This window comes from Talpa europaea (assembly GCF_964194135.1).
Source record: "Talpa europaea genome assembly, chromosome: 2".
NCBI lineage: Eukaryota > Metazoa > Chordata > Mammalia > Eulipotyphla > Talpidae > Talpa > Talpa europaea.
In genome coordinates, this window is record NC_140068.1 from 134,134,253 (window position 1) to 134,206,341 (window position 72,089).

At 40.8% G+C, this 72,089-nt stretch overlaps 3 protein-coding genes across 3 annotated transcripts; 1 reads left to right on the forward strand and 2 right to left on the reverse strand.

Moving 5' to 3' along the window:
• Positions 1–16,491: 16,491 nt before the first annotated feature.
• LOC311167470 (putative olfactory receptor 2B8) lies at positions 16,492–17,430 on the reverse strand (the record flags this gene model as incomplete). Its single annotated transcript, XM_084228490.1, has 1 exon — positions 16,492–17,430. The coding sequence occupies one exon, from the start codon at positions 17,428–17,430 to the stop codon at positions 16,492–16,494; it is 939 nt and encodes a 312-aa protein (XP_084084616.1).
• A 16,165-nt stretch (positions 17,431–33,595) lies between these two features.
• Positions 33,596–34,549, reverse strand: LOC311167465 (putative olfactory receptor 2B8; the record flags this gene model as incomplete). Its single annotated transcript, XM_084228485.1, has 1 exon — positions 33,596–34,549. One exon carries the CDS (start codon positions 34,547–34,549, stop codon positions 33,596–33,598), a length of 954 nt encoding a protein of 317 aa, XP_084084611.1.
• A 12,504-nt stretch (positions 34,550–47,053) lies between these two features.
• Positions 47,054–48,027, forward strand: LOC311167469 (putative olfactory receptor 1F12P; the record flags this gene model as incomplete). Its single annotated transcript, XM_084228489.1, has 1 exon — positions 47,054–48,027. The coding sequence occupies exon 1, from the start codon at positions 47,086–47,088 to the stop codon at positions 48,025–48,027; it is 942 nt and encodes a 313-aa protein (XP_084084615.1). The 5' UTR covers positions 47,054–47,085.
• Between the last annotated feature and the right edge of the window lie 24,062 nt (positions 48,028–72,089).

Consider the following 72,089-nt stretch of genomic DNA (forward strand, 5'->3'; position numbering starts at 1 on the left):
AATAAGATACCCACTGAGACAGAACAGAGAATATGGTTCTGTCTAAGTTGCCATTGCTTCCTGTGCCACTCCAACATCACACTGGAGGGCGCTAGGCAAGCTCCTTCCCGGAGCCAACTTGAATGTGAGTTACGCTAGACCAAACACATGGCTAGCTCCTGGGTTAGCTGACTACCATTTTTACCTGTTACCTTAATTTGTTTTTTCTTTGTAGCTCAAATAATTTATTATCTTTTAGTAACATAGGAGAGATCTACCTGCAAAAGGCATTATCCCTTTGATTCTCAAGAGGACATTCTGCTGAACTGGTCACTTGCCCCTTTTCTCCCTTCCTGCTCTCGCATCCGTTGCTCCCTAAGTTGTCAGCACCACCACACAGAACAATCTTCCAAGAAGACTGGTTTTTTTTGTTTTTTGTTTTTTGTTTTTGACTAAAGTTAAATGAGAAATTTCATTTCATTTTGTTCTTACCACATTAAAAATATTGTATAATTTGACTTGAATCATCATCGATATTTACATAAGCATCAAGTGACCAAAGGCAGCAGAAAAATTTGCTTCATATTGGAAAACAAATGTAAATAATAATGACTGGAAATACTAGACATGGTCCTCCTCGGTACAGGATCAATGAATGGTGTCCTTAGTAGCCTTCACAAAAATGACATGAAAGACATGTCATAAAGATTACACATGGGTTTTTTTTTTTGACACAAAATATCAAATACATAAAAGAAGAAAAAAAATTGTAGAAAATTAAATAGGTTGAATTTTTTAAATTGTGCAAAAAATAAAGGTAACATTCTTGTAACATTTGTAATCAAAAAAGAGTATTTGGGAAATGACAAAGAACAAATTTTTACAGAATAATCAAGAAAACTGGCATCAAATATCAAATAAAAGGACTCTTGTAAAAGGAAAATGCTTACTACTCACACATATCAGGTGGCAGAGGTAGTATTTTATAATTATTTTAATTACACCACAATGACCCATAATATATCTCTAACATTTGACTGGAAGAATAAATATTTCAGTGCAAACAAGATTTAAAAGACAAGACTTCTTAAGATAATGTCTATATTCAATATATTATCGAATACATATAATTTCTGGAAAAATTTAACATTACAGACTGCACTGTCGAGTTCATTAATAAATCCAGAAAAACTGCTGTAAAGACTTTTGATGTCTCAGTACTGTAACTGAATTGCCATTAATTTAGTAATGCCTGTCTCACAGATACTGAACTTAGACAGATTAGGATGATGGAAGATGAATAAATGAAGGAGAAATGGGTCTAGCACTGTAATGGAAATGACAAGTCTAATGAACTTGGACAGTGATTTTGGAAAAGTTCTATGAAAGAAGAGAACAAAAAAGGAATTTAGGGAAGTTGTTTAGAAGGAAGGCCCACAGGCAAAGGCCTTTCGAGCAGCAAAGTGAACAAAGTTACTGTACAAGACTTACATGATCTCCACTGGAATCAGCATGGCCTGACCCCATGAGAACCTGCAGCAGGACTGTCCAACAGAACTACCAGTGAGGGTAGAAAGTGTACTCACTTCTGGTGTAAGAGCCACTATCCACATGTTGAACATTTAGTGTGGTAGTTACACAACTGAATTTTAAATTTTAATTTTAATTCACATAAATTTAAGGAGCTTCATGAGGCTGGTCCCCACTGTACTGGACAGCATGGCAGTGGAGCGAGCAGCAGATGTGACAGGGATTAGGGAGGGGGAGGAAACCCGGTGAGACACTAAGCTGGTATAGTAGGAAACCTGCACACACATATTGTGTGTGGCCTGTCTGCTCTGAGTTCATTTTCCAGCCCCAGGACACGTCCGGAGGAGTGCGGGAGCCAGTGCTATCTGAGGGTCAACCTCAGCACAGTGGGATGAGTGTGAGGCCAGGGGTCCAGGAGGGCGAGAAGGAGCCCAGGGGCTGGACATCACAGTCTCCTGGCAGCAGTGAAGGCCTGCTTACTGCTGATCTGTCTTTGTTCAACTCACTATAAAAGGCAGCTGGAAATGGAATGTTAAGGCAGTTTCTTTAGGGTATTAACGCCCCATCTTCCAGATTGCCGGCTGTCTGATTAAAGTGCACTTTAAAGATTCAATTCCTGTCTCTACTTTATTGGCATTCAGTGGTGACAGGTGGCCCAAACTCCAGGTCTTCCAGTTACAGACTCAGACCCAGCTGAGGCAGAGGCAGCTGTAAGATGAGCAAGACTGCAGCCATTTTGAGAAATAACTGTCATCTCAAAAGGGCACAGCTAGTTTCGTTTCGAGGTAAAAACCACAAGCCAAGGGTAAACGAAACCTAGCTGGCACCATGAGAGCTATCCAATCAGGGTGGACCCTGCCCCAGGTGTAAAAAGCCCCTGCATCCTGTCAACAAAGTACAAAAACAGCTGGTTGCTCTGGGAGGGGGTCCCTCTCTCAACCTGATAAGACTGCTGTTTCAGTACACCAGGCAGAGTCGTCGAACCCTAGGTTAAGCTAGCAATAAAGCCTTTTTGCTTTTGCATCTCTGGCTCCGTGTGGTCTTTGGGAACCCTGGACGGAGTTTAGGCGCCAACTCCTAACAGCTTCACTGGCTATGGCTGCACCAGCAGCTTCCAGACAACTGTCACTGAGGCTCCCTCTCAAGCAAGGGAAATTCTCCAAAGAAGGACATGGCTTTGCACCTTGCACCAATACTCGGAACAGTAGGGTTGGGTGGGTGAACCGGAGAGCAAAGATCGGAGAGGGGAGCCAAGAGCACCCACACTAAACAGTGTGATCACGAGCCTGGGCAAGAATGGGAGGATGTGTGTAATATACAATTCATGTCACATCCATGCAATCCCAATAAAACATCATCATTTGCCTAATTTACCAATCAATTACAATTAACATATTTATGAATCTTCCTACTTTATTGATCATCAAACTGGTACTTTCATTCAATGGAAGCAGCATCACTTCTCATTAGGAATAAATTTAAAAAAAGATGCACTGGCACACTATTCACAAAAAGGAGCTTTTGTGTTGTAGCATCAAACCTAGTATTATGAAGAGTCCATTCATATTTCAAATATTTTTGTACCTCTTTAAGGGAGGAAATGAACATTTAAAAACTACAGAGAATGACAACTCCAAGATAGGAAAGTAAGAAGGCAAAGAATGTAAAGATACTGGCTAATACTTAGCCTTTTACATTAACACATACACACTGGTATTCCAATACTTGAAAAACATATTTTGTTACAGCTAAATATGCTATAATTATTTTCCAAATATACATACTATGGTTTAAAGAATGCATTACTATGGAGTAGCTGTCTAGGTACAATTTTTGGCTTCTAAAATGAACAACAAAATTTAGTTGTTATATTTGGTGAATGTCTATATGCTACTCCTTCTGCCAATTGATAAATATGCAAATAATCTTGTGTTTGTTTGAAGAACAATTTCTACTGAAAATAAACAAACTTGCCAATTCCTAAAGGAACACCGATACCAAGCCCATTTCCACTCACCTCTATTCACCTGCTCTCTGGGTCCTCAACTCTTTCCCTACTTCATTTCCAAGTTACTGCTTTTATTTTAACATTGGAGATTGTAACATGGACATGATGCAAATTGTGTGGAGTGAGTGAAAGGGTGATTATCAGCTTTGGATGATGCAGAAATATGTTTTTTAGCAAGGAGACACTTTCGCATGATCTCATGTATCTTCACATGGGAGTAGGATCTGCCTCCCGCCTCTGGTGTAAGAGGTAAACGTAGGCAGTTTCCAGCTCTACTACAATTTCCTGAACAAAATTTCCTAGCTATTTGACTGAGTTCCTTCTGGAAAACAGAAAGAAGTGCTGTGAAACTCGTGATCAGGCTGCATGGAGACCAGACCTGCTTACCTGGCAGAAGTCTCTGGGGCTGCGTCTCCTATACTGTTAATTAGCTGCTATCACCGAGCTGTCCAGAGATAACAATCCTCAGGGAAAATGAATATGAAGAAGAATGCCAGAGGATTGCCAATCTGTCTCTTCTGTGATTTCATACATTGTACAGAGGACAGATAACTCCCAAGACTTCCCAGTTACCCTCTCTTCTGGAATAATTTAGATGTTAGAAGAAACTTAAGAATTTTTTCTCACAATTTCAAAAACATTTTTATATATAATGATATAAATAAACACTCATTACTTGATTTTAAATATAAATGTGACTTAATTTTTCATTTAATTAATAACCCACTTATAAGTGATCCTTGAGCTCTTGATTTCCTTCTGTAGGAGGCTGTTTCCCTAACAGCTATAAATTCCAGTTCTATTTATAATATTCAACTGAGGCATAAACTATATCCTGCTAAAATCATTGCTAGAACTTTCTCAGTAATCGCTGTACTAGTATGAACCCATTCTAACACAATTACAAGGCCTAGAAAATAACAATACACCTTAAACTTTCCAGAAAGGGGAAGGACTTATAGACCCACTATTAACTCTTTTCTTCTGTGTTTACTCTTGCTGCTACCATTATTACTAGTAAAATCACTTCGGATAATACTCTGGTATTACCTACTAGTCTGATCTAAACTCACATTCTGGGTATACTATTCTTTAAATTAATATTTGTTCACATGCTCCAAGAGACATGTATAAATATGCTCATAGTAGCACTGTTTGTACCAATCAAAACCAGAAAACAAACCAAATGCCTAGCAATAGTAAAACAGGTAAATCATGGCCTGCTCACACAACAGTGCTGTATAACTACAACCACAAAGCAATCAAGCTAAGCAAATGAAAACTCCTTCACATAAAAACACTGTGCAAATGGTGCAAACCACCCATCAATCAATCCCTACACATAACGTACAAAAATAGATCAAACATATGGAAACCAAAGAAGGGGTAGGAAAAGGAAAAAAAAGAGACAAAACTAGCAGCAAACTATAAACTGGAGACATGCATCAGGAGAGAGGGATCAAAATAGGGGAGGGCAAAGCACAAGAGACTATGGTGATAGTTACATGGGTGGCTGGGTGGTGGGGATTACACCTGAGAGGAAAAATCAAACATTATGCAAAAATGAACAATGATGTATATATTTAAATAAATATATGTAATGAAAAATATATCAAATAAACATGTGACTGCAAACATGGATAGTAAAATTGTAATAATAGTCTAAAATTATAGTCAAAATAAAAGGACTATCAAAAACTCACTATAACAAGGTCAATGGGGAAAGGAGGGGATGCCTTATGATAGAGGCTATAAGAGGTACTGCCCAGGCTCTTGTTCTTAACAAGGATGGTGACATCGTAACTATTTACTTTTTAATTATTCTTTCAACTAGACGGGTTCTTATACAGATATAAAGACAAACAGAGACATAGAGACAGAGAGACAGAAAGATAGAAGGGGATAGCTAGCTAGAAGACACAGGGAACAACATAGAGGATATCATACATATATTATACTCAATATTTAGAGCATGATAATAAGAAAAGATGAAATAACGAGATACATAAAAATTATATAAACAATAAGGAATATTTTCTTTACATTTTATTCAGAAGTTTTTTCCCCCACTTTCAGTGTGCTCACAGAAATTTAGAATACCTTAAGTAGGAGTTTAATAGCTATTTCTGTAACAAATTACATTCCATTTCTAAGTCAAACTGGCAAAAATTTTTCCAATATTTACAAAACATGATATCAATAGATACACTACTACATAAAACCATTGCTTCTGAAGATTTTTTCCTTTATTGTCAAAAGACAGCTGGAAAAGACTGTCTTCTGCTATCATCAAAAACATACCTTAATGTCATGGACTTAACAGACATCTATAGGACACTGCACCCAAAAAAATCCGAGTACACATTTTTCTCCAGTGTGCATGGATCATTCTCCAGAATTGATCACATACTGGGCCACAAGACAAACATAAACAGATACATGAAGATCAAAATCATTCCAACTATCTTCTCTGATCATAAAGGCATCAAGCTAGAAATAAATCATGAAAAGAAAACAAGGAACCCTCCTACTTCATGGAGACCGAAAGACCACTGGACTAATGAGGAAATCAAAGAAGAAATTAAAAAATACTTTGAGTTGAACAACAAGGAGGACACCACTTTTCAGAATGTATGGGATGCAGCAAAAGCAGTAATAAGAGGAAAATATATAGCAATACAGGCTCACATCAAGAAACAAGAAAGAACTCAAAGAAACAACCTAATCTCACATCTCAAAGAGCTAGAAAAAAAAAGAAAAAAGCCCTAAAGCCAGTAGAAGAAAGGGAATAATAAAAATCAAAGCAGAAATGAATGAAACAGAAATTAAAAAAAAAAATCCAAAAGATCAATGAAACTAAAAGTTGGTTCTTTGAAAAAATAAACAAAATAGACAAACCTCTAGCCAGGCTCACAAAGAAAAAAACGGGAGAAAGCACATATAATAGGATCATAAATGAAAGAGGAGAAATCACAACAGATTCAGTAGAAATCAAAAGAATAATCAGAGGTTACTATGAACACTTACATGCAAACAAATTCAACAACCTAGAAGAGACGGACAAATTCTTAGAATGACACAATCATCCAAAGCTGGACAAAGAAGAAATAGAACAACTAAACAGACCAATTACAAGCAGTGAAATTGAGGCAGTGATCAAAGCACTCCCCAAAAACAAAAGTCCAGGCCCAGACAGCTTCACAAATGAATTCCACCAAATGTTTAGCAGTGAATTAGTGCCTCTCCTACACAAATTCACTCAAAAAACTGAAAAAGAAGGAATACTACCAAATATGTTCTATGAAACCAACATTACACTAATACCAAAACCAAACAAAGTCAGTACTAAAAAAGAAAATAACAGGCCAATCTCCCTAATGAAAACTGATGCAAAAATCCTCAACAAAATCCTTGCCAACAGAATCCAACAATGCATCAAAGGGATAGTACACCACGATCAAGTGGGATTCATCCCAAGGGCACAAGGATGGTTCAACACACAAAAATTCGTAAGTGTAATCCAACACATCAACAAAAAGAAGAATAAAAACTACATGATCACATCAATAAATGCTGAGAAAGCATTTCACAAAGTCCAACATCCATTTATGATGATGGCCCTTGAAATTCTCAGGATAGAAGGAACATACATTAACATGATAAAAACCATATACGACAAACCCACTGCCAGCATTATTCTCAATGGTGAAAAGCTGAAGGCCTTTCCTTTAAGATCAGGAACAAGACAAGGATGTCCTCTCTCACCACTGCTCTTCAATATAATACTGGAGGTCCTAGCCAGGGCAATAAAGACAAGAGAAAGACATACAAGGAATCCAAATAGGAAAAGAAGAAGTAAAACTATCATTATTTGCAGATGATATGATAATATACAGAGAGAACCCTAAAAGCTCCACAGAAAAACTACTCAAAATAATCAACCAGTTCAGTAAAATAGCAGGATACAAAATCAACATGTAAAAATCAGTAGCCTTCCTATACACAATCAATCTGAAGAAGAAGAAATCAAGAAAATCATCCCTTTTATAAATGAAACAAAAAAAAATTAAATACTTGGGAATAAACCTAGCAAAAGAGGTGAAAGATCTATACAAAGAAAATTATAAAACACTGTTAAAAGAAACTGAAGATGACACAAAGAAATGGAAAGATATCCCCTGCTCATGGATTGGAAGAATTAACAATATTAAAATGGCCATCCTCCTAAAAGCAATATATAGGTTCAATGCTATTCCAATAAAAATCTCAATGACATTCTTCAAAGAAATAGAACAAATACTGATGAAATTCATATGGAACCACAAAAAACCATGAATAGTCAAAGCCCTACTGATAAAAACAAGGGAGAAAGGAGGTATGATACTTCCCAACTTCAAGCTATACTACAAAGCCATTATAATTAAAACAGTTTGGTATTGGAATAAAAACAGACACAGACCAATGGAAACAAATAGAGCACCCAGAAATAAAGCCACATTTATATGAACAATTAATCTTTGACAAAGGAGCAAAGAATATGCAATGGAACACAGACAGTTTGTTCAATAAATGGTGCTGGGAAAACTGGACCACCATGTGCGAGAAAATGAAACTAGACCACTACCTCTCACCATGCACAAAAATCAACTCAAAATGGATAAAAGAACTGGACATAAGACCTGACACCATAAAATATATAGAAGAAAATATAGGAAAAACACTACAAGACATACATAGCAATAACATCTTTAAAGTCTCATCACCCAAAGCAGTGATAGTGAAGGCAAAGATAAACACCTGGGATTACATCAAACTGAAAAGCTTCTGTACAGCAAAAGAGACATTCACCAAAACAGAGAGACACCCCACTGATTGGGAAAATTCCCCACTGATTGGGAAAAAAATCTTTGTACTCCATCCAACTGATAAGGGACTAATCACAAAAAGATACAAAGAACACACAGGGCTCAATAAAAACAAAATAAACAATCTAGTCAAGAAATGGGCAGAAGAACTTAAAAGACATTTCTCCAAAGAGGAAATGCAAATGGCCAACAGGCATATGAAAAAATGTTCAACATCCCTTATCATCAGGGAAATGCCAATCAAAACCACACTGAGACACCACCTTACATCAGTAAGAATGGCACATATCAAAAACAGCAAGCAACAACAAATGTTGGCGAGGATGTGGTAAAAAGGGAACTCTCCTACATTGTTGGTGGGAGTGCAAACTGTTCCAACCACTATGGAAAGCTGTCTGGAGGTTCCTCAGTCTATTAAAAATGGAGCTGCCATAAGACCCAGCACTACTAGGGATCTACCCAAAGGACCCAAAAACACTGATTCAAAAGAACATCTGTACACCTATGTTTATTGCAGCACTACTTACAATAGGTAAAACCTGGAAACAACCAATGCCCAAAAATAGATGACTGGATCAAGAAGATGTGGTACATATACACAATGGAATATTATTCAGCAACCAAAAAAAGATAAACTCATGCCATTTGCAGCAACGTGGATAGAGCTAGAAGGACTTATGCTCAGTAAAATAAGCCAGAAGGAAAAAGAAAAATATCGGATGGTTTCACTTATAACAGGAATATAGGGGAGCCAAATAAGACATCAGTGTAAAAAATAATAATAATAACAGCACAAAACACAACAAAGCAAAAACAGACAATTATAAATCAGAGACATACTGCAGGGGAGGAGGAGGGAGAGGGATCAGAGAGAAGGAGGGAGGAGAACAGGAGCCTGTGGTGATGGTGCTCGGGTGCCTTGGGGAAGGAAATTCTGTGGGGACTCAACCTGAGTGGGTGGGGAGAAGCAAATATTGTTTTTAAAAAATGAATTTTTTTAAATATAAATAAATATTAAAAATTGTAAAAAAAATAAGTTAATGTAAACACTAGCCACTCCACTTATCACAGCTTGAACTAGTTTAAAGTGTGCATTTAAAATGGCCATGATAACTGCAGTTTTGCAAAAATGGGCAGGATGTAAATCTGCACCTTCATGTGCTTCTGTATAAAAAGATTGTTTTAATCAAGAGTCAAGGGGGAGTGGCAAGATGGTGGCAGCATGAAGATGCAGGATCACCTCCTTGTACTCTCAGTCCAGTACGACAGAACAAGGCCAATGACTGCTGAAGGTAAGACACGGGACTGTAGTGTCCCTGGCAGACACATCCATAGGTGAAGCTGGCCCAATACAGCCAACACAGGAACCTGGCTGCCAGTGAAACACTTCCAACTACCAACTACCAGCCTTGGGGAGCCAGGCACCAGCCACAGCTGTGAGAACAAGGGCAGGGAGCTCCCAGCATCCAGTTATCAGTCTCTTGATCCCAGCCTCTACCTGCAAGTCACAAGAGCAAGGTCCCTCCTTGCCTCCAGCCACCAGGCGTGGGAGCTCAACCTCCAGCTACCAGCCAGAAGACCCAGATCACTTTCAGCATCTACCTACCAGCTTTGGAAGCCCTGACCCAATCTGTGAGAGCTGGACTGCTCTCAGCCTCTCCCACCATCCACATAAGCTCAGACTCAAGCTAGCTCTAGCTATAACAAGAGCCAGGCCCCTCCCAGGTTGCTCCAAGTCAAGTAATTCCAAGACGAGAAACTCCAGGCCTACAGCCACCAGCTGGGACAGCCAGACTGCTCAGGGCCTCAGGGTGAGGAACCAGCCACTTCTAACTCCAGTAATCAGCCACAGTGAACACAGACACAGTGGGGCCTGGGCCACACCGGCTGTAGCTCCTGGAGCAGTGAAGCTGAGGGACACAGGTCCAAGAGACAGTCCTATGGGTGGGAGTGCAATTGATTATTCTTTGGACAGAAGAGACCAGTGCAGACTTCAACAGGTTCAACACTGAGGAGTTCCATGCTACATTGAACAGAGGTGGGTGGAGAGAGGAAGCTGGAGGTTGTGGTCTGGAATAGAGGTCACTGGTAGCAACTTGGCTCAGCTAGAGAACCTGGGAGTTGGGGCAAAGGTTGTGTCAAGGTATATGCCCTTGAAGGAGGGGGAAGTCTTATGGAGGAGCTGAGTTACGGAGGAGCTGAGGTACTCCAGACAGGTTGGGTTACCATTAGAGATAATGGCAGAGCAGGCATTCTGATCTGCACACCCCCTTCCCACTTCCGGGGAGAGGTGCTTCCCTTGCTGGGCATACTGAGAGCACAGGGACTGCTGAGTCTCTTATCCCAAACTCCAGAGAGGAAGGATATCAGGGATGCCTCAAACAGGAGTAAGTTTCATCCCAAATCATCTATACTAAATATGAGCTCTTTCAAGCCCCTCCTCTACACTGCTGACTCAGTTACTACAAATAGATCCCAATATATACAGAAGCCAGCAAAGGCCAAAATAAAATGAAACAAGTCCACGGCTCCACTTTCAGTAAAAGTAAAATAATTTAACCCCTTAAGCAATTATTAAAGACACTAAGAATTATAATAAAATAGGGAGATATCAAATAACAAAGTGGGCAGACCAAAAAAAAAAAAAAAAAAACGCACATGGAAACACAAAATTTCAAGAGAACACAGCATTGCAAGGTGAGGATAACTCTCCAAAATCCAAACAGAAAAAGATGGAAGACAGTATCTCTCTATCAGAGTTCAAAAGTGCTAAAATAAACTCAAAAACTTAGACCAAAACTCAGAAAGGTAATTCAAAGAAATACAAGAGAATTCAGAAAAGGTACTCAAGAGATACAACACAATTCAGGAAACCTAATGATCTCAGAAATAAAATAAATGAATAGAAGATTGATTCAATAAAGTGATATGCTATTAAATAAGAAAATAACAGATATTCAGGAATTAAAGAGTGCAATAAATGAGATCAAGAACTCTAGAGAAAGGTATGGAAATAGAATAGATCAAATAGACGATCAAATTAATGACTTTGAAGACAGTGATGTTTCAAGGATCCAGGTGGAAGAAGAGAGAAAAATGAGATTTTTTTTTAAATGAAGAGGCAGTTTGAGAACTATCTGACACCACTAGAAAGCCAATATAAGAATTATGGATTTTCATCTTACACCAGTGAGAATGGCACATATTAAAAAAACTAGCAACAACAAATGTTGGCGAGGGTGTGGAGAAAAAGGAACTCTCCTGCACTGTTGGTGGGAGTGCAAACTAGTCCAACCACTATGGAGAGCTGTGTGGAGATTTCTGGACCTACTAAACATAGAGAGCTTCCACAGGATCCAGCAATTCTACTCCTAGGTATTTACTCAAAGGACACAGAAACATCAATTCCAAAGAGCACCTGCACCCCTACGTTTATAGCAGCACTATTTACAATAGCTAAGCTTTGCAAACAACCCAAATGCCCAAAAATAGATGACTGGATCAAGAAGATGTGGTACATATACACCATGGAATATTACTCAGCATTCAAAAAAGATAAACACATGCATTCATCTTCTCGATTTTGCAAGTACACAGAGTCCACCTCCCCCACTAAATCACAGTCCCAAGACATTTCCGAACACAATAGTACCCAGGGTAACAGGTCAGGTTCGAATGCTAAAAAGCTGGAAGAAAGTTTCCACTATATCATAAACAAGTGTCACATCCGAAATCACTTGCAAAGGAGAGTTCCTTCCTCCTTAAGATAAATGAGAAACGTACAGGATGGCCTTATAATGATTACTGATCCGCTAATACTTTTAGCAGGATGCAAAGGTTCTGCTTAGAATGTGGGAACCTATAGGATCAGACTGCAACTGTGCTGATGAATAAAACTTAGTCATAAAAACCAGATAGGGTTAAAAAGACAGGCACACAATATACTGAGAAAATCCCAAACCCTCAGTGCTGACTGGTACCACACAACTTAGCACATCACATTTCAAAAGTAAACAAAACACTCTAATGAAAAAGGGTTGTCAGGACCGTGCCTGACTCATCCCGAACCTTGTAGATATTTCATGTGCTGTTGCTACTGTGTCGTATCCTTTGCTAATTGTTAGTAAATCCTGGACTAGTTATGCCTGTTTCATGTGAATCTGACATTTCGTTCACTCAAATCCAGAATGGATGACTTTCAGAAGGCAAAAGGGCAGCAAGGAACATTTGAGCTCATGATGATAGACCTGACCTCCAGATGGCAAACCAGACAGAAAACTGAAAATATGCTCAGCAAAATAAGTCAGAAAGAAAAAGAAAAATATTGGATGGTTTCACTTATAGGAGGAATGTAGAGGAACCAAATTAGGGATCAGGAAAAAGAAATAACTATAATAAAGTGAAAATCAAAATCAACAAGCAACCATAGACCAGAGACATTCTGCAGGGGAGGAGAAGGGAGAAGGATCAGGACAGGGGTGGGAAGAGCACAAAGGACTATGGTGATGGTGTACTGGTGAACTGGTGGTGGAAATTTCACAGGAAATCGTACATTGTACAAAAAAGGAAGGATGATGTAATAAATACTTTTTTTTAATTCACAATCTCCTATTCTTAAACTCACAAATTCTGATTAAAGTTAGATTTTTGGATTAAGACAATAGCCTAAAAAAAAAAAACCAAACTGAAAATAGCACATATACTAGGGTTAAAACAATTCAGCCAAGCCTAGGGTTAGGGTCAGGACCACTGCAGCCATTTCACAGTTGCTAGTGAGAAACCAGCCAAATACTTTTGATAGACTTTTACACAACCATTCAGTTTTATAAACAAAGATAAAAACTTTAGGGTGATAGAACTCTGAGATTGAAACAGGGCGGAGAGGGCCACAAAAGGGTAGCAAGGCAGGAGGCAGAATGGAAGGAGGGAACGGCCACCACCTGCCCAGGCTCTGAGACCAGAGAGCTGCCAAAAAGCCCCAAAAGGCCAAAAATCAAAACCAAGAGCTACAGCCTAACAAAGGGCAGTGCCCAGTAAGAGGATGGGTCTCTGTGTGTCTCACCCACATACACAATTGCAAGAGACCTCAGGCTCCAGACCAACAACCATGGGGTTATTTTACAAACAAGGGAAACAAAGAACTCACTGTATCCACAAGTGGCGGCTTTTCAAGCAGATCACCACCGGTCACCAGGAGGGCTGTACAGCACTGGCCAGTAGTGATGGTCACTCCTAGTCCCTCAGAGGTTAGGTATCAGAGACCCCCAGTGTTCACAGCTCTTTGTGAGTGGTTGGGTTATACCAACAACAAACAACTCTTTGAGACGCCAGGCCCAGGGGCTCTGGGGCTCCTCTCAGAAGATGTCAGAGACAGGGCCGAGGCCCAGCCCATGACAGTCCTTTGGCTGCTCTTCCCTCCTTGGAGGGCCGCTGCAGATGCCTCTTTTTCTCTTTCTTGGAAGGCCAGGAATGGAGTCTTCCCCTTCTTTCTTCTTCCTTTCAGGGGCTGGCATCGGCTCACCTCATCTCTTCTTCTTCAGGGGCCCTTCTCAGCTCCCTCTGACCAGGACTAATATCCTCTTTCACCCACAAGTCTGACTGGACCATTCAGCACCAATCAGCTCATGGCCCGCACCTAACTGGTCCATTACAAAATGGCAGTTACTGAGCTTTGAGGAGCCACTGCCACAACTGACAATAAAAAGGCAGTTACTGGGCTCCGGTAACAAGATCACATTTGAAAAATGCTACAGAACCATACTGAACTTGTTGAGTTTGGTTTCTAAAGTGATTTTTTTTTCTTTCATTTTAGCATGTTGCTCAGAGACTTTTTTTTTTTTTTTGAAATTTATCGCCAGGTATTTCTTCCCAAGAAATATAACCATCCTATTGCATTGAAAAGTTTCCTTTAAGAAGGATACCTTTTTAAGATAAACACATGCAATTTGCAGCAACATGGATGGCGCTGGAAGGGATCATGCTCAGCAAAATAAGCCAGAAAGAAAAAGAAAAATACCGGATGGTCTCACTCATAGCAGGAATCTAGAAAACTTAAATAAGGGACCAGGAAAATGAATAACTATAAGAAAGTGAAAATCAAAATCAACAAAAAACTATGAACCAGAGACACTCAATGGGGGATAGGGGGCGGGAGGGGAGGGATTGGGGTCAAAATAAGGGGGTTGTAATTGTATGGGGAATATAAAAATAAAAATTTATTATAAAAAAATTAAAAAATAAAAAATAAAAAAAATTTAAAAAAAGGATACCTTTTTAGTGGCAGCATTCTGTGGCTCCCAAGAGCAGAGAAGCACCTAGTTGCTCAGCCACAACAAAGGCTTTGTGACTTCATGAGATCTTTAGGAGTCCTTTATGACTTTAAGGTATAATACTCAGGGTGTTAGTAGTAACAGAGTGTGGAATTTGTCACTTTTGGGAGTAATGAGTATTCCAAAACTCTCTATGCTAGTATACATTAATCATCACAACACACAATGCTGTCAACATGTTTCCCAAATGCTGAGTTCAAGTGTGAATATATGATCCTGTAATGGATATAGACAGAAACTGGGCCATGTGGCTAACTGGCTTGAGTGTCACCTATACCTTGCCCAATGCTGTCCCTGTAACAAGAACACTAGTCGTGAGCATGACCAGCTGAATGAGTTCAAGGTCTTGGAGGAGGTAGGTTACTTGTGGAGACAGGGAACTGTATAATTGTTATGCTTATGTCTCTACGCAGACACAGAAGATATTTACTAGCTCCATGGTCCATGACGGGAAAACCTACATTTATATGAATATTTCTATGATCAGGTACTGACAAAGCTCTCTCCATGGAAATATACACTGTTCAGCCCATTAAGCATCTCTGAAAACTAGGACCCATACCCCAAAACAAATTGATACTGAAAACTGAACTTCAGTGGGGCGCTAAAGGCTAGAGTGACAGATTCAGCTACTCTGGGATGTCTATTTATTGTTCATAACTCAGAATTGTGTGACAGTTATTTTATAATGAGACAGATATTTGTAAAATTCAAGCTTATGGAGTTTTGAAATAATATGTACTTTATTTACTCTCTAAATTTCCTCCTGGTAAATCTGAGTAAGCTTCCATAAAATGTGAGGTTTCCTGATAGAAGGATCCATTACTCATATATTTTACTATGTCACTCACATAAATTATATGTGGCATTTTCCAAATGTAAAATCAAACCACTGGCCATCGATGCCTGAAACAATTAAGTTCAAAAATAGTATAAAGAAATACAGCACATTTCACCCCCTTGAAACTTTGGCTGTATTACTGCCAGTGAAATGTGCAGAATATAATTCGGAACTTGGATCATGTATTATTCAGAATGATAATGTCCTTTTGGAAAAATAAGTGGGTGATAACAAACTTAACCAACTCCCCACCTCACATCAGTGTTTCTCTGGCAACGTGCAGAAGCATTGCCTGCAGTGATGCAACTCAAGAGCTACTAAGGTCACTGGCAGTGTGTCACATCCTTCCCCATGGATCCCCACACCCAGCCTTCTGGAAAAGGAACACTACATATCACGGCCACCACCATGGTGAGGACACATTTGGACTAATGGCATCAATAATACGGATACTGGCAAAATTTCTTGGAGTTTAAAGTTTCCCATCTACTTCTGTGAAAAAGTTTAGATGCAGTCAGTTCACTGACTTTATAAAGAGCCATGGTCAAGGACATAGCAATAGCTAGAACAGGCTAACATATTAAAATTCCTTACAGTATTTGAGTTGTTCATTTTCTTATTCTGGCTATACCATCATGACAGATACTTAAAAGTCTATTTGCAAGTAGAATGGAGTAATGTTCCAAAATAGGTTATAAATAAAATTTATGAAGCATTTTAAAATAATGAAACAGTGTTAATGTTCTAGGAACAGGGTTTCAGAATCTCCAGAGGTTGGCATGAATTCATGACCTTAGAGTTTGAACTCTTTGTTTCCTAAGAGGACAGGGTAAGGAAATTTCCTATAGAACTGTCAGGGGAAACTGATGAGACATGAAGGACACACAGATCCTACAGGCACTGACAATCAAAGCCCTTCCAAGTGCCTTCCTCACACAGTCATCTGGAGCCATAGTCCTTCCAAAGCACTTTCTTCATTGCTTCCTTCATATCCTTATTCCTCAGAGTGTATATGAGGGGGTTCATCATGGGGGTAATGATGCCATAAAAGAGAGTCGTGAACTTGCCCTGATCACGAGAGTAGTTGTTGCTGGGCTGCAGATAAGCATAGATGGCTGTGCCATAGAACAGGGAGACCACCAGGAAGTGGGATCCACATGTCCCAAATGCTTTTCTCTGCCCAGACACTGACTTTATTCGCAAGATAGCCCTGACTATCCGACCATAAGAGAACATGATTAACGAAACAGGAATGAGAAGAATGACGACACTGACAAAGAACATCTCAGACTGAGTCTTAGTGATGTCAACACAGGCAAGCTTGAGCAAAGCAGGGATCTCACAAAGGAAGTGGTCTAATTTATTTCTCCCACAAAGTGGTAGGAGGAAGGTGAGCACTGTCTGCAATAACGAGTTGGAAAAACCAAAGGTCCATGAAGCAGAAGACATCAGGAAACAGAGACGGGGGTGCATGATCACAGTGTAGTGGAGGGGCCTGCAAACAGCTGCGTAGCGGTCAAATGCCATGACGCCCAAGAGGATGCATTCTGTGCACCCCAGGCCCAGAAAGATGTAGAGCTGAGCTACACACCCACCATAGGAGATAGATTTGTCTGCTCCACTGAGGTTCACCAGGAACTGTGGGATGACACTGGTAGTGTAGCACAGGTCCAGAAAGCTCAGGTTGGAAAGGAAAAAGTACATGGGGGTGTGAAGATTGGGGTCCACGTGAGATAATGCAATGATGGTTGTGTTTCCCAGCAAAGTGAAGCAATAGAAGATCAAAAGAACCACAAAGAGGACTAACTCCAGTTGCGGCCTGTCAGAGAAACCCAGTAAGATGAACCCAGTGAAAGAACTTCCATTTTTCTCTTCCATGCTGTGTTAGTACAAGTTTCCTGTGAAGACAAAGCATTCAGCAAATTTTAAAAGCTATCTAAAAAGATGCAACTGGGGTTTCGTATGCAACTATTTGAATACATGAAATTCATTATATTTGAGATATTTTACATCAGTTTTGTTTCATAAAATCAAAAAAAGTATGACATTTAATGATAAAAAATTAATAATAGACAATGCGTTTCCATCAATCATGGATATGAAAACTGTTTCAGAGTGAGACACATATGATAGAAAATGGAAATGATGGTAAAGCAAAGGATAGGATTAGAAAAAATAAGAAAGATGCTGACAGAGGCAGAGGTACTTTTAAATATGTATCCACAACTCTATACAACTATATTCACACATATCACACATGATATAAAATAATGCATAATAATCTTGAAATTCAGTCAAAATGAGGACTGTGTGACCCAGACTATACTTACTCAAAGGACTAAACTACACTCAAACTCCACTAACAGTGCTGCCTGTGCACAAGGAGGCGGTTTACTCTCCACTCCACCTACAGTCTTAATGTGTGAACACTGTCATGGTTCTTTTGAATGGTACTAAGTAAATGAATGCTCAATCAGAAAGAACCTAAAAATGGGCCTCCCCGGTGGCGCAGCAGTTGAGTGTTCGGCTGCAAAGCTGCCCGCAGCCTCTGCAGCACCAGTTAGATCCCCAGCTGCTGGGCGAGGGTCCCACGTGGCGTGCAGACCTCTCCTGCCGCCTGCTGCTCCCCTCAACAGTGTATTTCGTTAGTCTGCCTATTCTGTTCCCTGCTCTGGCTCTGGTGAATTCTCTCACCCTCCCATGCTTCTGACTGTACCCGGTGCTTGCATAAATAAATAAATCTTAAAAAAAAAATAAGAATGAAAGAGCCTAAAAATGCCAACATCCTTTCCATTATTTAACTCTTGCCCCAGAGATGTCCAAAATTAACATACCACGTTAAGAAGAACACCACAAATTCATTTGGCGTGCACAGTCATTTGGAATCAGAACTCTAAAAGCCAGTGGCCAACTCCTTCCCTTTCTGTTCTCTTGATTTCAATAGGGTGCAGGAAACTCCTGAAGAGATGTGCTTATACCCTGCCAACATTTTAATCAGGATAAACTTTTTTTTTAAAGTCATCCAATTGTGTAACCTAGGTATTAAGTGTAACATTTTAATTTTTTTTCTTAATATTTTTTTTTAAAGATTTATTTAGTTATACAAGAACTGGGGCACAGGTCAGAGGCACAGGAGGGTGAGAGAATTTACCAGAGAGAGCGGGGAGCAGAACAGGCAGACTGACCCAAGACACTGCTGAGGGGAGTAGCAGGGGAGACAGGAGAGGTCTGCCATGCCATGTAGGTTTCTCCCTGGCCAGCCGGGAATCAAACGCACGCTGCAAAGGCTGTGGACAACTTCACAGTGCAGCACTCAACCCGCTGCACCACCGGGGAGGCCCTTCCTAAGATTTATTTATTTATGTATACAAGAACTGGGGTACAGGCCAGAGTGGGGGGTTGAGAGGATTCACCAGAGACAGCGTGGGGAGCAGAACAGGCAGATCCACTGAAATACACTACTGAGGGGAGCAGTGGACGAGACAGGAGAGGTTTACTGTGCCCTGTGGGTCACCTCCCTGGCCAGGGATGGAACTCATGCTACAGTGGCTGTGGATTGCTTCATAGTGCTGCATCTTAAACACTTGCGCCACCAGGGAGTCCCCTTAAGTGTAACATTTTAAATCACTACGTGTCCCTATATCAGCGCCAAGCCCCTGCAATAAATAATTAGATTACTGCACAGACATAGAAAGAGACACAGGTCAAAGTAAGAATAGGCCAAAGAGATGTCATGTAACACTGAAAGAAATACAAGGAAAGGATATTTCATTATTATAAATATTTAAGAAATTCATCCACATTATTCAATTTCATAAACACACCATTCTGGGGGCCTCCCTGGTGGCACAGGGGTTAAAGACACAGTGCTGTCAAGCTATCACCAGCCACTGTAGCATGAGTTCAATTCTAGGCTGCCAGGGAGCTGACCCACATGGCGCAGCAGACCTCTCCTGTTTCCCCACTGCTCCCCTCAGCAGTGTATTTCAGTCAGTCTGCCTGTTCTGCTCCCCACTCTGTCTCTGGTGAATCCTCTCACTCCCCACACCTCTGGCATGCACCCCAGTTCTTGCATGCAAAAATAAATAAATCTTTAAAACACACACATACACACACACAATTCTGGAGACCAACTTGAGGTGTTAGTTATATAGTGTTGCTAGCTCTAGAGGTAGTAGATGACTCTTTTTATCCAGCTATTTACTATTGTATATGTGCTCCACACACCCACAGAGTGACATCAGCAAATGAATAATTTAGTTCTACCATATTCAGATGGTTAGGATTTCAGTAATATTGTAATTCTTCTAAGAATTTATAAATCTGAATCAGATCTGGGTATCAATCCATTCATGTATAAAACAAAGTGACACAATATTGGCCAAAGTAAATGTTAATAAAACTTGAATGAGAGAAAATGAAGGTGAAATGAACAAAGAAGTTGTGATAAAGATGCTGGGAAGTATTTCTTTATCACTATGTAATTGTCTTCCTTCTCACAGAGGTTAATTGTAAGAAAAATAACAAAAACTGAAGTCTTTGGAAATATAAAAGCATATATAATAAAAATATAATATTTTACATAGGAAAAGGATTGCTAAACTAATCTAACTTTATACTTAATCTCAAAACAATAGTATGGAAGAGTAGTAGAGCCCACATACCTGGGCTCTACTATTTATTTAATTTAAAACTTTTTTCGCATTTATGTTTAAGTGTCCAAAACTTGATATGCTATTACAGTTAAAATATTAATACTGACTTTGCTTTTTTGGATGATAAGTTCTGTGGACTTCTAGTAAGTCCTGGACCTGGGACATGATGGTGAGGGAAATCAGACATGGGGGACTGTCATGTCCAGCATGCAGTAAATCTTTATTGTCTTAGTGCTCATTAAATACTACTTTAAGTACAGCAGGTGTAACATCAAGGCATACCATACAATGACAATACATATGAATGATTAGTCTACTTTCTTACTATTATCTATCTACTTCAGACAGTAAGGTACCAGGTGGTTAGTTCTCACGCACATAATCTTAGCACCCCCTAGCTAGAACTTGGGAAGTTTGCTCATTATTTTTGTTACTCTAAGACTGTGGAGATGTAGAGGCCTGACTCCACACAGGTCACATTCCGGGCACTCAACACCAGGTCCTGTCAGTCAGAGGTTTTCCTCTAAGGCGCATGTGTTTTCACATGCCTTAGGCACTCAGATCAAGGCCCTTCTGCTCATTGCGTGGGGACTCTCCCAACAATGTTCTAAAATTTACATGCATTATCTGAACTAACATCACAAAAAAGAATTTTGAAATGTATTACCTACTCCTTTTCAAAGATGAAGAAACCGATTAAAGTGATTATACAGCTAGCCCATATCATTATACTCCTGAGGACATAACACAAACTCAGGACACGTTAATGTCAAAGTACATGCTTTTAACCAACATATTGTTTTATTGTCAGTACAGGAATATTTAAAATTAATCATCACAAATGGAAAAAAAAAAAGCACTTCTTTCTTTTCTTTTAATGATGTGAACTGTGGTATCCACCAAAAATTATGTGCAAAAACTTCATAACAGAATTATAAATGTACAAAAGACAGTCTATAAATTTGTAACAATAGGGCCTCCCCGGTGGCGCAGCAGGTTGAGCGCAGCGCTGTGAGGCTGTCTATAGCCTCTGCAGTGCGGGTTCAATTCCCAGCTGGCCAGGGAGATACCCACATGGCATGGCAGACCCCTCCTGTCTCGCCCACTGCTCCCCTCAGCAGTGCTTTTGGTCTGTCTGCCTGTTCTGTTCCCCGCTCTGTCTCTGGTGAATCCTCTCACCCTCCTGTGCCTCTCGCCTGTAACCCAGCTCTTATATAAATAAATAAATCTTTTTAAAAAATTAAAAATAGATTTGTAACAATAGGATATATCCCTTGAGTAACACCTACTCAGAACCAAATAAAAACAAAGTAGTTCAGCTCATACACACACAAATATTGATACACTCTTCTGAAATCACCAAATACTTTGATGTACCTAACAAACAAAATCATTCACAAAAGTGAAGGAGGGGAAAAAATTACATGCTTACTCATCCAAGGAAAACACCAAGTTAATAACACACTGCTACAACAAAAGAATGTTATATTTTAACATCATCATATCAACAAGGACCAAGGAGGCAGGTGATAAAATATAAAACACTTAGGAGGTGAAGTTGTATAAATATTTGCTGACTTACAGGAGATGGACATTAAAAATAATGCTGAATGTCTATCTGAGAAGTATGAAATATATATGATTTTAGGTTGAAAAACAAAATATCAGGCAATAAGACACCAGCTTGTCAGAATAAGAATGTGATTGTGACAACAATGTAAGATGTTACCTCAATTTTTAAAAAAAAGATTAAAAAATTAAAAACCAAAGGAATTCCTTGCAAACAAGCAAAAAAAACATGTAGTCCTGTACCCCGGTTCTTGTATAAATAAATCTTTTTTTAAAAAAAAGTAATTGAATAGTTAAAATGTTAAAAACTGTACCTAAAACTAAACATGACATTCTTGTAACATTCATCCTCAAAGAAGAATATTTGGGAAATGACATCTAAAAGAATAAATTTCTACACTAATAAAGAGAACTGACATCAAATAAAAGAACTTTCATAAAAGAAAATGCTTACTACTCACACGTCAGAGGCAGTAATTTGAAACTAATTGTACAATAATGACCCATAATATACCTCTAACATTTGACTAGAAGAACAAATATTTCAATATAAACAAGATTTTTCAGACAAGACTTCTTAAAATAATGTCTATATTTAAGATATTACAAAATATACTTAATTTTCTGATATATTTAATATACAGATAGCTCTGTCGGGTTCCTGAATGAATCCAGAAAAAATGGAGAAATATCTAAAGCCTCAACGGTGTAACAGAATTGTCATTACTTTAATAATGCTTATCTTACAGATCTATGTTAGGCCATCCCTGAGAACAAGGACAGTGATTTTCAACAAGTTATTTGCAAGAAGAGAATGAAAAAGGAATTTCAATGCATGTTGTTACTGAGGAGATCCTCACAGGCAAGGCCATTAGAGAAGAAAAGTAAGCAGACAGTTATGTGCTCTCTACCAGAACCAGAACACAGCATGGCCAGGAGCAGACTGTTCAACAGAGCTGTCAGCGAGAGTAGAAACAATCTTCACCACTAAAGCAGTAAGTATTCACACATTGCTCTCTGAACATTTACAGTGTGGCCATCAAGCAGCTGAATTTTATATTCCGATTTTAATTCACATAAACTTAAGGAGCTGCATGAGGCCGTCCACACTGTACTGGGCAGCATGGCGGTGGAGAGAGGATGGCAGCAGATTCAGACCCAGCTGAGGCAGAGGCGGCCTTCTGTGTATCCCAGGAGGCCTCATTGGCTGTGGCTTCCCAGCAGCTTCCAGACATCTATCACTGAGACTTTGCACCCAGCACCAATACTCAGAACAGTAGGGTTGGATGGGTGAAACGGGGAGCAAAGATCTGAGAGGGGAGCCAAGAGCACCCACACTAAACAGTCTGATCACAAACCTGGGCAAGAATGGGAGGATGTGTGTAATGTACACTCCACATCACATCCATGCAATCCCATAAAAATGTTATCATTTGCTTAATTCACCAATCAATTATAACTTACATCATATTTAATCTTCCTACTTTATTCCTCATCAAATTAGTACTTTTACTCAGTGGAAGCTGCATCACATCTCATTAGGAATAAATTAAAAACAAAGATGCACTGGCACACTATTCACAAAAAGGAGCTTCCTTGTTGTAGCATCAAACCTAGTATTATGAAGAGTTTATTAATATTTCAAGTTTTTTTGTGCCTCCTTAAGGGAAAAATGAACATTTAAAAACCAGAGAGAATGACAATTCCAAGACAAGAACAAATATTGACAAAACCACAGAAAGTAAGGAGACAAAGGGAAAGAACAGAAGTATTCATCTATCATCTAGTACTTAGACTTTTTACATTAAGACATATATTGGGGCCTCTCTGGTGGTGCAGGGGTTAAAATATCAGCATTCTGAAGCTATCTGCAGCCAGAGAACTAACCCACATGGTGCAGCAGACCTCTCCTATCTCACCCGCTGCTCCCCTCAGCAGTGTATTTAGTCAATCTGCCTGTTCTGTTCCCCACTCTGTCTCTGGTGAATCCTCTCACCCCCCACACCTCTGGTCTGTACCCCAGCTCTTGTATGCATACACTCCACTCAGTTCTTATATCCATAAATAAATAAAAATAAATCCTTAAAAAAAAAAAAAGACATATACTGGTAGTTAACTCCCTAGAACTCCCAATTACCCTCTCTTCTATTATACCTAAATATGCTGTAATTAATTATCAAATGTGCATACTGAGGTGTAAGAAATGAACTAGAATAGAATGAAATGTCCAGATAAAATTGTTGGTTCCTAAAATGAACAAATAAATTTAGCTGTGCTATTTGGTGAATTTCTGTACATTCTTCCTTTTGCCACCTGACATATATGAAAACAATCTGGGGTTTTGTTTCAAGAACAATTTCTACTGAACATAAATTTGCCTATTCCTAAAGCAACTGAGACCAAGTTCCATTCCATTCACCTTTACTCACCTGCTCTGTGTGCCTAAGCTCATCCCCCTACCTCATTTCCAAGTTACACCTTTTAATGAGTGTGGGGTTTTGCTGCTTGGCTAGCAAATCAGAAGCAGGTTCAGTGCAGTGAGTGAGAGGCTGACGACCAGCTTTGGATTACGCAGAAACATTTCTTTTAGCAAGAAGATGCTTTCTCATGATGACCTCACATATCTTCAAGTGGCAGTAGGATCTGCCTCCCACCTCTGGTGTGAGAGGTAAAGGCAGGCAGTTTCCAGGGCTACTACAATTTCCTGAACCCAATGAACTGGCTAATTGACAGAGTTCCTCCTGGAAAACAGGAAGAAGTACTGTGAAACTCCCTATGACTGAGCTGCGTGGAGACCAGACCTGCTTACCTGGCGGAAGTCTCTGGGGCTGCATCTTCTATACTGTTAATTAGCTGATATCACCGAGCTGTCCAGAGTAACAATCCTCAGGGAAAATGAATATGGAGTAGAATGCCAGACAATTGCCAATCTGTCTCTTCTGTAATTTCACACATTGGACAGAGAACAGTTAACTCCCTAGAACTCCCAATTACTCTCTCTTCTAGAATAATTTAGATGTTAGAAGAAATTTATGAATTTTTCTCACACTTTCAAAATCATCTTTACATTTAATGACATAAACAAATATTCATTACTTTAACTATTAACATGTGACTTGAACACAAGACCTGAAACTGTAAAACTCCTAGACAACAACATAGGGGAAAACTTCCTGTTATTAATCTTGGTAATGATACACGGATATGATGGCAAAGACACAGCAACAAAAGCAAAAATTAATAACTGGGACTACATGATTATAAAGCTTCTACAGAGCTAAAGAAACAAACAACAAAATGAAAAGTCAACCAATAAATTGGGAAAAAATATTCACAAACTATCTATCTAAAAAAGTGCTATATCCAAAATACATAAGGAATTCATACAACTCAATAACATAGTAACAAACAATCCCATCTTTACTTTTTTTCCAAATTATGCTTATTAAGTTAACGACCCCATTTTTTAAAAGGCGAGGGAACTGACATTTTCCAAAGAAGACAAACAAATGGCCAAGAGATACTTGAAAAGGTTCTCTACATCACAATCACAGGGGAAATGTAAATCATAACCACAGTTGGGCCTCATGAACACCTGCTATAATGCTGTCATCAAAAAGACAAAAGAGGGCCTCCCCTGGTGACCCAGCAGTTGAGGGCTGGGCTGCGAAGCTGCCTGTAGCCTCTGCAGCACTGGTTCAATCCCCGGCCGACACGGGAGAGGGTCCCAAATAGTGCGCAGACCTCACCTCCGCGCCCGCCGCTCCCCTCAGCAGTGTATTTCAGTCCATCTGCCTGTTCTGTTCCCTGCTCTGGCTCTGGTGAATTCTCTCACCCTCCCACACTTATGACTGTACCCAGTGCTTGTATAAACAAATAAATAAATCTTTAAAAAAAAAAAAGACAAAAGATAGCAAGAGTTGTGAGAATGGCCCATATTGTGAAGACCAGACAGTAAGTGTTGACAAGCATGTGAAGAAAAGGGACCCCTCCTATACTGCTGGTGGGAATGCAGACTGGTCCAGCCTTTATGGAAAGCAGTATTAGGTGTTTCAGAACAATTAAAATCGATCCATCATTCAAGCCAATAACTCCACTCCTGGACATCTACCCAAAAAATTCAAAAACATTAATTTGAAAGGAAACTTGTAACACAGGTTTATTGCAGTGCTATTTACTATAGCCAAATTATAGAAATCATTTAAGTATCCCAGGAGAGATGACTGGATCAAGAAGGTACGGTATATATACACAATGGAATATTACTCACCACTCAATAAACGATAAACTCATGCCATTTGTGGCAACATACATTGAGCTGGAAGGGATAATGCTAAGTGATATAAGTCAGAGGAGAAGGATAAATAATGGATGGTGTTACCAATATGTGGAATACAGAGTAACTAAACTAAGGGTGAGATAAAGACAAGCTTAAAAATGAAACACTGGAAGCTGATTACAGAACTGAAGTAACCAGAGTGGGAAGAGGTGAGAAGAGACAAGAATATAGAGGGAAGGAAGCAGAATGGACTACAGTGGTGGACTATGGGTGATTTGGTTGTGGGTGCATTATGGTAGTATTACCCAATAGGAGTATTCAAATATTATCTCAATTAAAAATTGGGTTTTGCACTACGTGATTTGCACATCAAAGACATCTTTACAGACACATCACCCAAAGCAGTGATAGTGAAGGCAAAGATAAACAGCTGGGACTACATCAAATTAAAGAGCTTTTGCACAGCAAAAGAGACAATAACAAAAACAAAGAGAAACCCCACCAACTGGGAGAACATTTTTGCACCCAACACTAATGATAAAGGACTGATCACAAAAATCTGCAAAGAGCTGATGAGACTCAACAACAACAAAGAAAATAATCCAGTCAAAAAATGGGCAGAAGAGCTAAAAAGAAACTTCTCTGAAGAGGAAATGCAAATGGCCAACAGGCATATGAAAAAATGTTCAACATCACTTGTCATCAGGGAAATGCAAGTCAAAACTACCATGAGATACCATCTTACACCAGTGAGAATGGCACATATTAAAAAAACTAGCAACAACAAATGTTGGCGAGGGTGTGGAGAAAAAGGAACTCTTCTGCACTGTTGGTGGGAGTGCAAACTGGTCCAACCACTATGGAGAGCTGTGTGGAGATTTCTGGACCTACTAAACATAGAGCTCCCATATGATCCAGCAATTCCACTCCTAGGTATTTACCCAAAGGACACAGAAACATCAATTCCAAAGAACACCTGCACCCCTATGTTTATAGCAGCACTGTTTACAATAGCTAAGCTTTGGAAACAACCCAAATGCCCAAAAATAGATGACTGGATCAAGAAGATGTGGTACATATATACCATGGAATATTACTCAGCATTCAAAAAAGATAAACACATGCAATTTGCAGCAACATGGATGGCGCTGGAAGGGATCATGCTCAGCGAAATAAGCCAAAAAGAAAAAGAAAAATACCGGATGGTCTCACTCATAGCAGGAATCTAGAAAACTTAAATAAGGGACCAGGAAAATGAATATAAGAAAGTGAAAATCAAAATCAACAAAAAACTATGAACCAGAGACACTTTTAGGGGGGCGGGGGCGGGAGGGGAGGGATTGGGGTCAGAATGGGGGGGCTGTAATTGTATGGGGAATATAACAATAAAATTTAAAAAAAAAAAAGAAACATAATAAAGAGAAAGAGCTATCCTAACACAGAATAAGACAATGTAGAGTGTCAGGGAGGTAGTCACTAAAGAGGTGATATGTCAGCCAAGTCATTAAAAAAAGGTAAAAAAAAAATAATAAAAAAAAAATAAATAAATAAAAATTGGGTTTTGAAATAAATAGAATAAAATTAAATCTACTCTTCTATAAAAAAAAGAATTGTTGGAGATATGGAGTAAAGGGAACTCTTATGTTGTAGGTGGAAATATAAATTGGAAAACACTATGGAACTTCCTCAAATATATTAAAAAGAGAACCTCTACATTATGCAGCAATCCCATTTCTGGGCAAATATCAAAAGGAAATAAATCAAAATATCAAAGATATATTCATTTCCACATTCACTGCAACATTATTCACAATAGCCAAGATATGGAAACAATTATATCTATCATTGGAAAAACATAGATGATATAAAAGAAGGAAACTGCCATTTGCAAAAACATGGATAGACCTTGAGGGCATGCTAAAGATGATACAATATTGGTCAACACACACCCTTTAAATTCATTAAAAAAGAACTCCCATTCCCACAGATAAACTAACAAAGTTTTCAAGGGATTCTTGCAAGACTGTTTAACAGTTTCTAAATGCTTGAAGGGGAAATTTTAAAGTACTTGGTAAGTACTTTTTTGACCTGCTAACCAAGAATCAGGGCGGGCTCCTGAGAAAAGCTTTGACAAGGGACGGTACCTGCCACTGACCATGAGGATCATTATGTGTGTCCAGGATGCATGATAGAGACAAAGCCACAGGCACAACTGAGCAGTTTCACTCTCAAAAGAGGTTAAAACTGCTCCAGAAATAGTTCACTAATCAGAAGAACTTGCAGTTTTGAAAGACCTCATAATTTTCATTCCATTCAGAATGGGGAAATATAAATATGCATACAAATATAAATATAAATATTTCATTCTGAATGGGGAAATACTCAGAATAGGGAAATATAAATCAATAGAATTGATATAAGTCAATAGAATTGATTTTTTAAAGGAGCAAATGTGTCCAGATCCTCAGTTTATCTCAGAGACACCATCCCTGATCTTTTCCTCTACTTCTGCATTTTTGCATGTAATGAGTCTACCTTCCAGCGAACCACATTTCCAAGACATTTCTGGACGAAGCAGGACCCAAAAAAGCAGGTCAGGTTTGAAGCTGTCACAATACGAAAAAGATGGAAGGAAGCTTCCAGTTACATTACAAGCAATAGTCACATCACAAGTCACCACGTGAGGCTTAAACATACATAACCATGAAGATGCATCCCTGAAATTTATATAGTTGTATATATCAATGATAATAAAAATTTTAAAATTAAAAAAAAGTCACCTGCACAGGAGAGAGTTGACAAGGATGAGTAACCTATTCCTCCTCCCCCGTGAGCTTGGTCAGAACAGAACTTGGCAAGCGTAACTGCTGAAATATGTGAACTAGGCCAGAGAACCTTACAAGGGCTGCTACATACTGATTACTGATCGAGCAGTGTTTTGAGCAGGATCTGTTTAGGCATAGCAAATCTGAAGTATAATATATAGACTACAGGATACAGGCAATACTGCTAAAGAATAAAAAAGGTAAGTTAAAAAGATAGTGACCACATATAAACTGAAAAATCCCAAGCATCTAAGTACTGACTGGTTCCACATAAGTCTTTGCCCCATTTTTTAAAAGATAAGAAATCATTCCAGTGCTGAGAGGGAGAGAGGAACCGTGTCTGACCAGTTTGGGGTCAAAGATATTGCATATGTGTGCTTATTATCCTTTGCTAACTGGGAGTAAATCATGTTCTGGTTAAGATTCTGCCTCAAATTACTTGTATTCAACATCACTGAGACAGAATCTTAACCAGCACATGACTTACTCCCAGTTTTATAGCAGCACTATTTACAATAGCTAAGCTATGGAAGCAACCCAAATGCCCAAAAATAGATGACTGGATCAAGAAGATGTGGTACATATACACAATGGAATATTACTCAGCAATCAAAAAAGATAAACACATGCAGTTTGCAGCAACATGGACGGAGCTAGAAGGGATCATGCTCAGCGAAACAAGTCAGAAAGAAAAAGAAAATACAGGATGGTCTCACTCATAGCAGGAATTTAGAAAACGTAAATGAGAGACCAGGAAAAGGACTAATCAATACAAAGTAAAAATCAAAATCAACAAGCAACTATAAACCAGAGACACACTACGGGGCGGGGGGGGGGGGGAGTGGGAGGGGCAGAGAAAGGAAGGACTACAGTCAAAATAAGGGGGGGGGGTGCAATTGTATGGGGAATATAACCAAAATGAAAATGCATACATTGTGCAAAGATGAAAAAAGATGTAAGAATTATATAAAATAAAATATTTAAATAAAAAAAAATTCTGTCTCATATCAGTCTACCACATTTTGAGTCTGTTCACTCAAAAGCTGAGTCAATGGTGTATGCCCATGGGTCCTCAGAGGGCAAAGGGATGGAAGGACCCATGAATTGTTGAGGGCCTAAGGATAGCACAGAAATCTAGATATTGAAAAATTTAGCCAAGCCAGTCCACAGTTGTGGGTGAAAAATCAAAAGGAAACAGGTCAAATATTTTTGGTAGATTTTACACAGCACTCAATCTTTTAAACAAAGAGAGGGGGGAGAATTTCTGGACCCTGTTTAAAACATGTTACAGGGGCCTCCCTGGTGGCTCAAGGGTTAAGAAGCAACCTATGAAGCTGTCCGCAGCCACTGCAGCACGAGTTCAATTCCCAGCCAGCCAGGGAGCAACCCACATGGCGCAGCAGACTTTTCCTGCTGCTCCCCTCAGCAGTGTATTTCAGTCAGTCTGCCTGTTCTGTTCCCCACTCTGTCTGTAGTGAGTCCTCTCACCTCCCCACCCCCACATCTCTGGCCTGTACCCCAGCTCTTGTACGCATAAATAAATAAATCTTTAAAAAATAAATAAAACATGTTATAGGATAATACTGAACTTACTGGATTTGGTTTGTTTTTTTTTTTTAAAGATTTGATTTATTTATACAAGCACTGGGTACAGTCAGAAGCACAGGAGGGTGAGAGAATTCACCAGAGCCAGAGAGGGGAACAGAACAGGCAGACTGACGAAATATACTGCTGAGGGGAGCAGCGGGCGTGGCAGGATAGGTCTGTCGCACCATGTGGGACCCTCACTGGCAGCCAGGGATCGAACAGGCACTGCAGAGGCTGCGGGTTGCTTCACAGCTCAGCGCTCAACCACTGCGCCACCAGGGGAGACCCAGGATATGGTTTCTTTAAAAAAAAAAAAAGATTCATGCATACAAGAACTGGGGTACAGGCCAGAGATGTAGGGGGGTGAGAGGATTCACCAGAGACAGAGTGGTGAACAGAACAGGCAGATCTACTGAGATACACTGCTGAGGGGAACAGTGGGGAGACAGGAGAGGTCTGCTGCACCTTGTGGGTTAGCTCCCTGGCCAGGGATCGAACTCGTGCTGCAGTGGCTGAGGATAGCTTGATAGTGCTGAGAATTTAACCCCTTGTGCCACCAGGGAGGTCCAGGGTGTGGTTTCTAAAGAGGTTTTATTTTAATGGGGCTCAGAGCCCTTTATTTTCTGTAATTTATTTCCAAGCACTTATACCCAAATAATATAAACATTCCATTTCCAATAAATTGCTTCTATCTTTTTAGTGGCAGTATTTTTTTGGCTCTGAAGAGCAGAGTAGAGCTGTCTTTGCTCAGCCACATGAGGCTCAGTGACTTCATGAGAACTTGAGCTTTTCGGCAACAAAAAAGTTCATTTTATGGGTGTTTTTAATGACAATCCATGGTGTTACTGGATTAAAATAGAGTGGGAAATTTGTCTCCTTTGGGAGTAACAGTATTCCAAAACCTTTTATACTGGTATGCATTAAACATCACTATAATGTCAAAATATGTTATCCCTAGTGCCGATGTTAAGTGTGAACACCGTGATTCTGTGAGGGGTATAGGTAGAAACTGGACCACGTGTATAAGTGGTTTTAGTGTCACCTCCACCTTGCCAAACACTGCTCCTGTGACAAGAACACTTGACATGATCAGCTGAGTAAGTTCAATACCCAAGAGGATATAGATTACCAATTGTTATGCTTATGTCTTTACTCAAACACACAAGATATTTACCTACCTGTGGTCCATGCTGGGGAAATCTACGTTTATATAAACATTTCTGTGATTGAGTTATTAATTTCAAGCTTTAATGTCCATGGAAATACACTTTTCATGACAATAAACATCTATGAAATCCAGGATCCACACCACAAAATAAACGTATGCTGGAAACCGAGCTTGAATCTAAGAGCTAGAGTTTCAGATTCAACTTTTTTGGGATGTTTATGTTTATTGCTCATAATTCAGAACTGTGTCACAGTTATTTTATGAGACAGATATTTGTAAAATTCAAAATTACAGAGATTTTTAAAATATAATCTGTACTTCATTTATTCTTTAAATTTCTTCCTGGAAGGAAAGGAAAATAATACTGACTTGCACTATTGTCATAGAACTGTAAACGATGTATATCAAATGCCCGGAACATGGAGTTGGCTGGTCTTGGATCCGTGGCAATTCTCATGATAATAAATATCAAAGGTCTCGTGGCCTGGTGGGGAGAAATGTCATCCAAAGAAATATCTCAAAGTTTTGTATAACTTTTAATTTTGAATTATATTGTTGGTATTTTGATGCGGGTTGCAATAAATTATATATCATTGTAGGTAGAATAGCCATTTTGACTATATTCTCTCCATCCATGGTAACTTCTTATGTGACAGTGTGACAGTGACAGTGACTCCTTATGTCACTAAGTTCTTTAATAATGTTTTATAGTTCTCACTCTGAAAGTCCTTTACTTCCTTAGTTAGGTTAAATAAATAAATGAAATTTCCTTGTGGAGAATCTGAGTAAGCTTCCATTCAAAAAAGGGCTTCCTGGATTTAAGGGTCCATATATTTCAAAATATCACTGAATTCAAATTGTATAGGGCCAGATGTGAGATACAAAGGCCCTGACCAATTGATGCCTAAGTCAAAGAATTTAAAAAATAGTATGAAGAAAGCAGTCTAAACGTATTTTACCTTTTGAAACTTTGGCTGTATTACTGTTGATGAAATGTGCAGAATATAATTTAGGACTTCAATCATGTATTTTCAGACATGATAACGATTTGAAAAAGGCTAACAATTTCTCCTAAACGTAAATAATTCATAAACCTGACATGGTGTCTCCCTGGCTACATGCAAAATTATATGTAAGCTCAACCCATGTAACTGCAGCTAAGGGCTGCCATCCCCTGTGAACACAGCCCACCCCACCCCAGTAACTGCTGGGCACAGTCCTGAAACAAGTGTCACATTATATGGCTGCCACAATGGTGAGATCAGAGTTGGATTAATCTATGACTGGTTTTATCAGCAGTTACCACCCCAGTAACTGCTGGGCACAGTCCTGAAACAAGTGTCACATTATATGGCTGCCACAATGGTGAGATCAGAGTTGGATTAATCTATGACTGGTTTTATCAGGATTGGTTTTTAGCAAGGTCTTATCAGAGATTTCAGCTGTTTTTTTGTTTTGTTTTGTTTTGTTTTGTTTTGTTTTGTTTTGTTTACAACAGAATCATCACCTAATTCTGTGAAAAATCTCTGATACAGTTCAACCCATGGATCATGATTAAAAAGCAAGATATACCTCTAGCAATTGATAGAAAATGCTAAAATGTTACTACTTACAGTGTTTCTGTGGTTCACTTTCACATATTAGCTATATTTTTGAGGTATATACATAAATATCTTCTTGCAAGGACATATGAAATGATACCAAATAGAAGTATAAATAAGAAAAACTTGTGGCGCACTGAAATATGAGTATAATGTAGATGCCCTAGGAACAGGGTATCAGTATACCAGGAGGCTGGAATGACTTCATGACCTTAGAGTTTGAATTCTCACTTTGCTAAGAAGACAGGGTAAAGAAATTGCCTTGAGAACTGTCAGGGGAAACTCTGATATATGAGGGACACACAGATCCTACAGGCACTGACAATCACAGTCCCTCCATTCAAGTCTTCCTTACACAGTCATCTGGAGCCATAGTCCTTCGAAAGCACCCTCTTCACTGCTCCCTTCACATCCTTGTTCCGCAGAGTATATATGAGTGGGTTCATCATGGGGGTTATAACGCCATAAAAGAGAGTTGTGAACTTGCCCTGATCCTGAGAGTAGTTATTGGTGGGCTGCAGATAAGCATACATGGCTGTGCCGTAGAACAGGGAGACCACCAGGAAGTGGGATCCACATGTCCCAAATGCTTTTCTCTGCCCAGACACTGACTTTATCCGCAAGATAGCCCTGACTATCCGACCATAAGAGAACATGATTAACGAAACAGGAATGAGAAGAATGACGACACTGACAAAGAACATCTCAGACTGGGTCTTAGTGATGTCAACACAGGCAAGCTTGAGCAAAGCAGGGATCTCACAAAGGAAGTGGTCTAATTTATTTCTCCCACAAAGTGGTAGGAGGAAGGTGAGCACTGTCTGCAATAACGAGTTGGAAAAACCAAAGGTCCATGAAGCAGAAGACATCAGGAAACAGAGACGGGGGTGCATGATCACAGTGTAGTGGAGGGGCCTGCAAACAGCTGCGTAGCGGTCAAATGCCATGACGCCCAAGAGGATGCATTCTGTGCACCCCAGGCCCAGAGAAATGTAGAGCTGAGCTACACACCCACCATAGGAGATAGATTTGTCTGCTCCGCTGAGGTTCACCAGGAACTGTGGGACGACACTGGTAGTGTAGCACAGGTCCAGAAAGCTCAGGTTGGAGAGGAAAAAGTACATGGGGGTGTGAAGATTGGGGTCCAGGTGAGATAATGCAATGATGGTTGTGTTTCCCAGCAAAGTGAAGCTATAGAAGATTAAAAGAATCACAAAGAGGACTAACTCCAGTTGCGGCCTGTCAGAGAAACCCAGTAGGATGAACCCAGTGAAAGAACTTCCATTTTTCTCTTCTATCCTTTGGCAGCACATTTCCTACTAAGATAAAGCATTTTACCATTTTTAAGATGATTTCAAAAAAAAATAACAGGTGACTAATCTATCATGGTCAACATTATAGTGCCAAGGTTTTATATGCAACTTTTTGAATTAATGACTTAACTCATCTAGATCTATAATATCACAAAAAGTATTATCTTTGGTATTTAATAAAACAAAAATTAAATAATGGACAATGTGTTCACACCAGCCACAGGCATGAAAGATCTGTTTCAGATTTTGTTTAGAATATAAATTTCTACATGAATTTATCTGCTTTAGCATAATGGAAATGAGGGGGGAAGTATAGAATAGTGTCAGAAAAAATAAGAGAGCTGCAGAGGGAGAGGTAATTTTAAATATGTATCTCATAATTCTACACAATTGGATTTGCACATCACATGCCATAAAAATAATACAAGACAATCTCTATACTCAGTCAAAATTAAAAATGTATGACCTAGCATACACTTCCACAAAAAACTAAATTACACTCAAAGTACCACTAACAGGACTGTCTATGCACAGTTTTGGCAGTTTTGTGCTCTACTCCCACAGATATATGTCAAACAACAGAGATTAGAGATATAATGAAAAATAAAAGTAATACAGGGAAATGCATAAAGAAGTGCATATTTTATTATTATAAAATCAAAAGATTTCCATCTATATTAGTTACTTTCATATGCACCATTCTGGGAACTATTTTGTCTCTCTTTTTTTAAAGATTTATTTATTTATTTATACAAGAACCGGGGTACAGGCCAGATGCGTGGGAGGGTGAGAGGGTTTACCAGAGACAAAGCGGGGAGCAGAACAGGCAGACTGACGAAATACACTGCTGAGGGGAGCAGCGGGAGCGACAGGAGAGGTCTGCCATGCCATGTGGCACCCTCGCCAGCGGCTGGGATCGAACCAGCGCTGCAGGGGCTGGGGACAGCTTCACAGAGCGGCACTCAACCTCCTGCACCACCAGGGGAGGCCCTCTGGGAACTATTTTGAAGAATCAATTACATTAGGCCATTACTAGCTCTGAAGTTAGATGATTATCAATTTCATTCAGTTTATGCATATTTATTATTGCACATACACCAAGCTAAGTAGCATCAGAAAATGAATAATTTGGTTTGATCATATTCAAATGGTTATGAATTCAGTAATTTTTAAATCTGAATCAGGACTGGGTCATTTGTTCCTTTCCTTCTTTCCTAATCATTGCTCCTGAGGCTATTAGCATCACCACAGAGAGCAAATCTTCAAAGAACATTGGTTTAGCTAAAGTTACATGAAAAATTTCATTTTGTTCTGGGCCTCCCTGGTGGCACAGCGGTTGAGCACTGGGCTGCGAAGCTGCCCGCAGCCTCTGCAGCACCGGTTCCATCCCTGGCCACCAGCAAGGGTCCCACATGGTGTGCAGACCTCTCCTGCCGCCCGCTGCTCCCCTCAGCAGTGTACTTCGGTCCTTCTGCCTGCTCTGCTCCCCACTCTGGATCTGGTGAATTCTCTCACCCTTCCGCGCTTCTGACTATACCCAGTGCTTGTATAAATAAATAAATAAATTTTGTTCTTACCACATTTGAAATATTGTATAATTTGATTTGAATATCATCTATGTTTATATAAGCATCAGGGGCCTCCCTGGTGGCCTAAGGGTTAAGTCTCACCACTATCACCTCCACTGCCTGAGTTCGACTCCTGGCCAGGGAGCTGACCCACATATGGCACAGCAGATCTCTCCTGTCTCCCCACTGCTCCCATCAGCAGTGTATTTCAGTAAATTCACCTGTTGTGCTCCTCAGTCTGTCTCGGGTGAACTCTCTCACTCTCTGCACCACTGGCCTATACCCCAGTTCTGAAAAATAAAAAAAAAAATAGCATCAACTGACTGAGTACAGTCAGAAAGACTGATTCATATTATATAAAATTACCTGAAATATTTGAATATTTATCCTCAGTACAGGATCAAAGAATGGTGTTCTTAGTTACCACCAGGATATGACATATTGAAAAACTATGTTATAAAAATTAAACATAAATTATTACTTTGGATATAGAAAATAAATACTTGAAAAAAGCAAATAAAAAATATAATTACAGACAAAATAAAGAAAATATACCCCAAAAAATAAGAGGGCAATCTTGTTACACTTATCAAAAAAGAATAAAAGGGAAAATGACACCTCACAGGTATATAATTTTGCACTAAGAATTTTAATCAAAGGAAAATGCCTAGTACTCACACATCAGATGGCAGATAATAATTTACAATTTACATTGATTGTATTATACTGACAAATAATACTAAATTTTACAGGAAGAATAAATACATGAATGAGATAGAATTTAGCACGCAAAATAAACATTTTAAAAATGATTTAATAGAATATATGAATCTAAGGTATTACAAAATATACAAAATTTTCTGGTACATTTAACTTATAAACTGCCCTGTCCAGTTCCTGAATGAATTGGAAAAAATGCTGGAAAAACTACTGAAGCCTCAGTGCTATAACTGAATTGCTATTGATTTAATACTGCTTCTCTCTCATAGATTTGAACTGAATTCAATTATTTTAGGCTGCCCCCGATGACAATGGAGCTTATATAAATGAGGGGCAAACAAATCTATCACTGTAATGGAAATGACAGGTCTCATGAACAAGGAGAGTGTTTAGGTCAAGTACTATGGAAGAAGAGAATGCAGAAGGAATTTCAATGCATGATGTTTACTGAGGGAATGTTCTAGGAATAAAGGCAGTTATAGAAGCAAAGGAAGCAGTTACTAAACCAGGGTGTGATCTCCACTGGAATAAGCATGACCTGACCCCATGAGAACCTGGCGCAGAACTGTCCAACAGAGCTACGAGTGAGGGTAGAGCCTGTCTTCACTACTTCACTACTTCACTACAATCCAATAGCCACAAATCACACGCTGCTCCCTGAGCATTTACAGTGTGGCCATCACGCAGCTGAATTTTAAATTCCAATTTTAATTCACATAAACTTAAGGAGCTACATGAGGCCAGTCCCCACTGTACCAGGTAGCACTTCGGTGGAGCAAGGATGGCAGCAGACTGAGACCCAGGTGAGGCAGAGGCGGCCTTCTGTGTATCCCAGGAGGCTTCTTCACTGGCTATGGCTGCCCCAACAGCTTCCAGATATCTGTCACTGAGGTTCCCTCTCAACCGAGGGAAAATCTCCAAAGAAGGACGTGGTTTTGCACCTCGCACCCAATACTCAGAACAGCAGGGTTGGGTGGGTAAACCGGGGAGCAAAGATCTGAGTGGGGAGCCAAGAGCACCCAAGCCTGGGCAGGAATGGGAGGATGTGTGTAAGGTACACTCCACATCACATCCATGTGATCCCATAAACACATCATCATTTGCCTAATTCACTAATTATAGATCATATTTAATCTAATACTTTGATTTTTAACATTAATGCGTACACTTGTATTCTATTACCTCAAAGACATATTTTATTATACCTAAATAATATGCTACCTTTAAATTATCTTCCAAGTGTACATACTGAAATATAATGAATGTACTAAAATTGAATGACAGTCTAAGAATAATTGTTGGTCTAAAATAATCTATACTATCCAAACTCATAATATTTGGAGAATTTCTATAGTCTGTTTCTTTTAGCAACTGACATATATGTAAACAATTTGGGGTTTTGTTTTAGAATAATTTCTACTGAAAATAAACTAACTTGCCAAGGCCATTTCACTCACCTTTATGTGCCTTAAATGGGTCAGAAGCTCTTTTCCTACCTTGTTTCCAACTTACAGTCTTTAATAAAGTACTGGGGTTTGCACACTTAATATGCAGCATCAGGAAGCAAGCTGTTGTATGGAGTGACTGGAAAGGCTGATTACACCAGCACCACTTATGCAGAACTATTTCTCAAGCTGGAGGATGCCTTCGCATGGGACTAGAGACCCGCCAGCTGCCTCTCAGTGCTAGGGAGGTGCAGGAAGGTAGTTTCAGGAAAGTCTAATTTCCTGCATACAAAGACCTGGTGAAGTGACAAAATGATTCTTCTGGGAAACAGAAGCGCTGACTGGGCCGCACAGAGACCCAAATCTGCTTGCCTGGCAAAAGACTCTGGGGATGTGTCTCCTACACTATTAATTAGCTGGTGTCACCGAGTGACTTGTCCACAATAACTATCCTTGGGGAAAGTGAGTATCAAGGAGAATGCCTGAAGCTTACCAACCTGTCTCTTCTATAGCTTTATGCATTTGAGAGAGAACAGTTATACTTCCTGCTTACCTTAGTTCCCATCTTTGAATGATTTAGATGCTTCACAAAACAACTTAAGAATTTTTTCTCACTATTGCAAAAAAGTTATTTACATATTAATAATGGAGTCAATTACTTAAATTCACTTCTAAATTACTTAAATTTAGAAGTGAATATGTAAATAAATGTTTCACTTAATTTAATTCATATCCAACTTATAAGAAATCATAAAACTAAATTCCATCCTGTAGCAAGCTCTTTCCTATATATCCATAAATCCCAGTTTTATTTATAATTTTTATCTCCTGCAAAAACATTCTTAGAAAAAAATCTTAATAGGGGCCTCCCTGGTGGCACAAGGGGTTAACACACAGCATTATGAAGCTATCTACAGCCACTGCAGCACTAGTTCGACCCCCCGCCAGGGAGCTATGCACATGGAGCAGCAGACCTCTCCTGACTCACCCACTGCTCCCCTCAGCAGTGTATTTTAGTCAATCCACCTGTTCCGTTCCCCACTCTGTCTCTGGTGAATCCTCTCACCCTCCACACCTCTGGTCTGTACCCCAGTTCTTGTATACATAAGTAAATAAATCTTTAAAATAAAAAAATTATTAAGTTTTCCATTTTCTCTCTCTACTAGTTAAATCATATCATATTTATTAAGATGGTCTATTTCCTAGGCTTTCCAGAAAAGGGAAGGACTTGCTATTAACTCTTCTTCCCAGCTCACTCTTGCTGCTGCCATTATTATTTGGTAAAATCACTAAGGGTATTATTTTGGCATTAGTTACTAATCTTACCAGAAATTGCATTCCTGGGTATAATACTCTCTATAGTAATATTGGTCCTGCGACCCAAGAAACATGTATAAAAATGCTCATAGCAGCATTGCTTATGTCAAACAAAACTTGGAAGCAAATCAAATACCTATCAAATAGTAACTTTGCATTTCGGTAAATTAAGCATCTTCTCCTTCCATACCTGTGCTTACTGGCCCTGAAAATTCAAAACTCTGACCTCCCATAACAGATCCCAAGCTCTTCTTCCCACTTACTGTCTCAGTTAATCAAACTGTCTCTCTAAACCACCCAACAGAACCACCATCTTCTGCCTACTTTCCAGATGCTGCTCTTTTTTTTTTTAAAGAGGCATTTATTTATTTGTTTGTTTGTTTTTTGTTTTTGTTTATACAAGCACTGGGTACAGTCAGAAGCATGGGAGGGTGAGAGAATTCACCAGAGCCAGAGGGGAGAGCAGAGCAGGCAGAAGGACCAAAGTACACTGCTGAGGGGAGCAGTGGGCGGCAGGAGAGGTCCGCGGGAGCAGCCGGGGATTGAACCCCGGCGCTGCAGAGGCGGCGGGCAGCTTCGCAACCCAGCGCTCAACCTCTGCGCCACCGGGGAGGCCCCCAGATGCTGCTCTTGAACCCAGTCTGACAGCTTCCTGGCAGAAAGATCAGCAAACACTCTAGCACTGGAAACTCCAAGGAGTGATCCTTGGTGTTCATGTCAGTCCACAGCCACGATGGCAAAGCAAACAGAGGAATGAGAAGATGGCGCCTCGAGGCTGCCTACAGTGTTGTCACAAGGTCTCATGGCCAGAAAAGCTCCACTTCAAATTACATTCCTGTTTCTAAGTATTCTGTCCCTTGATCATTATTATCACAAGTTCTCTTGTTGGGAAGGAAATTAAGAGATCTGGTGTTGCCATTCCTTTATTCTACAACGGTTACAAATGGGCTTATGGAAAACAGAATCTAGATTTCTGGGAGATTCTTTCATGCACTATAGTTGCCATTCAGTATCATTGTTAACACTAAAAAAAAATCAAAAAACTGCCACAGAATTCAAAAGCCACCTAAAGTTATTTATGATAAATAGAATGTGTCTATAACAAGGGGGACAGGGTGAGGGAGAACATAAAAGTAGGGAAAAAATAATCAACTTGCCCTGAAGAAGGTACCTATGACCCAATTACAATTTAAAAAAATAAATAACAGACTGACAGAATGGACTGGAATAAATATGCTAGCATAAAGACCAACAAGAGCATTTTTAAAAAAAGAAAGAAAGAAAAGCAAGTACATAATTAGTATTTGATAAGTGGAATGAGAATTTGATATTGGTGTTCAGGACCTCTTGGAAGGGGGAAGGAGAGAAATACTCTACAACCCTTTCTGGAAGACTATGAATAACTTCCAGATCTTTTAATTCCTTAAATCTCCCTGGAGAATGATCTGTCGCATACATTATCCCAAGGGCTGCAATTGGGAAACCCACAAGGGGATGAAGCAATTATTACTGGAGTTGAGGGAGCTTGCCAAGATGGGTTCCCAGGGGCTGCAAAGAAGCTGTAAATTTCAAAGTGGGGGAGTCCTGTGGTCACTCCAGTTCTTAACTACACCAGATATACTTTCCCCAAGAATCATCCACGCCTCATCCTTGCACATCCTGAGATAAAGAGCAACATCCTCCCTATTTTATTTTTCCCCATTACCCTTGAGTGAGATTTGGAAGCCCAAGTCTCTTCCCAGAAGGTTTCCAATATGAGCATCTGGTAAGTACACTGGGAAGTGAGCAGGTTTGAGGAAAAAGGAGAGAATAAGTTTTCATTTATATAAACAAATTCAAGTCCTACTCAAGGTCACCAGGCATTGTCTCACATAGGACATACCTAGTAGCTATTTGTGGAATGCATTGATTAATTAATAAGTCCACCTTATGAAGGTGTGAAAAATGGGCTCAAATAAAAAAATCTTAATTCATATCCTAGCTCTGCTAAATTCAGTGTCTATACAATGAGGACAAGTGACTTATAGTTATGATGAGGATTAACAAACTATGAGAACATTTTGTGTGGTACTGAGCACTTGATTTTTCTTCTACTTTGGAGTAAAATTTGCAGTTTTTACAGTTATAAAATTTACTCAGCTGATTTCATATGCTTTTCACTGTACTATCATATTTCCAAGAGTGAAAACATTTTGAAGTATGGAAAATTAAGGGGGAAGGGTAATGTCTTTACTGTTGTCACCACTGTCACCAGCATCACATACTGATGAAATCAATCATTATCTGTGATTGTGCATCCGAAGTCCTTCCACACACCTGCACCTCCTATATGTCTCCTACAGATCACTGAAAGCTCTATCTGCTCCCTCCAGGATATTTATTTCCTAGAATATTTCCTTTCTACATTCTTTGTAAATGGAGCAATATTCAGATCAGCTCTTTTGACAGAATTATACAAACAGCTTAAGAGAACAGTTAATAGGCTTGGGTGAAAGTGAAAGAAAACTAGAGGGGAAAATAGATCTACAGTTGAAAGACTTGGTTAAATGAGACTTGAAGTGTCAATGAGCACAAAGTTGGCCAATGGGTATGAACTTGACCCAAGGTTTAAACAAAAAAAGCAGATGCTGTATCTTCGGAACTGAGTTTCAGAGGAATCCAGTGTGGTAGGACAAGAAGGTCAAAGGTGTAAAAGGAAACAAAGGTGTAAAAGGAAATAGATAAGAGGTAATACCTTTAAACGGAGCGAGACATGAGATAGGGCTGAAAGGAGGGCGCTACGTGAATCTAATTTTCCTGGAAATCTACTTTATCATTCCCTGCAGACAGGTTTTCTCCACTATTCAGTCTGCATAGCATAAAGTGGCAATGGCCCAAATTCCAAATTTTCATACATTCTCTGTCCAAGAACTGACCCCACTTCACCCAGTCATTCTCCAAAGATCCCTGAGTGAAAGAGCAAAGACTTCGATGGAGAGGCTACTAGGGCCATTTCTCAGAGACTTCCTCCTTGAGCAGAAAGCTCTAAACACTAGAAGTAGTTACTGTCAAGGTAGTGAGATTTCTACAGCTGTGTGTAAAGTGAGGAAAGGCTTGGCATCTTGGGCTCCAGAGACCCCAGGGGAGCGTTAGCATCGACCTCATTAGCAGCTGAGAGCATAGTGTCCTGATATTACGTCACTTTTGTCAAAGTAGGCCCTAGCAGAACAGTGGTAAAGAACAATCTAGATATTTTTCTTTTTCCTTCTGACTTATTTCACCGAGCATAATTCCTTTTAGCTCCATCCATGTTGCTGCGAATGGCATGAGTTTATCTCTTTTGATTGCTGAATAGTATTTCAGAGGAGGAGGGAGGGATCAGAGGAAGGGAAGGAGGAACACAGAGGACTGTGATGATGGTGCACAGGTGAACTGGTGAAGGAAATTCTATGGGGACTACACCTGAGAGGGGTTGGGAAGCAAACATTGTTTAAAAATGAACAATGATGTAAAAAAATATAAATAATAAAAAAGAACACCCTAAATGAGAGGGAGAAGGAAATGAAGAGTTCCATGCAGCAGAGAGAAGGCAGAGAACACTGAAAACTGCCTGTGGACTCAAAATAGAAATAATGGCAAGTGGTGAAAACAGATTTCTGTTGGGCCAATATGAGACAGGGAGGTGGGGGGAAGTTCAGCAAGAAGAAACTTTTAACATGTTTAATTCTTCTGCTTCCAGTAAGCTCTTAAACCAGCCTTTTCTTCATCTGTGTCCACTTGATATTCCAGTAAAAATCCTGCCACCTGCGGCCTCCAGAGCTGTTAGAAAAGACTTTCTTTTTTTTTAAGATTTATTTATTTATACAAGAGCTGGTGCATAGGTTAGAGGTGCAGGAGGGAGAGAGGATTCACCAGAGACAGAGTGGGGAACAGAAAGGCAGACGGACCGAAAACACTGCTCAGGGGAGCAGCGAGTGAGACAGAGAGGTCTGCCACACCATACGGTATATCCCCGGCTGGCCAGGAATTGAACCCGTGCTGCAGAGGCTGCGGACAGCTTCATAGAGCTGCGCTCAACCTGCTGTGCCACTGGGAGGCCCTAAAGAAGACTTCTTCAACAAACATTTTTTGAGTGCTCACGGCATGGCAGGAGCTGTGCCAGGTGACGAGACAGCTCTAGCCTGTGTTTCCAAGAGCCACATGCACTGTAGACCAAGAGCAAGAACACACAGCAGTCTATAATTTTATCTGCTACTACACCTCTGGAAAGTTACTTTAATTATTTTGGAAATTTCCAGGATGAGTTAAGGATAATTCTGAGTTTCCAGCTTTGGTTTAAAGCTCCTTAAGAGTAGACACCATGGCTTTCTTAATTACTGCTATTTCCCAGGGCCTAAACAGTGCCCCTGCTGTGGTAGATGTTAAAAATCTGGTTTTTTATTTATTTATTTATTTATGCATACAAGAGCTGGGGTACAGGCCAGAGATGCGGGGGTGAGAGGATTCACCAGAGACAGAGTGGGAAACAGAACAGGCAGACTAACTGAAGTACACTGCTGAGGGGAGGAGCGTGGCGAGCCAGGAGAGGTCTGCTGCACCATGTGGACTGCTCCCTGGTTGGCCAGAAATCAAACTTGTGCTGCAGTGGCTGCGGATAGCTTCATAGGTTGCATCTTAACCCTTGAACCACCAGGGAGGTCCCCTTTTAAAGATTTATTTATTTATGCATACAACAACTGGGGGATAGGCCAGGATGTGGGGGGGTGAGAGGATTCACCAGAGACAGCGTGAGGAACAGAACAGGCAGATCTGCTGAAATACACTGCTGAGGGGAGCAGCAGGAAAGAGAGACAGAAGGGGTCTGCTGCACCATGTGGACCAGCTCCCTGGCTGGGGATGGAACTCGTGCTGCAGTGGCTGGTGATGCTTGACAGTATTGTGTCTTTAACCCCTGCACCACCAGGAAGGCCCAAAAATCTATCTGTTTAAAAATAGTATTCTCACTCCCAAAAAGTAATATTGGCAATGCTTAGTGACTGAATAGATGCATATGTAAAAGAAAGGAAGAAGAAAACTACCGGGAAACCCACACCCAAGTTTTCTTTCTTGGACAGCTGGATAGATTGTGGTATTGTACCTTGATTAAGGTTATGTGGAGAGAGGAACAGTCTTGGAGCAAGGAGGTGAATACAATGAATTCTGTTTAGGAAGTATTTAATATAAGGTGTCTATGACATCCAATAGAGAGCATTGGGAATATAAATATGAGATGAGAGAGAATTACACTAGAGAAATAAATCTCTAGGTAGAAATAAATCTAGGTAGGTAGTAGGTAAGTGGCTGGGTGGATGGATGGACAGATGATGGACAGACAGAGAGGGAATTAAAGACATGAGAGTGAGCAGAGTCATCATACAGGAGAATGTGTAGAATGAAAAGAAAAGAAAGCATTAGACAAAAACCAGAGAGATGCCATTGTTCAAGGGGCAGCCAAAGAAGTAAATTCTGGAGGGAGTGGGGAAAGCATACCAGAGACAGTGGTGATGGTGCACGGGTGCATTGGTGAAGGAAATTCTATGAGGACTATACCTGAGGGGGGGTGGGGAAGCAAACATTGTTTTAAAATGAACAATGATGTAAAATATATATAAATTTTAAAAAATAAAGAGTTCCACTTTAGCTGACAGTTAAAAAAAAGAAGATGTAAACTCTGCAAAGACAGCTGAAAAGGACTGGTCAGACAGACTTGAGGAAATATAAAAATAAATCCATGGAGGAAAAGACTCTTTCAAGAAGAATTCTAGGAGGCCTAAAGACAGACATACTAAAAATCGTACACTGAATTTTTCAAGAAGACTTGAAAGAGCAATTCATTGGGGTGGTTGGAGCACTAGACATACTGGCATGAGATGAGCAGGAAGTGGTATGTGAGGAAGTCAATTCCATGAAAGACTGTGCAGGGGAGGAATCTGGGAAGTAGCCAGAGGTAGATGTGAATCTGGAAGAGATAACAAAGATGGAAGAAACTTAAACTGAAAGTAAGGGTCCAAGAGAGCCAGAACATTCGAATTACAGAAGAGTAAGTGAGGTTCCAGAGACATGGAAGGGTTGGGATCATATGTGGAAGTGTTAACCTTTTTGGAAAAGGATTATCGCTTCTGTAGTAATGAGAGGGAAAGGAGTAAGGAAGGATGGAAATACAGAGGTTTTCTGCACAGGTAGCAGGAAGTTGGACACATTCATCTGATAGTAGCTTCTGTTTTCTCAGTGAAAATATCAAAAGTACCATGAAGGGACATACTGGATTGAGAGGTTTGAAAAGATTTAAAACAGTCACTGTTGAGACTAGGAAAGAAATCTGACTTAACCCTTTACGATTTTGTTAACAATAGTTTGCATTTATTGAGTCATCATTATTTGCCAAGAGTTTGGCATATATCAACTCATTTAAGTTTCACAACAACTTTTAACTATTATTATGCATGAGAAAACTAAGATTTAGAGAAATTAAAGTCACTGTCACCCAGTCCATAAGTGGTGGGTTCTGATTTCAATGTTAGCTAATTCCACAGCCCACACTCCAGGGTGCTTTCTATCTCAGAGAATTCTCCATTCTTCTGAAACTATCTCAGCTGTGTATGTATTTGTCTTCTTAATTCTTTTCCATGCTAGTATTTTTCCTCCACAACCTGATTTCAAGTTTCTTGGTTCAGGAATTCTGTCTTCTAATACCTTGTGTTTTCTACAACTCCAAGAAATGCAGGACCCAAAGTAATTATGATACCTTATAAACATGAAACCTTTTTTGTAGTGATGCTTAAAATATTACAAAATCATTTAAATGGGAACCTTTTAAATATGCCCTCTTATTTGGACACACATTTTCTTTTTTCTCCCTTTTAGTTATCTATGTATATTATATAACTACATGCTTTACAGAACTTTTTAAAATATTTGTAAATATTTTCCTGTGTTGCTCTTCATGTAACTATGTTTTGGAGGTTTAATTGTCTGCATTTGTTAAGTATGCCAATGTATTTTTCTTTTGAGTACTAAAAAGATAAGATAAAATGAATTAATAAATAAAAGGATAAGATCGTTTATCTCTTCTTACAAATCCTAAACGATAGATGTCTGGCCAGTTTCCAAGCAGGATGGTTCATATGGCAATGGACAAAACATTTGGGAAAACTTATTCACTTAAATTTCAGTGTTTGACATGGAGTAAATTAGTGTGTCAGACTCACAGATGTGTTCCTACACACAGTGCAGTCAAACAGCCACACACAATACAGAACGGGCAAGAGTTGGTATCAACATCAGAAGCAAGGAAAAATCTCCACCTCCTGAAGGGAGACAGAGGTCATAGAAATACAGGCAAATAAAAGAAAAGACAACTACTTAGTAAACAGGACTAGATTAGGTGAATACAGAAAAAATACCAAGGAAAATTTTTTCTGCCAAAATTATTTTATCCTCTATGTCTTCACAGAGATACATCTAAGCAATGGGAAAGGAAAACCAAACCAGTATCTCTGCATTTCTCCTCCTGGGCTTCTCAGCTTGGCCAGAACAGCAGACGCTGCTTTTTGCACTTTTCCTGTGCCTGTACGTAGCAGGGCTGTTTGGAAACTTACTCATCTTGCTGGCCATTGGCTCAGACCATCACCTTCACATACCCATGTATTTCTTCCTTGCCAATCTGTCCTTGGTAGACATCTGCCTGCCTTCAGCAACAGTTCCCAAGATGCTATGCAACATCCAAACACAGACTTGGTCCATCTCCTATTCTGGCTGCCTGGTTCAAGTGTATTTCTGTGTGATGTTTGCCAACATGGACAATTTCCTTCTCACGGTCATGGCATATGACCGTTACGTAGCCATCTGTCACCCTTTGCACTACTCCACCATTATGACCCCATGTCGCTGCGCCTCTCTGGTGGCTGTACCATGGGTCACCGCCATTTTGAACCCTCTCTTGCATACCCTTTTGATGGCCCGTCTGCATTTCTGCTCTGACAACGTCATCCACCATTTCTTCTGCGATATCAACTCTCTCCTCCCTTTATCCTGTTCTGATACCAGTCTTAATCAGCTCATGGTTCTGGTTGTGGTCGGGCTGATATTTGTGGTCCCTTCAGGGTGTATTCTGGCATCGTATAGCCTCATCATCTCTGCCGTGATGAAAATCCCTTCTAACCAAGGAAAACTCAAGGCTTTCTCCACCTGTGGATCTCACCTTGCCTTGGTCATTCTCTTCTACGGAGCAATCATAGGAATCTACATGAGCCCCACATCTAACCATTCCACTGACAAAGACATGGCTGCATCTGTGATTTTCATGATTGTCGCCCCTGCATTGAATCCCTTCATTTACAGTCTAAGGAACAATGAGCTGAAGGGGGCTTTAAAGAAGGTTCTATGCCAGAGTAAAATCTTATCCCAGTGATCTGCACTGTCTGAAAGCTCAACAAGAGGCAAATCCTAAAGAAATCCAAAGGAGAACATTTTCATTCTCATTATAATAATCACAAAGCTGTATTAAATGCCTAATGAAATTTGATACCTAAGTTTTCTGTAAATTCTAAGAGTCGTATAATCATAGTTCTTATGCAGTTGAGTTCCCTAGGATATTAATGACGTAGGCAAATATTTATAAAGTCCCTGAAAAATCACAATATAAATATGAAGTCAACATGTGCCTCAGAATAATAGGAATATGCCATTGGAAGAGCCAAAAAAAAAAAAGCATTTCCCAGGACTGTCCTCCTAGCGTGGGTCATTGTCATTCATGAAATACAGTAGAGAACAAAATTACTATGTAATTAAAGATTTAAACCATAACTACCATGTGAGGTCAAAGAAAGAAAATATTCTTTTAAGATTTATTTTTTATGCATACAAGAACTGGGGTGCAGGCCAGAAGTGCAGGGGTGAGAGGATTCACCAGAGACAGAATGGCAAGCAGAACAGGCAGACTGACTGAAATACACTGCTGAGGGGAACAGCAGACAAGACAGGAGAAGTCTGCTGTGCTCTGTGGGTCTCCTCCCTGGCCAGGGATGGAACTCATGCCACAGTGGCTGCCGACAGTTTGATAGCGGTGACAGTTGATCATGGTGACACTTAACCCCTGAGCCACCAGGGAGGACCGAAAGAAAATATTCTTTTTTTTTTTTAAAGATTTATCCATTTATTTACACAAGCACTGGGTACAGTCAGTAGTGCGGGAGGGTGAGAGAATTCACCAGAGCCAGAGTGAGGAGCAGAGCAGGCAGAAGGACCAAAGCACACTGCTGAGGGGAGCAGCGGGTGGCAGGAGAGGTCTGCGCGCCATGTGGGACCCTCCTCCGGTGGCCGGGGAGCAGCCGTGAATCGAACCAGTGCTGCAGAGGCTGCGGGCAGCCTCGCAACCCAGCACTCAACTGCTGCGCCACCAGGGAGGCCCAAGAAAATATTCTTAATGGCTTAAGAGGTCAAGTAATAGGTCAGGGGAAAGACAGCACTTAATCTGTTGTTCAATACAAGCAAGATAGGAATGATGAGACTGTCAAAATATGGGAGGAAGACATATAGGTAAGAAGGAACAGGATACACAAGAGTAAATGGACTGAATAAATTAGTCTGGATGCAGCAAAGCATTCATATCAGAGATTGGTGAGAAGAAAGAATTGATTATTTCTTACCCTACTATATTAATTCATGTTTTATGGTTATATTGTATATATTTCTTATAACCTGTCCTTATTTCCTTGCATCAAAAGCAGGATTTGTATCTATATCAATGTATATATCTGTATAAATCTTCATGGTGGACTATAAAAAATTGCCTAGGAAGCTATTAGTCTGAGTTGCTATTTACATCTGGAAGATGCAGAGAGTTCCCTATGTGAGAAGAGACCACACTGGCAAGGGAAAGTGTATACCCTTGTTACCTGTCACTTGGAACTTATATCTGATTCTACAGGTTGCTTCCTGTGGCCATAGTGTCCCCAGGTTCCTGAAAAGTACATTTTTCCAAAAGCCATATGTCCCATATTTTAAGTCAATCCATGCAAAACTGGTTAAAAAAAAAAAAAGCAGGTTTCAACCATTTCCATGTGATTTGATAATAAACAGGTAGAAGTCAAGACAACATGATAGTTATTTTTAAGAGACATCCTGCTACAAATACGTACTTATATATTTACAATGAAAAAAAGTCTACAAATTACTCTTGTGGTTTATACTCTTCTCTGATGAAACAGAGACCAGGAAAATATGTTGGAGCATGTAAGACTAGTCAATGAAAATAAATATCAATAACATTGGACAGAAGACAGAAGCCACAGTGAAAATGAAGCAATCATATCCCAACTCTCTCTCTTGAAAGATCTTTGTACACACCAAATGTGCTAGTTGCAAAGAATCATAAATCAATTCTTCTTAATTAAGCAAAACCAGAATTTAATCAAAGAATATTGAGTAGTTCACAAAACTGCATGGAGGGTTAGAGCAGACTCAGGCTCACAATCACACTACAGTCAAAATAACATGCATGACCATCCTATGAGCTGACTAAACTCACTGTCATTAAACACTCAGTTTAATGAGCCACACATTCTGGGTGCCACGGACACTGGCTGACTATGCCAGCCGCTGCCACTGCTGAACCAAAAACTGGACATTTCTGCCACTGCCACTACCAGCCTCTAAATGCTTTTAGCACCTATCCTTGATTCAAACTGCAGGGAGGCTGTATGTGATTGGGGTAACAGAGACTATGTACCTTTTCCCTAAGTATAAACAAAGATAATATCTCCAAGTTTGCCTTGTACCAAGCACCTTTGAGGACTGATGGACTTAGCCCCCTGTTGCTGGAAGTGCTGTCAGACAGCCTGACGGACCTCGCTGTTAGTCCTCTCCTAAGAGTCTCCTTTGCCTTTGTGTGCACAGACAGCTAGATCCCTTTAGAGCATGCAAGTTTGGGGGTCCCTGGGTACCCCCTGGCCATGTGCTAATAAAACCTCCCTATAAACAATCCACAGCCACTCTCCATCGGGGTGGTGTATTTGAGACTTGCCTCCCAGTATACTTATTGATGCCTTCCAGATATTAAATTATTTCTCTGCTTCCAATTCAGTATTTGATTTTCTGCCACATGCCAAGCACACGAACCTGCCTTTTCCAGGGACACATGTACACTAAATTTTGCCTCACAGTCACAACAGAGATACAAAAATGAATATAAAGTAGCCACATTCTGGAAGAACTGAGTTGAGTGGAGGAAATAGCCAACTTGAGAGATTATTGTTTAGTACAGAATAGCATAGCATAGCATAGCATAGCATACATAGCATAGTATGGGCTCAGAACTTATGTCAATGCAAAACTGTAAAATTGGGGGATAGGGAAGAACTTTTAAAAGAACAGAGCAAATGCTAATTGTAAAAGAAAATATTAATAACTTGTCCAATTCAAATGAAGAAATTCTATTCAAAAAATATCATAAAGAAATTAAAATGAGTGTACTATAAAATTGGCAGAAATTGTTTGCAACACAGAATCAACCCCAAAAACACCAATATCTAGAATATATACTCATATAAATCATTGAGAAAAGTTTAAATAACTCAATAGAAAAATGAGCAAAAAATATGAACAGGTACATCATGTGAGAGGAAAACAATGCCATAAAAATACTGAGATGTCCACTCTCACTAGTAATTAAAGAAAGATAAATATAGACCATATTTTATATCCACTGAATTGGCCAAAATTTAGAAGTCTGTAAAACCCATTATTGGAAAGAATATGCAGAAGTAGGTCTGCTTAAAAGTAGATGGTGGGATTATAAATTAGACAACCAGTGTGGAGTTTGACTGTCATAGCCTAGACCCAGCAGTTCTGTTGAAAGAAACTCTTGCCCAAATACAAGATTCATAGAAACATTACTTGTCATTTTTTTTTTTAGTGAAAATGATCTAAATAGGGCCTCTCTGGTGGCACAGCGGGTTGAGCACCACGCTGTGAAGCTGTCTGCAGCCTCGGCAGTGCGGGTTCAATCCCCGCCGGATGGGAAGAATCCCACATGGTGCGGCAGACCTCTCCTGTCTTGCCCGCTGCTCCTCTCAGCAGTGTATTTCTGTCATCTGCCTGTTCTGCTCCCCACTATCTCTGGTGAATCCTCTCACCCTCCTGCACCTTTGGCCTGTACCCCAGCTCTTGTATAAAAATAAATAAATCTTTAAAAAAAAGAATAATCTAAATACCCATTCATTTGACAAATACTTATTGAAGAGATATTTCAAAATAGGTCCTATTTTAGGTGTCTGAATAACATAATGAACAAAGCAGAGAAGAATTATCACTTTAAAGATCTTCCATTCTAACATAGGAGACAATCAACACAATAAATAAAATACAAAGCATGTTAGAAGATGCTGCAGAAAAAAGCAGAACAGGGAAGATGGCCAGGATGGGGCAAGACAGACCTCACTGAGAAGATATGACTTGAGGGGCCTCCCTGGTGGTGAAAGGGGTTAAGCACTATGAAGGTATCAGCAGCCTCTGCATCACAAGTGTGATCCACGGCCAGCCAGGGAGCTATCCACATGGCACAGACCTCTCCTGTCTGCCCACTGCTCCCCTCAGCAGTGTATTTCAGTAGATCTTCCTGTTCTGCTCCCCACTCTGTCTCTGGTGAATCCTCTCACCACCACCCCTCCCCACACCTATGGCCTGTACCCCAGTTCTTGTATCTTTAAAGAAGATTTAAATCTTCTTTAAAAATGAGATATGACTTGATCAGAGATTTGAAGAAGGCAAGAAATTCAGCTAAGCCTATATTTGGGGCAGGAAAAAAACAGCTAGAATAAGAGAGAGAACATGCCTTACGTATTCTATGAAAACAAGGAGGCCAGGTGAGAGGAAGCAGAATGAGCAAAGGGCCAGGAATAAATTACATAACTATACAGGGTACAGGTCATATAGGATCTTAAAGCCCAATTTAAGGACTTTGGGTTTTATCCTGAATGAAATGGAGAGCTACTAAAAGGTTTAGAGCTACTAAAAGGTTTAGCAACTGAGTAGCTACTAAACTGAGGGGTTATGTAGGAGCTGAAAAAAATTTTTCCTCTCTCCTTCTGAGCTCTTAGCTAAACAGATTAATAACAGAAAAACAAATGTAAGTTTATTAACACATATACTTCATGTAGACATAGGAGATACCCTGAAAAAAATTAATAAAGAGGTGACTTTAGAACTCAGAATTAAATACCATCTTAGGAAAAGGGGAGAAGGAATGTCAGTTCCTTAGGAAAGAGTAAATAATTTTTAGGAAAGATGAATGGGTCCTTTGAATAAATGGGACATAGGATAGTTTGTGATAAAATTTTTCTGGGTATTGTGTCAACTTCTAGTCTCCTTTCCAGTGATAAAAGCAATATTCTGGGGGTCATTTGAAGCAGCTGAATTCCTTTGGCGTATCTGGCTTTTTACAGATAAGGGGGTTCAGAGAAAACCTCTCTCCATCTATATCTGCTGTTTTAAAATTTGTACAGCTCAAGATAATCAGTATGTGAAAGGGGGATAAGCAGCTCCTCAAATAACAAGTTCCTTCAACATCATTTCTTTATAATGTCGATGACAAAAAACAATCCCTGCCCAAGTTGAACAAGTAATGTTACTCAAGGACCTGCTTCCATTACAGATTAGCAATTCATGTAACATTGCATTTCTGAAGAAACTGTCAACAACACTAAGTGAGAACTCCATTTGGGGAAGCATATTCTGCTACCCATAATAGCATGCTAGAGCTTATGCTTCTGAAACAAGAGTGATGCAGTGAGATAAGGACTTGCCTCTCTTCCTATTCCACCAGACCCTCTATAAACAAGAAAACAATCTTGTTTTCTTACATTCCAAGAAAAAAAGGAACATTGCTAAGAAGATAGCATCGAAATTGCTGACCAGGCGATAGCAAAGGAAGATGCAGCCAGCCTGAATCTCCCCAAAGCCTCCAAATGCCTGCATCACAAGGATGGACATGCTAACTCTTGCCCAGTCTGCTAACTCCGTCCTCTGCCAAAGAGCAGGATGGTGGCCTTTCAGACAGGAGTCTCCTGCCCTCCTCAATTTTTTGACAAATTACTTTCCTTCTCCTCAAACCTTGTTTCTTTTTATTGGGGAAGGGAAACCAAGACCAGCATTCAGTATCACTTCAACAGTGTTGCTCTTTTCTGCACTTCAAAGAAAGGCAATCTGCAGTGGGAGAAAATATTTGCAAAGTGTTAATATCTAAAATACATAAGAAGGGGCTTCCTTGATGGCACAAGGGGTTAAGCACCGCATTATGAAGCAATTTCAGCCTCTGCAGCACGAGTGCGATCCCCAGCCAGTCAGGGAGCAACCCACATGGCGCAGCAGACCTCTCCTGACTCACCCGCTGCTCCTCTCAGCAGTGTATTTCAGTCAGTCTGCCTATTCTGTTCCCCACTCTGTCTCTGGTGAATCCTCTCACACCCCACCCACCCCCACATCTCTGGCCTGTAGCCCAGCTCTTGTATGCATAAATAAATCTTTTTTAAAAATTAAAATAGGGCCTCCCCTGGTGGTGCAGGTAGTTGAGCACTGCGCTGTGAAGCTGTCTGCAGCCTCTGCAGCGCCAGTTTGATTCCAGCCTGCCGGCAAGGGTCCCACATGGCGCCACAGACCTCTCCTGTTGTGCCTGCTGCTCCCCTCAGCAGTGTATTTCATTAGTCTGCCTGTTCTGTTTCCTGCTCTGTCTCTGATGACTCCTCTCACCCTCCCACACATCTGGCCTGTACCCCAGTTCTTATATAAATAAATAAATAAATCCTTTTTTAAAAAATAAAATAAATAAAAACCCATGCCACTCAATTGCTTAAAAAAAAAAAGCTGATAAAAAATTGGGCAGAGGATCTGAAGAGACATTTTCCCAAAGAAGACATACAGATGGCCAATAAGTACATGAAAAGGATTTCAACATCACTAATGAACATCACTATCTCACAATGAGATGTCACCTCACACCTATTAGAGCTGCTGGTATGAAAAAGATAAGAAATAACCAGTGTTAGCAAGGACATGGAGGAAAGGGAACCGTTGTGCACTGCTGGTGAGAATGAAAAATGGTGCAACTACTGTGAAGAGTATGATATTCCTCAAAACATTAAAAATAGAGGGCCTCCCTGGCGGTGCATGGGTTAAAGTCTCGGCATTATCAAGCTGTCACCAGTCACTGCAGCATGATCCCCAGCCAGGGAACTGAACCACATGGCACAGCAGACCTGTCCTATCTCGCCCGCTGCTCCCCTCAGCAATGTATTTCAGTCAATCCACCTCTTCTGCTCCCCACTCTTTCTCTGGTGAATCCTCTCACCCCTCTCCCCCCACATCGCTGGCCTAGACCCCAGTTCTTGTATGCATAAATAAATAAAACTTAAAAAAATTAAAAACAGAACTACCATAAGATCCAACAATTCCATTTTGGGGAAGTTATCCTTAGGGAAATGAAAACATTAACCTGCCTGTTCCCTGCAGCACTATTTACAGTGGAATATAACCTCAGTGTCCTTCTGTGGATGAGCAGGTAAAATGCAGTAAACATATACAATGTACAACCACTCTGCAAAAAAAAAAGAATGAAATCTTGCCATTTGTAATAACATGACTGGAACCTGAGCAAATTTTGCTAAGTGAAATAAATCAGACAGAGAAAGACAAACACTATGTGATCTCATTTATATGTGATATCAAAAAATAAAAACTGAGCTCATACATAGAGAAAACAGGGATTGCCAGAGGTCAAGAGTGCAGGTGGCAAAATGGGTAGAGGATCAAATACACGAACTTCCAGTTATAAAATAAATAAGGCATGAATCGTAATGTATAGCATGGTGACTATACTTCACACTGTATTGCTTATTTGAAAGTTGTAAAGAGTAAATCTTAAAAGTTCTCATCACATGGGAAAAAAAATTCTAACTATGTATGGTGATGAATGTTAACTAGGCTTATTATGGTGATCATTTCTCTATATACAGAATCATTACATTGGACACCAAAAACTAGCAGTGGACTTAATTGCGCAAGTCTTGTTTAAGCCAGAGAAAAACCTTACTGGTGAATTTGATGGTCTAGTTTCCCAAAAGGCATGTCATCTGGTTGGAATGGAAGGTACATCCATCCTTGTTGGAAAGATGGGCTTGTCAGCTCAAGGCCATTTAAAACTTACAAATAATCTTTGCTCCTTTGTCAAAGATTAGTTGACCATAAATCTGTGGTTTTATTTCTGGATTTTCTATTCGATTCCATTGGTCTGTATGTCTGTTCTTGTTCCAATACCATGCAGTTTTGATGATTATGGCTTTGTAGTATAGTTTGAAGTCTGGGAGTGTGATGCCTCCATTTCCTTCTTTTTTTTTTCAGTAGAGCTTTGGCTATTCGGGGTTTTTGGTGATTCCATATGAATTTCATCGATAATTGTTCTATTTCTTTGAAGAATGACATTGAAATTTTGATTGGAATAGCATTGAATCGGTATATTGCTTTTGGTAGGATGGCCATTTTAATAATGTTTATTCTTCCAATCCATGAGCAGGGGATGTCTTTCCATTTCTTTGTGTCTTCTTCTATTTCTTTTAACAGTGTTTTATAATTTTCTTTGTATAGGTCCTTTACCTCTTTTGTTAGATTTATTCCCAAATATTTGATTTTTTTTTGTTTCGATAATAAAAGGGATGGTTTTTTTTTATTTCTTCTTCTTCAGATTTATTGTTTGTGTATAGGAAGGCTACTGACTTTTGCGTGTTGATTTTGTATCCTGCCACTTTACTGAATTGATTGATAAGTTGAATTAGTTTTTCTGTGGAGTTTTTGAGCAAAGAAAGTTTGTTCAATAAATGGTGCTGGGAAAACTGGGTCGCTACATGCAAAAGAATGAAGCTTGACCACTACCTCACACCATACACAAAAATCAACTCAAAATGGATTAAAGAACTAGACATAAGACCTGATACCATAAAATACATAGAAGGAAATATAGGTGAAACACTACGTGATTTGCATATCAAAGACATCTTTACAGACACATCACCCAAAGCAGTGATAGTGAAGGCAAAGATAAACAGCTGGGACTACATCAAATTAAAGAGCTTCTGCACAGCAAAAGAGACAATAACAAAAACAAAGAGAAACCCCACCAACTGGGAGAACATTTTTGCACCCAACACTAATGATAAAGGACTGATCACAAAAATCTGCAAAGAGCTGATGAGACTCAACAACAACAAAGAAAATAACCCAGTCAAAAAATGGGCAGAAGAGCTAAAAAGAAACTTCTCTGAAGAGAAAATGCAAATGGCCAACAGACATATGAAAAAATGTTCAACATCACTTGTCATCAGGGAAATGCAAATCAAAACTACCATGAGATACCATCTTACACCAGTGAGAATGGCACATATTAAAAAAACTAGCAACAACAAATGTTGGCGAGGATGTGGAGAAAAAGGAACTCTCCTGCACTGTTGGTGGGAATGCAAACTGGTCCAACCACTATGGAGAGCTGTGTGGAGATTTCTGGACCTACTAAACATAGAGCTTCCACAGGATCCAGCAATTCCACTCCTAGGTATTTACCCAAAGGACACAGAAACATCAATTCCAAAGAACACCTGCACCCCTATGTTTATAGCAGCACTATTTACAATAGCTAAGCTTTGGAAACAGCCCAAATGCCCAAAAATAGATGACTGGATCAAGAAGATGTGGTACATATATACCATGGAATATTACTCAGCATTCAAAAAAGATAAACACATGCAATTTGCAGCAACATGGATGGCGCTGGAAGGCATCATGCTCAGCGAAATAAGCCAAAAAGAAAAAGAAAAATACCGGATGGTCTCACTCATAGCAGGAATCTAGAAAACTTAAATAAGTGATCAAGAAAATGAATAACTATAAGAAAGTGAAAATCAAAATCAACAAAAAACTATGAACCAGAGACACTTTTTGGGGGGTGGGGGCTGGGAGGGGAGGGATTGGGGTCAGAATGGGGCATGTGCAGTTGTATGGGGGAATATAAAAATAAAATTTATTATTTAAATAAAAAAATAAAAAAAAATAAAACTTACAAATAAATACCCAGCCTCATGTGTTAAGAAGGTATTCAATAAATTCATCCCAACCTGTACTACACCCATTTCAGTCATGTTCAGGTAATACCCAGCCCATACAACAGTTGTATTTCCCAGTGTAAATCCACAAAGAACGCTGTTCGGATTTTAAATGTAATACTCTGGCTGCTCTACTGAGAGCAGAGCTTGAGGGCGCAGGTAGGAGGAAAGGGTCCACTTAAGAGATTACTGTAGGAGCCCAGAAGTAATAATAATGTCTCAGCCCATCATTAGAATTGATGCGTGCAATGTTATACTGGAATATTACATAGTAATGGAAATTAACTTTAATTCAACACTATGGATAACCCCGAGTAACTCTGTTGTGTGAAAAAGACGCAAATATCAGATTACCTATGATGACATGATGCCTTTTAGACTAAAAATATTAAATCGAATACTCTTTGGTCACGCATATGTATTGAACAGAACTTTTTTTAAGGGGAGCAATTGAAAAAATGTGTAATCGTGGTTATGTTGTATGAGGAGGTACAGAGCGGGAACGAAAGAGTGGTAGTAACCGTAAATTACTCATGGACTGGGTAATGGGCAAGAATGTTCACGCCTCAGGGTCACTCGTGTAGACAACTCGAGCCCAGGGTGATGATTAAATCCGTTTTGTGTGACTGCGTCTCACCCGGGTTGGGTGAAGAACCAAGGTTTCAGAAAAAAACGCTTACTGGAATCCATGAAGGCTTTGCAACTGCGTCCCTGTTGAGTGATTTTCGATTTCACAGCCTCAGCCAGAAGTCAAGGGCAAGGCCGCAAGGGCGCAGGAGACAAGTTTGCCACCACAGTGGGGAGGAGAAGCGCCGCCTCCTTCGCGCTCTGAGACCTTCAGGACCGAGGCGTAGACACTTGGGATTTGGAGTCTAAGCGCCTGAGCAGACCCGGAGGCTTCTGGGAATTGCAGTCCAAAGCCGGTCCGTCTTCTTTTGCGCAGACTCAAAAGTTTCTACAGAAGGAAGCGTCGAGCCGTGGTACCGCGCCGTCCTTCCACCGGAAGTGTCCGATCGGAACCAGCCTGTGGGAGAGGTGAGTCCGGGTTTGGGGAACCAGGTGTCCGGCTTTTAGTGCCCTCCAGGTGCCTAGTTCCGACCAAGTTCTCTTCAGGATTGCAGCAGCCCTGTTGCGACCCGGAGCCGGGGCCTCGGAGGATTCCCGAGGAAAGGCGGAACTAGGTTAGTCTTTGGGAGGGCTTTCGCGCCAGGCTTTTTCACAAGGCGATGGGGTTTCCATAGTTACCCCCGCCGCGCGTGACGTCATCGTTGAGGGCCGAGAGGGCGTGGCTCGGGGCAGTGCGTGGTCCGGCTTTGCCAGATTCCCTGGTCACTGGTGAGAGGAGTGGCCTGACGTGATCGGCCGAGATGGGCAGGGTGGACTCTGTCTCCGATTGGCTGCTTTCGGTCAAAAGAGACTGTCCAGACATTCATGACTCCTGCTTCTCCAGGGAGGAGTAACCGCCTTTTTGTAGGAAAGGTGGGGAACTGCCCATTCCATGAGATTTAGGCACACAATCAGGATTTCCTAATACCTGAATACCAGGACTGCAGTAAAACCCCTGCCCTCGTTCTGGAACGGGAAACAGCAAAGCAAGTGGTTATAAGACCGTGGAAAGTGACTGCATATGAGAAACACAAACTGCTGTGGGAGTCTTCCTCAACATGTACTTTGAACCCCCAAAATGTTCTGTGGCCTCAGCGGGATTTCCCTTAATCCCTTTCCTTTCGCCAAGAAAACCCCGTTTTCCCAACCTACCTCTACTCCACCTTTCCCCAACACAATCACTTCTTTCTCTATTCTCATAGTATTTGTTTACATGTCTACTTGGCTCTTTTTGTAATTCTCCCAACACGATTTTAAGATGCTCAATAAATATTTACTTACCTGAAGTTAGTAAAACTTTTAAAAGCCAGCATTACTGGGATATATCAAACCCTTAAGGACTAAATCATTCTGTTTCGAGTTGTGGACTGTTGTTTTAAATGGATGAAACACCTGGAGACAGGACTTTCAGCTATCAGAGATAACACAGTTGTATAATCTGCTTTTTTTTTTTTTTAAGATTTATTTATTTATTTATACAAGCACTGGGTACAGTCAGAAGCGCGGGAGGGTGAGAAAATTCACCAGAGCCAGAGCAGGGAGCAGAGCAGGCAGAAGGACCGAAGTACACTGCTGAGGGGAGCAGCGGGCGGCAGGAGAGGTCTGCGCGCCATGTGGGACCCTCCTCCGGTGGCCGGGGAGCAGCCGGGGATCAAACTGGCGTCGCAGAGGCTGCGGGCAGCTTCGCAACCCAGCGCTCAACCGCTGCGCCACCGGGGAGGCCCTAATCTGCTTCTTAACATCAGTAAAGTTTAAGCAAATTGTTGATTAAGTAGGCCTACTTTCTGTCTTCCTATGCTAAGTGAGAAAGTGTCCATAACGTATTTGGACACTGTCCTCTAAGCACATAGCACATCTAGGAAACATAATAAAAAGTAAAATTAGACCATTTTAGCAATAGAATGTCACAGTAAACTGAAAGATACTCAATGATTGATAAACTGTCACTCTAGTCCCCAATTTTCTCCTCTATCATTACTAGATTTTATTCTTACTTGTGCCCAAACTGTTTTATAAGGTTCAATCTGAGCCTGTGATCTTCATTTCATGCTCTTGAAGAATTCATCCCCATATTTATCTTAAACTGTCTTTTCCATGGATATTGACTAAATCTGTGCTTCCACACCTAGCTCTTTTCCATTTAAATATTTTAATATCTGTTGGAAATGTTTTTCTAAGTGAATGTCTCAGTATCATCTTAAATCCAAAACAAAAAGCATCTCAAACTCTCCTAATTTCCTTTTAATCAATAAACAAAATTGAGAATTTAAGAATAGGTATTAATAATGCATGATTCTTAACCTCATGGAGCACCAGTTTATTAGTGAAGAAAAATAGCCAAACAATGAAAATAATGCCAGTGATGTGTGCTGTCTTCACAGATGTGATGTGTTAGAAACTGTGGGAACTCAGTAAGGTTGATGAATTCCTTATCATCAGAGATAGTGGAATTCTTAGTCACTCCAATTACTGCACCTTGCGGGCTGGTCTCACTGTCATTCTACTCATTCTACTGTTAATTCCCACTTCCTTAATTCTTCAACCCCTTCCCTTTTGCCTGAATTTCTCTCATCCTTTATTGCAGCTTAAACCCTGTCATCTTCTAGGAAATATTTGCTACCATTTGCACACATTCCCTCCATACCTCAAGGGAGTTAGGATAGTTAGTGCCTCTACCATATAACATCTTTAGGCCTCAGCTTTCAACATTTCTCAAGCATTTTCAGTGTATGTTGACATGTGAAACATGTTTTGTTATTTAAATGTTTTCTACCCATGTGTATTTTATCTCATTTCTTCCCCATTATTTTGCAAGCTCCTTGCAAACTGAACTTTTTTTTTTTAATATATTACATCTGTACATAAGAATACAAATTTTCCAGGCATACCTTATACTAACCAAGACACCATCTGCAGGGGCAGGGCCAGAAATCTGTCTCTAATGAAGTTTCCCCATAATTAGGCAGTGAACTCAGCTCCGAAGTCAGACTTTCCTGGATACCACTGCCACACAGCATCTAGCCCAGCACTTTGTGTTAAAATTCTTAATAAAGTAGGGGCCTCCCTAGTGGCGCAAGGGGTTAAGACGCAGCACTGTGAAACTGTCCACAGCCACTGCAGCACAAGTTCGATCCCCCGCCAGGGAGGTGACCCACATGGCGCAGCAGACCTCTCCTGTCTTGCCCGCTGCTCCCCTCAGCAGTGTATTTCAGTCAGTCTGCCTGTTCTGCTCCCCTCTCTGTCTCTGGTGAATCCTCTCACCCCCCACATCTCTGGCTTGTACCCCAGTTCTCATATGCATAAATAAATAAATCTTTCTTAAAAACTTAATAAAGCCCTTGTCAGTGCAACACTCAGTAGTCAGCCTAGTGAAATGTTTAGGAGGAGGAACCGAAAGGCTGATTTGCATTTTGCTGTGGTACTCTAGCACACCTGTAAATTCCTGTTAAGTTTTTCACTTCTGAAACAAAATTGACCATTCCCATATGGCAATAAGACTTGAGGAACTGATACCTAATAGCAAGACTCACAGGAGACTGATAAGCAAGTTATAGTGCTGATTTATTAATTTCATTTTATTGGGGATAATGATATGATAGTCATGAAGGTCCAAGACATGGACAAAGCCATGATACTAGGAAGACAGAGAAGTAACTGTTGGAACAAAAGGAAAACCCCATCTGAGACTTTTGGAGGAGTTTTTTACACTGACTGAAATTACTCTCAAGGAAAGTTGCCCTATCTTATTATTTATGAGATTTAGAAGTACTTCTACTTCTAAATTCTGAATAGATAAGTATAACATTCCAAGCCTGTATTTTCCTCACTCTTGTATGAGTACAGTGGCTTTTCTTTACATCTGTCTCTTCATATTGCAGTCCACCCTAAGATGAATAACATACTAAACCCCCATAGGCAGGTCTTTCTGATCAAAACTTTGATTGGCTCCCCAGTGCCTAAAAGATAAGCACTGAATTCACAAGTTTGATATTTGAGGCTTGCTGCAGTAGGGCCTTCGCTGCTAGAATGAGCTTATATTATCCTCTTGGCTTTTTGCTTTCCCACTACTTTGTTCTTACCATTAACCAGCTATCCAGCTATTTCCTTGTTTGTAATTTCCTATTTCTCCCACATACTACTGAAGTCTGATATCCTTCAGAAGTTAGTTATTTAATTAACCTTCCCCGATCATTGCAACTGACTTTACTCTTTTTTATCTCAACTTTATAGGAGCACTTCTATCATATTTTACTTTTGATCCTTATCTTCTTTATGACATACATATAAATTAATTGCCTGTGGCAAGTTAAATTTTTGTTTTGCTTTATATTTATATTTAATAATTGTAATTTAAATTCTTATTTTTTAATTTTAAGATGCTTTGAGGTAGAGCTCATGTTACAATTGTATTCCATAAAGCTGTATTCAGTACTTTTATATATAGTAAATGCCTAGTAAACTTTTGTATGTAATAGAGAATGACTGTTTCTATTATGTGATCTTTTATCTTCCCAGACAGTAATAATAATTTTTTTTATCTCTCACAGGAACGCCTAAAACCAAATAAGAAGTGGGACTTGTGATATTTATCCCAAGATGACGACAGAATCCAAGAAAGCTGCAGTTCAGAACTTTCAGGAGGATGAAGGACTTTTGATAGTGAAGATAGAAGAGGAAGATTTTGTCTGGAGGCAGGACATTTGCATTCAGAGAAGTGATCCTTTTAGGCAGGAGCTTTGCCGTCAGCTTTTCAGGCAGTTCTGCTACCAGGACTCTTCCGGACCCCATGACGCACTGAGCCGGCTCCGGGAGCTGTGCTGTCAGTGGCTGAAGCCTGAGACCCACACCAAAGAGCAGATCCTGGAGCTGCTGGTGCTGGAGCAGTTCCTGACCATCCTGCCTGGGAATCTGCAGGCCTGGGTGCGTGAACATTACCCAGAGAGTGGAGAGGAGGCAGTGAACATACTGGAAGACTTGCAGAGAGGCACTGAAGAAGCAGCACACCAGGTATTACAAGGGATGGGAGGTGCAAGACTCCAATGGCAGAAAAGGGCCTGAGATTGAAGTGAGACTTGCAAGAGCTCTTAATTCGGTGGTATGCACTCATTGCCTTTCCTCTCTGCTGGGTACTATGCTGCCTTTTATAGATGAGTGGGACTTAACTTCCTGTCCCCATTTTGTATTCCTATAAAAGATTCTCTTGGTTTTAAAAATGTTTAATTCCAACAGGGATTCTCTCATAATTCCAAATATAATGTGTTTTTCTCAGGTTTCTGTCCATGGACAGGGACGAGAAATATATAGGAAAAAGGTAGCACCTCCTGGACCAGTGCTTAGTGACCAGCTGCAGCCAGTGGACACCAAGGCTCTTCATGTTTCTTCAGAACCCCAGATTTTACTGGAATGTGGTAAGGGGCAGTATTCTATGGAGTGACATCACTAAAGGAGACAGTGAACCTCACTCCCCAGACTAGTCTTAGTATAGCTGTAGGTGGTCCTGTCATTCACACCCAATAAGAAGTGGAGAACGTTTTCCAGTGTGTTATCACCCAATTAAAAAAGAGAATTTTGCTCCTTACCTAGAATATTTTTTTTAAATAATTTTTTTAAAGATTTATTTATTTATGCATACAAGAACTGGGGTACAGGCCAGAGGTATGGGGGTTGAGAAGATTCACCAGAGACAGAGTGGGGAACAGAACAGGCATATCTACTGAAATACACTGCTAAGAGGAGCAGCGAACGAGACAGAAGAGGTCTGCTGTGCCATGTGGGTAGCTCCCTGGCTGGCTGGCTGGGGTTCAAACTCATGCTGCAGAGGCTGCAGATAGCTTCACAGTGCTGTGCTTAACCCCTTGCACCACCAGGGAGGCCCACCTAGAATATTTCTAATATTCCATTTGTTCTTTTAGATAACGAGAGTGAAAACAATGGATCCATATCAAAACTGGACATTAATGAAAAGATGGAATCACAGAGAATTATATCAGGAAGAATCGTGTCAGAAGGGGCCACTGAGCCTCAAGATATCTGTAAATCTACAGGCAGAATAAAGAACCAATGGGAAAAAGGACCAAGAGTGTCACGGAGACCATCATCTGCTCAGGATGGAGGTTTTAGTAAAATCCTCACCCACAAAAATACACTAACACATGAAATAAGTCATGATGGATGTGAAAGAAGCTTAAATCTGAATGCAAATGAACTCATACACCAGAAGTCTTATAAACACAGTGCCTATGACCAAGGTTTCAAATGGAATTCAGATTTTATTAAGCCTCAAAAAATTTGTGCTGAAGAAAAAATTCACCAATATGTCAAAAGCCCAAACCTTATTAAACATACAGCAATTTTCAGTGGGGAGAAAACCCATCAATGTAATGAATGTGGGAAAGCTTTCAGACACAGCTCAAAGCTTATTAGGCATCAGAGAATCCATACTGGAGAGAGACCCTATGAATGTAATGAGTGTGGGAAAGGCTTTGGGGGAAGCTCAGATCTTGTTAGACACCAGAGAATTCACACTGGGGAAAGACCCTTTAAATGCAAAGAATGTGGGCGAGCATTCAGCTTGAATTCACATCTTATTCTGCATAAGAGAATTCACACCAGAGAGAAACCCTATGAATGTAGAGAGTGTGGGAAAACCTTCAGAGTGAGCTCACACCTTATTCGACACCTGAGAATCCACACTGGAGAGAAACCCTATGAATGCGGTGAGTGTGGGAGAGCCTTTAGTCAGAGCTCACACCTTAGTCAACATCAGCGAATTCACAAGAGGGAAAATCTACTAATGTAAAGAACTAAAATTCATATGCAAATACTAAAGGAATAGCAAAATGTGAAAAACACTAAATAAAAGGTAGAGGTGAGATAAATGACAGAAAGACCAATGTCTCTTTTCTCTCTCTCTCTCTCTCTCTCTCTCTCTCTCTCTCTCTCTCTCTCTCTCTCTCTCTCTCTCTCTCTCTCTCTCTCTCTCTCTCTCTCTCTCTCGTTCTCAGGCTTGCTGTTTTGTGTATTGTCTTCATCTCTGTGTGTCTGGGTGCTTTTTGTGAAACTCAGGATGTGCCTCTTCCATTGCCTGCAGAGGACAAACTTACAGAGCCAGAATTTGGGGAGGCTAATAAATATGATAATGGAGATAGGAAAAATGATTCTTGGGAAGTAACCATAATTACAGTATGAGAAGATGATGATTCAAGTAAAAAAAAAACTGATCATTAACCCTAGTTAATGATGTTCCACAAAAGTCCATGTGTGACCAGGAGTGGAATGGCTTGACCAGTACACTACAGAACAGTGCTTTTTATAATGTTCCTTTAAAAATGAGATACATCACAACTACATTAGTGAGTCACGTCATTGGTGGCATTCCCATCTCTGCATTGGTGGCATTGTAGTCTATGTCCAGAGGTCATCCCAGGAACGCATAACCAGAAAAGCATCCAAGGTCAGAGTCCAGAGATGAAGTGTGGAGTAAAGGTTAATTAGGCAAGAGTTGCTGTCAGCAGTGAGGAAAGGTATTTAGATGGGTTTAAACCTGGGCCTCCCTGGTGGCACAAGGGGTTAAGACGCAACCTATGAGGCTACCACAGCCACTGCAGCAAGAGTTCAATCCCTGGCCAGGGAGGTACCCACATGGCAGAGCAGACCTTTCCTATCTCCTACTCCCCTCAGCAGTATATTTCAGTCGATCTGCCCGTTCTGTTCCCTACTCTATCTCTGGTGAATCCTCTCACACCCCCACACCTCTGACTTGTACCCCAGTTCTTGTATGTATAAATAAATAAATCTTAAAAAAAAAAAAACTTTAAATTTGGAGGAGGCAGACACAGTAGTAGAACCAGAATTTTACTGCCACATAGGCTATGGATTTGGGGCACCTTCCTGAGGTGAGTGGATAGGGACTGAGTTTGGAGGCACTCTTTTGACAGAAATAGGTATCGCTGGCCTTGTGGAAGCTGCTGAGAGAATGAGTGCTAAAAATAAAGGTCCTAAAACTTTACTTCATTGCTGCTGGCTGCTCTTCTCTTCCAGAAAGACTGAGCCCAGAGTGATTTGGTATCTTAGAGAACAGTGGAGAGAACGTGCAACAAGGTGAAGCTCGACCCATGATTTCAGGATCTGAAAGTAAATCCTACTCTACTTGTTCTGTTTGATGAGGTACATTTTCACTAAGATGTGAGAAATAAAAACTATATGAAGCTTAAATATTCCAAAGTATATGTTTTAAGTGAAAAATCTAGCTAGAAACAACCCAGATACTGAGGCAGACAGCAGAATTCTTCCAGCAGGTGACCCCAACTGATGCCTGATATCGGACCCCAGCAGGATCTGACCCAGTCAAAAGCCAGAACCTCATAAAGAACACAGTGTATAAAGCAGCCTGAAGAAGCACCCCTTGGGCGTCTCACTCAAGACCCCACCCCTGTGGGAACTGTTCTTTGCTGTCTAATACATCTCTGACTTCTTTCATACTACTCTGAATCCTGTGGCTCCTTACTGACGCCTGTGGCAACTGGCTCCATTCTTTGGAAGCCAAATTTGTGACAGAACTGTAAGAGGGTCCTCAGGAAAAGGGAAGGTTCTAGGTTCCCTGCCCCACCCAAGGGAGGGTGGCGCTGAGCAGGGGAAGAGGAAGTTGGAAAGGAGAGTGGAGAAGGAGAGCAATGAGGAATGCTGGAGGAGGCACATGGTGCAGAGAGACATGGAAGAAGCTGTGCTTGCTTCTTGGTCCTGGACTGGGTGAAACATGTGGGTGAGAGACCTGTGTGAGGGGTTAACAATGGCAGCTTTTGTCTTGATTTTGATTTTGTTCTTTTCCTTCCAGATTTGTCTGGTCCCTTCTGCCCCTTTCCTATGGGTCCCCACCAGAAGGTGCCTTAGACATGTACCAAGCTTTCGGGCCTCAGTGGCCCTGCTTTGGGCCAACCGTGTTTGGTTGGACATTTACCCACAAGGAGATGGGTAACTTTGGGTGCATGATTTGGAAATTATATTCTTTGTCTTTTCTTTGTTGCATGCAGTTGTATTAAAGTTTCTTTCCATTAAAGGTCTTACACACTGGAGTATGTCTTGATGTGACAGGTGGCAGAACCCATTGAGAGCAGGCAGATTTGGGGCTTCTGTGGTGCCTGCTGGGTAACAGAACCTTCCCTGGTTTCAATACTATAAGTTTCAATACTATAATAATCTATTATGAAGTGTAAAAAATCTTCCACTAAGAGACTTTGTTAAAAATGTCTTAGAATTTTTCAGTGACCTTGACATAGAAATGTCCTGAGAGGATCTAGGTAACGTTTTTTTTTTAAAAAAAAAAAAGTTTACATCAAACCCACTAAATAAAGCATCTTGGAAAGCATCTTACCTCCGTCACTGGTGCTGGCATCTGGTCCTTACCTTCAGCCAGGGAGGCCTGTGAAAAACTTACCTTGAAGAAAACATGAAAGATTCTCATCTAGGTTTAATTTATGGTCAAGAAGCTGGTGTACAAGGTGACCTCTGCCTGGTGACCTGAGTTAACAGGGAATTTACTACCATGTGCTTGCAGTTCCAAGGGGGTTGGATTTTTTTTTCTTCTCATCAAAGTTATAAGAAAAATGATGGAAGCTAAGAGTAGAAAATTTAGGTTCAAGGTATCACAAGACCAGAAACTGGAGGTAGGGGTAGAAATGATTAACATAGTTGTTAAATCAGCTACAGAAATGAGCAATCCTTAGGCCCCAACTGCTATAGCATGCATTAGATGCTATGGGAAGTATCAAAGCCCAGAGGAGGAGCTGTGAGGAGTAAGGGTCATTGTGGAGACTCAACCAGACCTTACAAACCAGCCTCCTCACACCCTAGAAATAACACATAGATTAACAGGAGATAACTCCACAAAGGAATGAACCCCTCCACATAAGAACACTTCTGAGTAGAATTTCTGCACAGGCCAGACACAGCTCTCCTACCAGCCCATCACTATGCAGGTGGCTCTTTTTCTTTCTCGTTTTCCTGACAAACCTGCCCTTGTAAAATGTACCCTTCCCCTGTCTTTGTGTCCTGGGTAAACTTGCCCTAGCCACTGAAAAGGGAACTCCGGGGAAACTTTTCTCTGAGGTAATCCAAAGACTCTGCTCACCGAGCCCTATGCCTCATCAAAATGACCTTATTCCAGGACTTGCTGTGTCTACAAGCCTGGAAATTGCCATGCTAACTTGAGCACTGGTGCTACCTGACTTCATGGCACTCAGCGTGGCCTCACTGCAGAGCTTCCCAGGTTACAGAACCGTACATGGGGTGCATTCTGTTTCTGGGCTGTACAGACTTGGGCAGATCTCACTTTTTTGCCACTTTCCAGGTTGTGAATAGAACATGTAGCACAGAGTTCATGCAAATATTCCTGTTCCTTAATTCTCCTTTCCCTTCTAGGGGAGCAAATCATACCTTCAAAACATGCTTCTTTGGCACACTGATTTTTTCCCCCAAGCTGGTTATTTTCAAGAAACGACAAAGGAGGGCCTCCCTGATGGCGCAAGTGGTTAAGAGCAGCGCTGTGAAGCTGGCTGCAGAGCAACACACATGGCATGGCAGACATCTCCTGTCATGCCCGCTGCTCTCCTCAGCAGTGTATTTCGTCAGTCTGCATGTTCTGTTCCCCGCTCTGTCTCTGGTGAATCCTCGCACCCTCCCGCGCATCTGGCCTGTACCCCGTTCTAAGAAAGAAAGAAAGAAAGAGAACCTCTGAGAAACCAAGTAGAAATTATCCATTTGTCAAAGGCATTTACATTTATAGAGGTGATCGCCATTTGTAAGGGTGTCTGTGTTAGCCCCAGGAAGTGGAGGATAACCACACCTGTAGAAACTCCAAGGGGAGGTAATACTTTAACCTGTGTAACACCCCATCCTCCTTTACAGATCTTCTCTAAGCGCCTAGAACTGGTTTCCTTTCCCCAACACCTTGTCTTTAGCCCAAGATGTCAAGAGTGGTTTCAACCATTTCTGTGAGTGACTCAGTCTTGCCGAGTCTCTCCCACCCATATAAGAGGAATACGTTGTTAAAATTGGGGTGAGAGGGGTTCCTCTGCTAAAGGGTCAATCTGCCTTGTTGTAGTGGGTATCTGAGACAAGAATCGAGTCGCCAGAGGGGAAATTATTTTCCCTCCACTATCCCTTCCCCTTCCGTGGTTATTTATGATCAGGACTGTGTGACCTTAAAGATGAGAAAACTAAGGGCACATTGGGTGCAGCGATGTGTCTGCCAAGCGGACAGGCTCAGGCTGGCCGAGATCAGCGGGGAGGATGGAAGGTGCCGACGGCAGGCAGGCTGCGGGGGTGGGGTGGGAGGGAAGCCACTCTTCGCGAAGTGGGCCAGGGAAGGCCCCCCACAGGGTGGGCGGGGGTCTCCAAGCTGAGGAGCCAGAACCTCTTTCTAAGACTTAGCGACGGGGTCCGTGCGCAGCAGGGTGACCCGCGCGCACCTGCTTAACCACCACCCGCCTCACCGGCGGGGCGGACTGGTACCCGGTAACTCGCTCCCCGCTGCGGTAGGGCGGGTGCTGGAGCCAGGTGGGCAGCACTAGCCTCCCGGCCGGGGTGGTACTGCCGGTGCCGGACCCCAGGACAGCCGGAGCTGGTTTAGGAGTCACCTCCCGGCTCAGCCTGCGGAGAACCCCCCAAGAGGCGCCGGCTCAAGTCCCTTCTGGCTCTCCGAACTCCGAGCTCCTTCTCGAAGGGCGGGGCTCCTGCGTCTCGGGTGCTGACCCAGGGGTCTCTGCTGACCACGCGTTTCCCCAGGGCGACTGCCGACTCCGAAAGCCTTTTGTGGTCTGTCAGGTCTTTGCGGCTTAAGGTACCCCGACAGCCAAGCCTTCCCGAGTCTGGGGCTCCTTGTGGTTGCTCATTGAAGGCGCATCTTCATCAGCCAGCTGGGTTCATGCCAGGGGTGAGTGAGAAAGTGATTATGAAGTGAGTGTATTTTCTGGGTCTCAGGAACTGTAACAGGGTGGTCCCCAGGAAAGGGGGAGGTTCCAGGTTTCCTGCCCCACCCAAAAGAAGGGTGGTGCTGAGCAGAGAGAGAAGAAACTGCAGAGGAGGGCCTCCCCCGGGGCGCAGCGGCTGAGTGCTGGGTTGCGAAGCTGCCCACAGCCTCTGCGGCACTGGTTCGATCCCCGGCCGCCAGGTGAGGATCCCACATGGTTTGCGGACCTCTCCTGCCGCCCGCTGCTCCCCTCAGCAGTCTGCCTGTTCTGCTTTCCGCTCTGACTCTGGTGAATTCTCTCACCCTCCCACCCTTCTGACTGTACCCAGTGCTTGTATAAATAAATAAATAAATCAAAAAAAAAAAGAAAAAGAAACTGCAGAGGAGACTCAAGAAGGAAGGAAGCAGGATGGAGAGCCAGGAGGATACCTGGAGAAGGTACATGGACTGGAGAGACATGTGAAGAAACTGCATTTGCCTTTTGGTCGTGGACTGGGTGACACAGATGTGGGTGAGAGACCCGTGGGGAGGTGACCATGGCAGTTTTTGTCTTGATTTTGATTTTGCTCTTTTCCTTCCAGACTTGTCTGGTGGTTTCTGATCCTTTTCTGTGGGTCCCCACTGGAAGATGCTTTAGACTTGTGGCAGGCTTTGGGGCCTTGCTCTGGACCAATCCTGCTTGGGTGGACTTGTGCCCACAAGGGGACGGGTAACATTGGGTGCTTGATTTAGAAACCATAATCTTTGCCTTTTCTGTATTGTTTCCTAATTTTATTAAAGTTCCTTCCCATTAAAGTCTCATATGTTTTGTGTTGATGCAGCAGATGGTAGAACCCATTTAGAGCAGGCAGGTTTTGGGGGGTCTGGGGTGCACCTCTCCCTGCCCTGTAACAGATAAACTAAACTAGCCGAAGGCCATGCGGAGAATTGGCCCCACAGCCTCTCTCTTGAATAGATTCCTTCAATAGTCTCAACAAACCCACTATCAGATTGGTAAAGTAATCATTAGGGCGGGGGAAGTGACAGTGTGTTTAAGTAACATGATCCTAAATTCTGTGCCCAGAAATCCAGGAAGCGCACCAAGGTGACCAGGTCACAGCAGGCCTGCAGCCTGTCACTGAGGCCTCACTGGGGGTCCCGCTTCCAGGGAGATTAGCAAAACAACATAGTAAGATCTGTGGTATAAAGCTTTGTAACACTGGTTTAGTGGTTTTTGATGCAGTGGTTACGTGAGATGTTCACATTAAAAACTGGGTGAAGGAGTCTGTACCATTTTTGAAATTTTCTATCCATTTTAAATTATTTCAAAGCAAAACTTTATTTTAAAAAACTATTTTTACAGAGGGGGATTTAGAAGTTTAGAAAAGTTAAGCTGCCATACATAAGAGCTTTATAGGATTCAAGCCCAGGTCTTTTGATAGCTTTCACCCCTGCACCACCAGGGGGGTGGAATTCACTGCCTGCACCACTCCCCACTGCCCACCACACCAATCACCTGGCCCAGACTTCCTTAAATGAACAGGCCCTGTGAAAGTCTACAAACTGTCTACCCACAACAGCCTGTTGCCACCGTCAACATGATTCCCTTATCCAGTTGTCAGCAAAGTGACCCTTGCAAAGAATTATGTTTCAAGAACTTTTTTTTTTTTTAAATAGAGGCATGTTTTATTTATTTATTTATTTATTTGTTTGTTTTGTTTATACATGCACTGGGTACAGTCAGAAGTGCGGGAGGGTGAGAGAATTCACCAGAGCCAG